Source organism: Cucumis sativus, chromosome 2 (assembly GCF_000004075.3).
Source record: "Cucumis sativus cultivar 9930 chromosome 2, Cucumber_9930_V3, whole genome shotgun sequence".
NCBI lineage: Eukaryota > Viridiplantae > Streptophyta > Magnoliopsida > Cucurbitales > Cucurbitaceae > Cucumis > Cucumis sativus.
Genome location: NC_026656.2, coordinates 11,747,400 through 11,802,293, shown reverse-complemented (window position 1 = coordinate 11,802,293; position 54,894 = coordinate 11,747,400). Strand labels below are relative to the sequence as shown.

The window sequence follows — 54,894 nt, the reverse complement described above, 5'->3', positions numbered from 1 at the left end:
ATTTATATGTCCATAATCCAACATGTCTAGTACTAGTTAGAATAATTGTGGATCATATTTTAACAGTCCTCCCTTGTATAGTAAAGGACCTCCAAGCCTCTCTTCAAATAATCCATCATTTGTTTAAATTTTGTCTAGATCAACTATTTTTCACCAGACCACACGTGTTTATCTAATAGAGTTCAACTACGGATTACACTAAGACCTTTTTTCGATTTTCCACAACACTTTGTCAGTACTTGAGGATTCTATCCGACATGGCTAAGTCAGAGACATGCTTCTGATATCATTTGTTAGAAAAATCTTTCACTTTTAGTGCATGAATGTGTAGGAAAAATAATAGAGAGGTTAAAAAGTAAACAATAAAAGTGGAAACACAAGAATTAACATAAAAAAAACTTCAAATCTGATAAAAAAAAACCATAAAACGTGACAAAAAATATTTACTAGATGAAATATTATTACAACCACAAAAATTAGTTCACTCTTCTTTGACCTAATTGCAAGAACACTCTAATAAAATTTGTATATTACTCAGGCCAATAATAGAAGAGGAATCACCTCAACTTAAATTGTTTCTAACTTGATCAATTTCAAACTAAAGATAAAGAATCCTTTTATGATAGTTGGATTAATCTATGGTTTTCTTCAACTTTTTTTTGACATGTTTATGGTTTACTTTTTAACCTCTCTGTTACTTTTTCAAAACCGAACATAAAGTTCATCCTTAGCAAAATGTTTAAAGAGTCTTCGGTACATCTATTTTATTCACCGACAATATATCATAATTCTCAATCCATAAAATTATAACTCATACTCCACGATAAAAAGTTGACCAAAATACCACATTTCAAGATAATTTTCATTTATTCATCACATGTTGATAAACCTCACTGAAATTTATAGTGTGAACTTTCACCTACTTGGACTCACCACAAAATTCTTCAACCATTGACATTACCTCCTACCACACACACCTTCCCATAACCACCAAGCTAGTGTGTGGTATGCAAATTTGTGAAACCACTAATATCACATCCTCTATCGTGACAATAGGTTGAATTGATTTCTGTCACAGTTTTCCTTGAGAAGAAAGACAATAACGTCAACATCCAATCCATGCCCTTGGACGAACCTAGTTTGCTTTGTCATGTTATTATATTATATTATACTATGTAAGCATGCAAGTTTTTTCCAAATGAAAATGGGTAGCGCATTTACTCAACAATCAACAAATAAAATATAAGTGAAAAGTGAAAAGATATGTGTTAATTATATGTTGATAAAAATATTAATTAGTGGAAAGGCCACTATGCATCTTCACCCAACAAAACTAGGTTTTGAATCTAACATTCATTGCCTATAAAACCAATCAACCATGAAAAGCTTCATATTTATGAACTAAATATTAAACAGCTTTAACTAAGAGAGCCACCCAAAAATGCCTCCCAACACTCCCATTTTCCTCTCTTTTTTCTTCCTAATTTTTATCTTCTTCTTTGAACCATCTAGGGCTTACATCGAGCTTAGACCTGACTTTTACGATGAGTCGTGCCCCCGTTTGCCGATGATAATTCGGTATCATATTTGGGCTGCTGTCCAAAATGACTCTAGAATGGCTGCCTCACTGTTGCGGTTGAACTTCCACGACTGCATTGTAGACGTATGTAAACTGCATCATTTGCATATTGTTTAATACTATTACAATCATTTATTTAGTTGGTCTAAATGCTCGAACATATATATATTTTGATTTTGAAAGAGAATGCTCGAACATATTAGAAAGAGAAACAGAAGTTTTATCTTTTTCTTTTCTTCTATATTGTGTGTTTTAGGGATGTGATGCATCGGTACTACTTGATGATACAACAGAAATGAAAGGTGAGTTGGAGGCGTTGACGAGCCCACTCTAAATTTACTCTAAATCTCACAAACTTTTAAGAGAAGAAATTTGTTCTCTTAGAAAACTCAATAACACACAAGAGAAGAATGTTGTTCTCTTGAAACTCACTTACTTTCTAAAACTCAATTTGCTTCTATTGATTTGATTCTTTTTTATCTATATACAAATGAAGGAAATGATCTCTATATATAGTATTCAAGAGACACTTCCTAAAAGACACAAAATAAATGAAGTACATGAATACATACCATTCATGTACTTGAATAATTACATGTATCTAGAAATGCATATGTATCTTGAAACTAGAAATGTATCTATTAATGTGTTATCCATAATGTATCTAGCTTATTAATTTCTAACAAGAAAAATGCGCCAGGTAACGTGAAATCGCTTCGAGGATTTGAAGTGATTGATGGAATAAAAGCAGACCTAGAAGCATATTGCCCACAGACAGTTTCATGTGCTGATATTGTGAATCTTGCAGCCAGAGAAGCTGTGTATTTGGTACTTTTCTTTTAACATTTTCCTATATTGAGTAAACTTAAAATCATCATTTGGTATATTACTTCTAAGTGAATTGCTAACAAGAAACGTTTCTAACATCTATTATAGTTAATTATGATATATATATATATATATATATATATATATATATATATATATATATATATATTAAGCTTGAAAAGATTTTTCAGTTTTCGAAATATATCCTGCGATTGAGTTCTTATATTTTAAATTTATAACAATTTAAAATTAACTATTAGTGTGGTTATAACTTTTTATTTATATAGTTTATAAAAAAATGATCTCGAATCAATTATATGTTCTACGTGCATTTTTTTTAGTTAAATCCTTCCGAACTTTTAATAACAGGACTTTCATTACAATTTATAAAATACACGAACTAAATAGCTACTAAGAGGATGTTTGGAGTAACCTTATTATAGTTTTAGGTTATTTGAATTAAACTAAATAGCTACTGACTAAGAGGATGTTTAGAGTAACGAGTAAGATCCTAAAATTTTAAGAGCACAAAGATTAAATTATTATCGAGGTTGGAACTAAAGAGTTAATTCTATTAAAAGTTAACGAGGGTAGAGGTGCTTTTTTAAACCTAAAATCATCAGTCCATATGATAAATAATTGGTCGGTAATCATGGTCTTTATAATCATCTTGGAGGTAATAGGATTGATTTTCAAAGCGTTTAAAGCAAAATTTAACCTTAGAAGTATGCTTTTGCTAATTTGAAACATGAATTTGGATTAGGTTGGAGGGCCATTTTGGCACCTTCCACTGGGACGTAGAGATGGTTTAACCGCAAGCATAAAATCAGTGCTGGCTCAGCTCCCATCTCCCAAGGCATCTCTAGAGAACAACACCGCCAAGTTCATCTCAAAAGGTCTGGACTTAAAGGATCTCGTCGTGCTTTCAGGTCAGTAACACAAACAAAACCCATTTGTATTTCTTTTATGTTTTTCTTCTCTTGGACATTTCATTGAAAACACCTTCCCATGCGCCACCAAACAGGAGCCCACACCATCGGCTTCGCCCGCTGCGTAACATTCAAAGGCCGTCTCTTCAACTTCAAAGGCTCCGGGAACCCAGATCCTGACATAAACGCCGCAATGCTCACCGACCTCCGGTCCATGTGCCCCAACAGGAACGACGGCACCGGCGCCAATTTGGCGCCGCTGGATGTGGCCAGTTACGACAGGTTCGACAACGAGTATTTTACCAATCTGATTGGCAATGTTGGGCTTTTAGAGTCGGATCAGGGTCTGATGGCGGACCCCCAGACGGGGAGAATGGTTAGAGAATACAGTTTTGATCCGAATCTGTTCTTCGAGGACTTTGCAGAGTCGATGTTCAGGATGAGTTTGGTTGGGGTAATGACTGGCCGTGAAGGGCAGATTCGAAAGCAATGTGGCGTTGTTAATAATGATGATGGTTATTGAAAATTAGAGCACAGGATAAAGGAAGAATGTTTGTTGTAAAATGTCTTTCATTGAAAAGTTATAAAGAAAAGATTTAAGATTTGCCTTTGTTATGAAGATTATATATGCATCAAAAGTTGGAGAATAGCTAAAGTTTTGCTCTACAAACATTCAAATAAAAATTGGTTTAGTTTAGTTTTAAAAGCAATCAAGAGTGACGTTCTACTTGCACCCGCATCTTGTAAATTTACTAATTCGTCCTTGAAAACCCTTCATGAGCTTGATGCTCGATTCTCAATACTAGATTCTTGATGCTCAATGATCTATAATATATATTAGTGATAATTATAAATATAACAATTAGATTCAAAATGATTAAATTATCTAACAACATTTAAAAATAAATTCAAACATATCCTAATTGTCAAATTCTATCAACGATAGAAATCTATTACCAATAGACCATATAACAAATATTGGTCTATCAGCCATAGAAATCTAGAAATAAGTAATAAGTGATAGTACTGATTCTATTAGTGATTTCTATCATTGACAGACCAATATATATTACTTATAGACTTTGCTATATTTGCAATTTTTTAAAAAAATGTTACTCTATACTTATTAATAATTATACATAAAATTGCTACCATTATAATTAATTTTTATATTATATGCTTCATGTTATATACTATATTCTCAATCCTTCAATACTCGATAATAGATACTAGCTAGTCGATACTTAATATTCAATACATGAGCCTGTATATTTTATTTATGTTATATATGTTTGTCACTCGATACTCAATTCTTAAAAAAACAAAAAAAATAAAAGTTTGAAGAAAAAGGAAGAGTAGAGAGGGTAAAATAAAGAAAGAAGAAATCCTAAAAAAAGATGCAAAAGAAAAAAAGGTATAAAGATGGAAGAAGAAATGTAAAAGAAACGGAAAGAGAAAAGAAAAGGTTAAAAAAGAAGAATGAAAAGAAAAAGAACCAAAGAAGAAAGTAAGTGAAAATAAATGAGAAAAGAACCAAACAAGTTAGGAAAGGAAGTGAAGAGTAGAAAAAACATTTAGGGACTGTTTGGGGGAAGGGTTGAGTTATGGAAGGGTTGGGGTTATGATAAAACGAATGTTATGATAAAACTAGTTTTATAATAAAAGTTGTTTGGGGAAAGGGTTATGTGAGTAGTGTTATGATAAGATGTGTTTGGGGGAAGGGTTATGTGATTAGTGTTATATGATAGTTTTATGATAAGATGTGTTTGAGGGAAGGGTTATGTGTGTAGTGTTATGAAATTTATATTTTATACATTTTTTAAAAAATATTCATATTCTAAATCGTATATTTAATTTACTAAATTATTCTATTTTCGTAAAACAATTTTCAATAATTTCTTTAAATGTGACATCTATTTCCAACATTTTTTACGTTGTCGTCATGTGCAAATAGTTTATTGATTTTTTAAAGAAATTTGTATTATAAATCTAATACACATATTTCTTTGACGTAATTTTTACGTGCAAATAAATTATTAATTTTTTTAAAAAAATTCATATTCTAGCTTCAATACACAAATGTTGTATATTTAATTTATCTAATCGTTCTAGTTTTCGTTGCACAATTTTCTTTAATTTATTTAAATACAATATAAACTTTTTTTTAAGTAATCGTTTTGGTTGAATAAATTACTATTTTTCTTTTAAGGACAAAACATTCTCAGTTTTCTTCTTATTTCAATATTATGTTTTTTTTTCTCCTCTTTTTAAATTAAAGGATTGTTGTTCGAGGAGCAACAAAAATGATAAAAAAAAATTATAATAAATCAATGAAAGATATAAAAATAAGGAAGAAGAAAGAGAAAAAAAGAGTACATTTTGGAAAACTATAGCATAATTTGGTAAAAAAATTAGATTCAAAATTTAATTCAAATAAATCTTAAATCAAATCTCACCATTAAATTGATTTTTTTAAAAAGAAAATTCTTATACATTCAAAGTTTAAATACTTCCAAAAAAAAATTTGTTATACATTTTTTTTAGGTTGTTTAAGAATTTTAAAATTAGTTAATTTAATATTAAATCGTCATTTTTCTATAAGTTTGATAAAATTCATTTTTTAGAAATTTATTTAACTCAAATTTATCCGAAATAGTTTAGATACATATAGATTAGTTTTAAAATAAAATATTTGAAAAGGTAAAAAACAAATAAAAGACATAAAATAAAAAAATTAAAGTAAATACGAGTATAAACTAATCACAATTAATATTTATTTAAAATTTATTTTATAAATAAAATAAATTAAAAACAAAATTCTTTTAAGATTATTAAATTAATTAAAAAAACAAATGGCATTTGATAAATAAAAGAGTAATTTTTTTAAAAAAAAATGAAATGGTAAAATTATGGGGAATTGAAATGGTAGTACTATCGAGAATTGAAAAAGTAAATTATGGAGAATTGAAAAAAGTAGAATTATAGAGGATTGAAGAGAGATTGAGAAGAAAGAGAGAGGGAAGATGGATTATGATAAACCTAAAACAAAGGTTGGGTTACCATAACCCTAACCCAATAGTGATAATCATTCCCCCAAACGATCTCTTAAAGTTAAAGTGGTAATTTTAGGAATCCATGGAAATATTTTAGTTCACATATGCAAATTTTAGAAATGAGGTTAAATTTTTATCTTTAAAGAAAAAATAATTATAATCTAAGAGCGTGAGATTACAGATAAGAAGAGAAGGATAGGAATTATAAACTTTCTTTCTATATCTTATAAATAAAGTTCTCTACTTAATATAAGATTTTGGAATGATTTGAGAGTAGATGTAGGATAATAAGGAAAGTTATTCATTATTATGTAACACTTCTATTTTACATTTGTTTTACCAAAAAAAACTAAATACAAAAGTTGAAAGTGATATCTAAAAAATGCTTAATACTTCTTTCAACTTTTATTTTTAATCAATTAGTTACTTCAACTTTAAACTTTAAATTCCGTCAATTGTTTAATAAATTTCTAAATTTTCAATTTGGTATTCGTATATTGACCATTTGGTATTCGTATAGGTCAATTTTTTTTCAAGTGTATCTATTGAATTAGAAATTTTTAGACCAATCACAAATTGTCACTACGTCATTTACTAAATGAATAATGAAAAATACAAATAATTGAATTTGTGACTAACTAAAAATTAACCTGTGTTACAAATTAAAATTTAAGACATAAATTGGTCCAATCTGATGATACCACATGTTTTTATTATGATCCTTGGATTATGTTAATTATTTTATTCCAATTAAATGCTATTTACTTGGAATAAAGTTTGATATATCGAGCAAAAAAACTTAATTTAAGCGAAATGTTAAATATGACCTTAATTCATGTAACTGAGTATGTGAGTCTGGTTCATGCATCAACCAGACTCAAGCCCATAAAGTCCACCTAAGAACTATATAAATATATAGAGAAGTTCTCTTTATTTGCGGGAACGAAAATTTTCTACTCCTCAAGATTTAGTGTGAATTTTCTCAAGAGTCATCATATGACTCCCTAACACCTTAAGTCGACTATCCTCTAAGATTGAAGTTCCTTCCAAGACTTCAACTTCAAAAACGTTATGTACTCCGCTTCCTTAAATCAAGAGTAGTCATTCAACTGATAGAGAATTCGAGGATTAAATACTAGAGATCGAACCAGATTGCATCAAATCAACACAAATTGAACTCCACGAATTAAATTTCTCCAAAAATCTCGTGTGAACAAATTGATACATCTAGTGGGATATCTCTATAAACAAACCAACTAAATGGCACACTAAGGAAGTTGCATCCAAACTTATTGCCGCAAACAACACTTACACTAGACTTGTAACCCATAGTCACTTAAAGAGGAGCATGCAGAAGAAGAATAAAATTCCATCCTCACAAAGAAAAGTTGGAAAAACAACTAATGGATTCTTCTAAAGGCAAAATCATTATCAAAGATAATCCTTTGTTCCATAACTCTTCTCCTACTTCCTATCTATCAAATAAAGAATCACACCTTGGAGTAGTAGGAGAAGGTGAAAAGGCGGTGCGCTGTTAGGAAACTGTTAGGATGAAGAGTTACGTGGAGAAATTAAACTGCAGGCTGAGATGAAGGCCAACACCTTTGTCATCACACTCAACGCCATCCCATGAGCAACAATCTATGCTCCCATTCCATGTGGAAGTTCGATAATAAGCTTCATTGTCACACACAAGTGTTCTGGGACGAATGCACTCCATTGGGAAAAGGCATTCTTGAATTGAAGTAATGCTAAGATTTGTTTAGGATGACACAGTAGTAGATGATGATGATGTTGGGATATAACAATAAGTGAAATATTAGAGAGGAAAAGAAAGAGAAAGAAGAAGTGGCACATCATCACTAGCTACGTTGCTCTAATTCATACTGTTAATGAAGGACAGGTATAGTGATTTGCAAAATCTGATCATCTCAGTTTTATATTCATCCTTTTGGTCACTAATTAAGCTTAATTTTCATAAGCTTAGACATCTTCTGAGATGTAGTGTTCAAAAATGGAAGAATATTACTTGGGAAAGTGTGACTCAATTCTTAACTCTTTTCATTTATTAATAATAATTTAATTTCTATGGACCTAAAACTATTTATTTTTTTAGAGAACTATGGACGTAAGAAGATTTAAAAGCTAAATTAGTTTCCACATGACACGTAATATTTCATGTACTTAGAAATTAAGTAATTCCAATTTTAGTTTAAGTGTTACTATTCTTGTTGGACTTGGATCTATTTGAATAATTCATAAAGAAAACATCTTAGGTCCATTCATTGGAATATGTAACCCAACGACATTATCTTGTATCATTCTAAATTATCAAACTACATTTTAGTTAATTCAATTTATTTTCCATTTAAACTAGTGTTAAATTAATGTGAAGTAGTAAATAACACTGTGTTACTATAGTGCTTTTACTTGAATGCACTTTTCTATGTCGTAGCTCTGTTTTGATCATTTGGTACCTAATTTGTGTTTGATTGAATAAATATACTTGATAGAGGATGATGTAGATGTTAAAATGGGGCTCATCTAGTGAGGATGTTTAGATGTACCTATTGATTCAAAACTTATCATTTTCAAGAAAACTAATAATATGTTATTATAAAGTTGAATTTAAGGATGTATGTGTTTTTCTTTTCAAGTACAACGGTTATGAAATTAAGAGATTGGACATCTCTTACTCTTAAGATAGAAGATCATATCAATTACGATGAAATTAAATTCACTTTAATTTTGATACAATCATAATGTATGTGTTTACAAACTTAAAGATCAGGTCGGTAAAAAAACGCATGCATATAAACTTAAAGATTGTGTACAACTGTTACGAATTTTATTGGATTTATTCTTTTGAAATGAATCTTAAAAGAAATATTTTTATATGTTCATATACACACAATGGAGATAAATGTAAAGATATTTATGACAATATATTGGATGACAGTGACATATTTATTATGTCAAAGTAAGGGTATTAGTGACACAATTTTAGTGTCATCTAAGCATATTTAATGACACTTTTTCTGAAGTGTTGTTAAATAGCCTTTCTTGACAGGGGCTTCAATGTCCCAAAAATTGTTCGTTGGAACTATTTACGATGCAAATTTTGCATTGTTAAAACCCAAATTTATAGTAGTGAAATTAAACATTTTGTGGTTCAGTTTAATATAAACTATTTGCACATGATACCTACACTCTCGTGTCTTCACACAAAAGATTAATATCACATCGTTTATAACATTTTACACAATTATTGTCACAATTACAAAATGAATCGTATCTGAAGTGTCACCACGATATAAGGCACCCAACCAACTTTATCCTTGTCCTACAAATCTTTTTTGTTATTTTTTAAATATGATCCAATCGTGTATGTCAACCAATACATATTTAAGTTTACATAAAATAACATCAGCAGATCTTAGTAATTTATTTGATTGAGATATTACAAATACAACCAAACAAAATAACTCTTAATTTGATTGAGTGAATCATTTATATTATATTTAGAAAGATTACAAACTACTATAATCAAATAGATTTATGGCACCAATCCCAAATATATTTTTTTACCAACTTAAGATCTATTTATATTGACTAAAGAAAGAAGGTATTTTAAACTTAAGGTAATTATTATTATAAACTCTATTAATAGAAAAGGTTTAAAATAAACTCTATTTTGAGAAACTATTTGGAAGGATGGTCAAACCCATTAATTTGTTGGATAGGGATGTGGAAGAAAGCATAACTATCCTAAGAAAACCAATCAAAAAATGGAATAGAAAGTTTTGCACATGTGGTGTACTTAGTGGGATATGAATAATTTTTATGCCAATAGTTCATAATTTAAGTGGCAATAATTCATTGGAGAACATGAATCATCCCATTCTCTAGTTATAACCCATTATATGTTGCTTTGGATGATTGATTAAAATGTAATTTTAATTGCCTCTTATTTCAAGATATATTTGAGTTAGTGGGACTATCCATAGATTCATATCTAACCTAGATTAGGTTTTATATTTGGTGTTATATATCTAGTAAAATAACTTTAAATTATTTAATCATGAATTAAAGTCTTGATTAAAATAAGGAGGGGACAAGTTTTTGTTATTTGGTTGAATGAGATAACAAGTTATTGATAAAAATTTATAAACATCATTGAACTAAAGAATCAATATTTTTCTAAAGTGAATGTTGTAAATTTTAATAGTGGAGGATGAAAATAATGAATCTTAACCAATTGGAACAATCCCATTTCTCAAAGTGTGTTGTAAATTAACGATTGTAATCAAGGATATAACCGAAACAATTATTTTTTGTGGTTGACAGTTATAATCATCCAAATCTCAAAAGAATCACGTGAAACGATGGTTAGAAAAGTAAAGCTCTACAAAAAAAAAAAAAAAACTGTAGAAGCTGATTTTGCATATCAAATTGATAATATATAACTGACCAAGTATGACATGATTTGGTAAAGTTTTTTAATCTTCTGAAGAGAAAACTGACATACTTGATCAAAATCTAGAGTGCTTTATTTATTAATTAATATAATAATTAATTTTTTTATCTCTCATTTTTGTGTATATATATATTCCAAGTTTTTTTTTCGTGATTGTAATTATTTTGTTTAATGAGGAAGCATGAATAATTTTATTATGCTGAATAAATTTAAAATGAACAATAAAATTAGAAAAATTGCATCAAATGACAAAAACATTTTTTAAAAAATAGCTCATGACAGCTATTTTTTTGTATATTGCGAATTTGAAAAAAATAGTGATATCAGACGGAAATCACAGGGTTCTCGACTTTTAACTTTGCTACTTTTGCAATTTAGAAAATGTAGTAACATGAGCCCTATTGTCATATAAACTTTTTTGCTATTTTTGCAAGGGCCCCATAAAATTATACAGTACAACTACACACAATACTAACAAATAAAAAATATTTTTCTAAACTAACAATGTTGCAAATAAAAATCAATATAATATCAAGTTCTGCAAACCAAAATGAAGAATTTGAAAAAGCAAATATTATTTTACATGGAGGAACAAAATTCACAACTAATAATGCATTATTCTCTAGTCAATCAAAGAGAAATCTATTGAGTTTTAAATATATACATTATATTGCAATGGTTATCATATTAGGACGGATAGAAAGAATGAGATAGAATATCTATATATAATATCTACTATCTCAAATGAAAAATGTGTACGGAGAAGGTTGTCTGTCTTATCTTCTGGATTATTTTATACACATATACAAGTAATTGAAATATATGCAACAATGAACCTAAAGTTCATGAATCAAAATATATTTGCAATTTGACATAATCGATTGGGTCATCCAAGACCTATAATGATGAGAAGAGTTATTGAAAATTCATATAGACATTCATTAAAGAACCAAAAGATTCTTCAATCTAACGAATTATTATTTGATGCTTGCTCTCAAGACAAATTAATAATTAAAAATCACAAGCTAAAGTGAAAATTAAATCATCTATATTTTAAAAACGAATTCATGGTGATGTATGTAGACCTATTAACCCACCAAGTGGACCATTAAAGTATTTCATGACATTAATAAATACATCTAGCATATGGTCACATGCATGCTTATTATCAAGTCAAAATCTCGAATGAGTAAAATTACTTGCTTAAATAATAAAGTTAAGAGCACAATTTCCTGATTATACAATTAAAAACATTTGACTTGATAATATTGAAGAATTTATATTATAAACATTTGATAATTATTGTATGTCTATTGAGATAAGTGTTGAATATTGTGTAACTAATTATGTTTATACACAAAATGGTTTAGCGGAATCATTTATAAGTGTTGCGATTAATGGTTAGATCATTGTTTATGAGAGCTGAATTGTAACACAAAAAAATTAAGGTAATTCTAATTTTATATATCTTGGATTTATTTAATTTTATTGAAATTATTTTGGTGTTATTTTAGGTATTTGTGGAGGATCATTTGTTTACGTATGAATTAGGATTAATTAAATATTTTTGAAAGAAATTTAATTAATTATTGAATTTGGTTAAACTTCCTACATCTGTATGGGGACATGATGCGTCACTTGTGCGTATTATGCTAGCACCTTATCACAAGTAGTCACCATTACAATTAACATATGGCCACAAGCCAAATATTTCTTATTTGAATTTTTTTTATGTACAATGTATGTTCTAATTGCTTCATCACAACATACTAAGATAGGTTCTCAAATGATATGTTGGATTTGATTTTCCATCAATTAATAAATATCTTGAACTGTTAACAGATTATGTATTTATTGTACGATTTGCTGATTGTTATTTTAATGAGAAAAAAATTTCAACATTAGAGGGGAAGAAGAATTTAAGAAGTTACATGAAATGTATCATTATTCTCATTTAGATCCTTGTATAGATCAATGTGAACTTGAAATTCATAAAATAATTCATTTGTAAGATACAGTAAATCAATTACCAGATGCATTTGTAGATGCAAAGAAGGTAGCTAAGTCACATATAGAAAGCTGCAAATGTCCCATAAAAATTTGATACCTCAAAACAATAAGTTGTCATTAGTGAATCTAAAACACACGAGAGGTGAGGTAGACTAGTGGGTTCCAAAGATAAAAATCCTCGAAAAAGAAAGGGAGTCAATAATTCGATTAAGGATATAGATGTTTTAAAAGAAATACAAATTTTGATTCCTAACAACAATATCAAAAAAGATAAAATAATTAAAGATAATAATGAGATTTTGATAAATATGCATGACAGAAAATAAAATGGAACTGAACTAATGTAGTTGTTGATAACATTTTTGCATATAATGTTGCTCTAGATATTATATTAAAAAATGAGGATATATCCTAAACCAAAATTTGTTGAAGAATGTTGACGGGGAAAATATTGGTCTTTTGGGAAAGAAGCAATTGATGCACATAATTAAATTCACTTTCAAATTATCAAGTTTTTGGATCAGTAGTCAAAACACTAGGAGGTGTCAAACTTATAAGATATAAATGAGCATTTATAAGAAAAAAAATGAAAATAATAAGATCACAAGATATAAATCAAGATTAATCGCACAAGGTTTTTCACAAAGATATGATTGATTATGAGAAGACATGTTCTCCAATGGTGGATGCAACCACATTAAGATTTTAACTAATTGGCCTGATTATGTATGAAAATCTAGACATGCATCTTATAGATGTAACCACGTCATATTTATATGAAAGTCCTAGAAGGATTAAGATATTTGAAACATATAAATTAACTTCTCAGGAACTATATTCAATAAAGTTACAAAGATCATTGTATGGATTGAAACAATTAGAACGAATGTGATACAATTGCCTTAGTGGATATTATATAGTTATATATGTTGATGATTTAAATATAATTGAAACTCCTAAAGAGCTTTCAAATGTAATAAAGTATGTTGAGGAAGAATTCAAGATGAAAGATTTGAGAAAAATAAATTTTTTGTTTGCAAATTGAGGATTAACAGGTGGATTATGTGTTCATCAACCAATTTGACTCATAACATTCAAAAAAAACATGTGAAAAAAAAGAAAAGTAAGAAAGTAGGAAAGAAAAACAAAAAGTTTATATAGTATTAACCACATTTTTAGGGAAAAAGAATAAATGTTAGCTCAACTTGGGGAAGGGTTTGAATTTATAAAAGAAAAAGAAAAAGTGTTAGAATGAAATGAATGAGTATGGGAGGATGTAACTAAAACCGTCGGTCCCTTTGCTTGGGGAATGATAATAATAATAATCTTCCACTCCCACGATGCTTAAATGAGCTACCAATTCCCCCACTAATTTTACGAAGCCGTGGCGAGTGGGTTACTAGTTTTTTATTTACTTATTTATTTTGCCTACCCACGACATAAATAAATATTATATAAAAAAATAATGCATTTAAAATACAAGAGAGAGGTTTGTTACAATTTAGAACAAAAATATAAGAGAGCCTTCTCCTTCTCCTTCTCCTTCTCCTTCTCCTTCTCCTCCTTCATCTTCTTCTTCTTCAACGAGAATCAAACAAACACTCCAAAATCTGAACCACACCCACCGCCATGCCCATGCCCAGGTGCTTCTTAGACATTACCATAGGCGGAGAGCTTGAAGGAAGAATCATTATCGAGCTTTACAATCACCTCGTTCCTAAAACTGCTGAGAATTTCAGGGCCCTTTGCACTGGTGAGAAAGGCATTTCTCCCAACACCGCTCTTCCTCTCCATTTCAAGGTCCTTACGTTTCTCTCTCTCTCTCTCTTTTTTTTTCTTTTCTTTTCATTGAACAAGTTGAAGCAAGGACTTGTAGTTTTGATTATTTTGATTCTTTGTGTGTTCCTTGGTTAAGGTGTTTGTTTCCGCCACTCTAGCTCACTTTTTCTTTTGGCCTTACTAGATACTGGTTTCCTCGGGAAATGTTGGATGATTCTTGCCTTTTTTAGGCTTTTTCGCTGTTGTGTGTTTCTAACTTCCGCTTTTCTGTTTACTCTCTTTATTGTTTATGAACTGAACTGTTTTGCTTTCCGTTGTTTTTGTGTATTTGGATGTTGATTTCGAGAATAGTTTGCAGCTTGATGAAGAAAAGATAGTTACGAAGTTATATGTCTTTAATTTTTTTTTTTTTCTGGCCTTTGGTTTTGAATTTGTGTTGGAGGAAAGGCATACTGTCATTTCTGGCTGGGATGTTGCTTTCTTCTAATTGTGAATTGATAGGAGATGAACATTTTTTTCTCCTTTCTGTGTTTTGTTCATATATAAATTGGAGAATGAATATAGAAAACGGAAATGAAAAGTGGATGCTGTGGAACTTTATTTTATATGACTGCTAAGAAAGAAAGTTTGACATTACTATAGAGTGATTCAATATCTTCTGGGAAAATTTTGATCGCTGATGATAATTTGTCATCTGGATGAGTTATAGAGTATCTTCATTTGATTTGATTTCTATGGGGAAAAGCACACTCAACCTAACATATTTCGTGGCCCCGCCAAGATACAACTCTCTGAGAAAAGCCTTTCTCATCTCACTTGGTACTATGTAAGGCCAGTGTTTTAAAAAGCATGAGGTACCTTAAAGCGTAATAGTCGTCTGAGTCTAAAGCACACAACATAAAAAAACAAAGGAAAAGAAAAAACAAAAGAAAAAAAGTACAAAATTTCTTTTTTAATAAGCAAATAGTTCTTTTTAATGGGCCTTATTAAGGGTGCCTTACTTGTTTGAAGTGCTGCGTCTAGCGTGGGCTTACCTAGGTGTGCGTTTCAAAACAGCATGTAAGGCGACCAATCTAGTCATAGCAATAGCATCACTCGGGTGCAAGGTTAACTGACTAGGGCCTTTGTGGTTATAGGTGTATCTCAGTCGTGTACATTTTATATTTCCTTGATTACTTTGGTTGATAGAGTTGACCATTCTATCTTTTCTCCAATCTCATAGAGATAGTTCTCCTCTCTGCCTCTCTACTTCTTGGTTGACATTTTTTTCCGTCCTTACATCAGACAAGTTGTGCAACGACTCTCATTTTTTACCTACATATCTTTATATTTAACTGTTATGTATGTCTAAATTTCATGCACTTTTGGGTGTGTTTTCTAAAATCAATGTTTTAAATAATCTTTTATGGGTGTTTGGCGCAAGGAGTGAGCTATTATAGTTTGATTATAATATTTTGTGTTTGGGTATAAGACTATTTAGTTTGACAAGTACATAGTAAATAATGTAGCAAATAGTAAATAGTAAATAGCAAATTGGGAGTTTTGAAATAGCCTTTGCTATAGCTAATTGGAGACTTTTAAATTGTATTTACGGTAGCAAAAAACTAGTAGTAGACTAGAACACTTTTAGGCTAATTGGAGACTTTTAAATTGTATTTACTGTAGCAAAAAACTAGTAATAAACTAGAACACTTTTAGAAATCGATATTGAAGTCTTATCACTATTTGTTACTATTCAATAAATATGTATGTATTATATATTCTCTTTGTGAATGCCTATGGTAGACAACTTGACTTCTATTTATTTAAACTTGCAAGAAAGTTCATGGAGATTTTTGTTTCCATGGAGATTCTCTTGTTTAAACTTTTGTTGACTCTCTTGTAGACACGATTACCATGGAAATTATATGAATAGAGATGTATTTTCGTAAATATCATTGCACTCTTTTTGTGGCTTTACCTAAAATTGTGGTTGGCTATGGAGGCTTGGCACATAGGTTGGTTACGTATTCCAGAATGCTCAACTTCATTTTCCTTCAAGCACGTTCATGTAGAATACTTTTATCCTGTATTTGAAGACGCAATTGTTTAAATTTTTAGGGTGTCTGCTTTCATCGTGTAATCAAAGGGTTTATGATTCAAGGTGGGGACATTTCCGCTGGCGATGGTACTGGGGGAGAATCTATTTATGGTTTGAAATTTGAAGATGAAAATTTTGAACTGAAACATGAAAGGAAAGGAATGTTGTCTATGGCTAACTCTGGTCCCAACACCAATGGGTCTCAATTTTTCATAACAACAACACGTGCACCTCATTTGGATGGAAATCATGTAGTCTTTGGGAAGGTGGTGAAAGGAATGGGAGTAGTTCGTTCAATTGAACATGTTATAACCGGTGAGAATGATCGTCCAACTCTTGATGTTGTAATTGCGGATTGTGGAGAAATCCCTGAAGGGGCGCATGATGGAGTGTCAAATTTGTTCAAGGACGGTGATACCTTTCCTGATTGGCCAGCTGATCTAGACCAGAGTCCTTTTGAACTTTCTTGGTGGATGAGCGCTGTGGATTCTATCAAGGCTTTTGGTAATGTACATTTTAAGGTAAAATTATTTTATAATGGCTCTGTGAAGGTTTAGTATGTCATTCATTCTGGCATCTATTGTCTTCTTTTCCCCCTTCAATCATGAGAGAAATAATTTCTTATACTTTGTCGGCTATAGTCGTCAATTATTCACTTTTTGCGTCGTTTTCTTGAAAATTTTATTTTATTTTATTTCCATTTTTAATCATTAATTATTTAATAAAATTCATAGAAGCAAGATTACAAGATGGCTCTCAGAAAGTACAGGAAGGCTTTGCGATATCTTGACATTTGCTGGGAGAGAGAAGGGATTGATGAAGGTAAACTCCTCATGGACCTGCATTTACTTCAAAAATGAAAACCACATTACTTTTATGTGTGGAAACTGTATATTGGTTAGACATTGCTCAGATCTTCGATTTGATATGTTCTTAACAGAGAAGAGTACGTGTCTGAGGAAGACCAAATCGCAGATATTCACAAACAGCTCTGTAAGTTCTCATTAAGTACTTAAGACTCCATTTGCGATTGCTTTTAAAACGGTGGAAAGAGATTTTGAGAATATCTTAACCGTTTGTGAATCAAATTGTTAAATAATATAACGAAATAGTTTTTAAATTATCACTAATAATGGTTGCGGTTAGATTTAACTTTTCTAATACCCTAATTTCTTAACCATTTAAATAAATATATTATAATAATATTATTTTCATATTAATATATTTTTCACATGTATTTTAAAATTTTAATTAATTCCTTTTCTGTGATAATTATTATTCTTAAACTTTTATTAAATTATTCAAATTCAAAAAATTAGTTGTAATTCAAATCATAAAAATGGTTAAAATATATAATATAATAAATTATGATCTAATTCTCAATGTGAAAATAATCAAAATAATATTTTAGTTATATCAATTTACTGTTAATTTATAACAATGTAGCTTTTCTAATTCAAAAATAAAAAACTTACCAAGAACATCTGATTTTTCAAAGAGCAAAGCCGACATTTATTATTTTAAAAGTATAGCAACCCAAACGAAATATTAGGTTGTTTGCATTCATATAAATATGATTCCATTTTTTAAGATCTCAAGTGATGGTTAAATATAACTTAAAAGCATACTGTTTCTTTATGGAAAGGATTATTCATTCTAGATGAAATTTTATTTAGTGAGGAGTAGATATTAAATACGTAGGTTATTATTACTATTGTTATTGTTATTTTTAGATTCAATGATCATATTGGGTTGAGGAATTGAACCAATTAACTTTTTAAATATTAATTTATTATTTATCTACTAAGCTAGGTTTGACTTGACATTAGGATTTTTATTTAGTATGTTTCATTGATAGTCTCTTTCTTTATTGAAGAGCCAATGAGAGAAGAACCTTATTATATATATATACATATGCATGTGAAAGAAAAATAAAAATTATTTAATTCACCAAGGTGCAAGAGTAACTAAAAAGGTTTAAATTAAAACGTGACTGGAGATTGCCTTGGGTGCACATTGTGGCTAAGTGTTCGATGGTACTTAAATGTTTCAGATGCTTCACTTTTTTAGTGTAGTCATGTTATCCTTTCATCTATTTTAGGCTTGTAAACTGAAGTTAGGGGATCTAAAGGGAGCATTATTGGACACTGAATTTGCAATTCGTGAAGGGGTGAACAATGTAAAAGCGGTGTTCCGCCAAGGCCAGGTTGGTATCTTCCATTGATGCATCACTTAACATCTAAATGATTTTTCCTTGGAACGATCGTTGCTTCTTGGATGAAATGACTACTACGTAATGAACCGATTTAGTGTTTGGGTAAGGTCAAACTCATAATTACTTCTACTTCCCTATCACTCATCAGGCACACATGGCTCTTAATGACATTGATTCTGCAGTTGAAAGCTTTAAAAGGGCATTGGATTTGGAGCCAAATGATGGTGAGTCATGATTACTCTAGTTGGCTGATTTTGCTGCTTGAGATATTACTCCCCTATTCTTTTTGTTTACCTTTGAGTTGAAAGTTGGTATAGTTTGTTTATATCTTGGTTGGGAATTTCATAACACTTACATGAACATATTAGACTATACGTAAATACTCATTATACTATAGACATGAACACGCCACGCACCATATTTTGTTTGTAGGAATGCCTTAATTTAGTATCTAGCACTTCGAAAGACCAAGCACGAGATCTCGTTGACTATCATTGTATTTATGTTATTTACAATTTTATGAATGTATAAAATGTCTACCCTACAAGTGCCTCTACAATCTACATTATCTAGTTTTATCACATAAAACTGATATCTCCCTCTGCCAGTGGCATAGCTAACAATGTTAGTGAACCATGCAAGTCTATGTGTTGTATTTTTTAATGTTTATGTTTTCCCTGTTTATTTGATTGTTGATTCCTTAACAGAATATATGAGTATTGTGATTTATTTATTTTTTCCAGCTGGAATAAAGAAAGAGCTGGCTGCTGCTAAGAAAAAGGTTGGTAGACTTTGATATTCTATATTATGATTCCAAGAATAAATGATTGTGTAATTAAGGACTAATTTTTTCAACAGATCGCTGATAGACGTGATCAAGAGAGGAAAGCATATGGCAAGATGTTCCTATAGGAGTTTGCTACCCTAATGGTAGAGTTAGTGACTTTCTTTTTTCATTTCTCCTTTTTATATAAATATGATATGATAAAAGAAGAAAACCCATGGCTTCAAGTTTGAGGTTTTGTTTTGGTGCCAGGTGTGAAGATAGAGATCCAGTTTGTTAAATGGGCCAGTTCAATCATAAAAATTGCAATTGAAAGATGAGGATCAATCCATCAAGTTTTGAGATGATGATTGATATCTTATCTATTAAACTACGTTTAGATTAGCTACTAGATTGCAGTTTGTATGGTTGTTTAATCAATGAAAATATATAGATAGACAAACAAGTAACTTTCGTAATTTTTGTTATGGATACTCATCAATTTTGTTTAAACAATTATAATATACAATCTTGTCGGTATAATCTTGAACATAGGATTTGAATTAAATGAAAAACTAGGTCTTCCTTAGCTAAAACCTTGAATGCTTTTAGTTAGTGGGATCTTTTCTATTGATGGGATACAACAAAAAAAAACTTAATGATTATTGTTTTGGTATATTGGAGACCATAGTCCTAAATTATCTTATTATCTACTCGCTCTAAATTAGGATTCCATTAAATCCTATTTAATCTAGGAATAAGCTTCTATCCATTTAGTTCACACTCAGTTAGGAATCTTGAGCTTTAATTAAATAAATCATATAATAGACTTAATTTAATAGGATAATAAGTTATTAATTCACATACATAACTCACGTATTATTTAAATATGTCTAACATATATATGATGAATTATTTTAGGTAATGACAAGGCAATGAAGTTGTGGACTCGGTCTACGACTTCAATGTCTTGTCATGTACCTGGTCCACGACTTTAACACGTTATCAGGCTTTACTATTTTATTTTTTACATTATATTTTAAAATAACATTATTTAAAAATGATTCCCATGTATGAACTAATATTTTATCTAAAATAATAATAATAATAAAGTAAACTGTGAATATAATAGAAAACATACAATCATCTTGATGTGTGCAATATAATAGAAAAGAGAGAGAGAGAGAGAAAAAAAGGGCTATTCCATTTCCATATATATTCAAATTACACTTACAATTTTCAAAATGGTAAATTAACAAACACATATAATTGAGAAGAAAAAGAAGTATGAGGATGAACTCATCATTCAAACTTTGACAGACAAAAAAAAGAAGAAAAATGGAAAGGAAATGGGTTGGTGGTTGATGACCCAAAGAAAGAAACAACTCATAAATGGAAAAACCAAAGAAAAAAAGAGATGAAAAGGTTGAAAAAAGAGGAAGTCAACACACACAACCACTCCATTAAAGGTGTTGGTTAAAGCTTTTAAGCTTAAAACAGACTATGAAACTTTAACAGAAGAATTCAATAGGTTGGTTCAGTTCACATATCAGAAACAGTAGTAGTCACATATTTGATATTACCATTTAATATAATTTGAATATGTAATGTTGGATATAAATACCATAGGTATACACTTCAATTTTCTGTCAATCCCTCCATATTTCTATTATACCCCATAAAAATGCTATTAACTCAACTTTGCTATAAGAAACATTATTTCAAAATCTCTCGTTTCCTACCGTTTTTACTATTTTACTATTTTTATTATTTACTATTTCCTTATCAAACTAAAATAGTTTAACTCACTAAATACATACCCATTATAACCCAAACTAAACTAATCTTCACCTCAAACACAAAATAATATAACGCTCAACTATAATAATGCACTCTTTGTCCCAAACACCCGCTTAGGAGACACAAGATAATATTATAAGCATGTGAAAAAATAGTAGAAATTTAATTATCTCAATTACAATGTTGGATCTAATGTTATAACAAGACAATTAACAAATATACTAAAGAGAGAGTAACATAAAAACAACACAAGGGTTTTGACGACCAAGTGGAGCGAGAAAGTGTAGAGGTTGGGTGATGGAGCAAGAAGGTGTTGCGTAGCCATATGTGGTGGAGCGAAGCTTGGGGCAGCTGATGATTTCAAAAAAATGGGGGAAGGGGAAGAAGATTGGGATTTTGGTGGGTATTTGGGAAAAAAAGAGGAAATTTGGGGAAGTGTACGAGAGAGAAAAGGAAATCAATATTTAATAATTTTATTATTTATATTTAATGATATTTAAAAATGGTCGTATATTTATGACACTTAAAAATTGTAATATATTTATGAAACATTTAATATTTTTCCACCAAAAATACATCACTTTGGCATTTATAACATTTTTTCACCCTCCAACCTCCATTTGGCTATACCCAAATGTCATAAAAACTCATGTTTCTAGTAGTGAAGAGACATGGTAACCACCATTTCGGTGAAATGCACCTCGTCAGGGGTTCTGCCTAATTGAGAAGAGTGTTCACTAGAGAATATAATATGGATTACAAGTATGCTACTTATCTTTAGTAGGTAATCTCAATGAATGACAAGATTATACTTGACGATCACTTAGGTTTCCTCAACTTTAAGTAGTTGATACTTGATTTGACTCTCTTTTACTAATACAATATATACTTTCTCTAGAATCATTTAACTCCAGCACTATAGTATAATTAGACTTCCCTAAACATTACAACTCTTCTTCTTAATCAATGTTGAACAACATGTCAACAACAAACAGTTTTCATGAATTAGTAAATTAACAGTATATCCAAAAGTTCAACAAGGAAACAAGTAAAAGATAATTTTTACAGTCAATCAAAACATTAATTAACAACATGAAAACTGAGAAGGTTACACTCCTTCAAAAGATCCGATGATAGAATATAACAACACATCACACTACTCTCCACCCTTCTCGTGACGATTTCTTAAATTTAAATAACCATATATAAGATCTAGTCCAAGTATATATATGTGCCTATTCTATGAAGCACCATTACATTAGATATATATATATATATAGCAACGTCATATTGGCATCATTAAAATGTCATCAAACAAGTGGATATATGTGTTTAAAGTTGAGTATATATATTATGGTAAAATCCCACATTTTTATGCATCCAATTGTTGTTCACCTATTATTTCTCATACATAGCTATAATAATGGAATGCCTACCCAATTCTTAATAATGTCTTAGTGCCATTTTCTTTGGTACAAATACTCACATCTTTTTTAATTTGATTCATTCTTTTTTCTTTCGGTGGAGAAGAACTTTAATTTATTAACAAAACCCATTTCACCTCCTAAGCATTCTTATCAAAATTAATAATATTTCAAACGAAAGAAATTTTTTTATAAATAATAAAATTCTAAAAAAAATATTTAAAGATACAATTAAATATCTCATTTTTATAACTACAGATTTATATATAAATCATATGATACACTACTATTATTTGTGTCACACTAAAGATAATAAAATCTTAATATATTTGAAAGCAACATTTAGTACCCTTTGGGATAAAAATATTAGTTTTTTAATTTTTATATTAGAAAATTATGCATTAACAATAATGCTTGTACCCAAATTATGTTTTAATATTTTTTAACCTTATTATTATTATTTGCAGAGGTAAAAGATTTTTTTTTTTTTAACTTAATTTTAGAAGTGCATTTTTAAGTAATTAACGTAAGGTATATTAACCTTTGAAGTTTGATTTTTTTTTCTTCAAACCACCATGAACATATTTGTTGTTAAATTCATGGATATATCAAAAAGTTTATGCTTGCTAATAATTAATTGAACAATTTCATCCCATTTAGTTGGATTTGACCCAACCTAGAAACATATTCAAAATATAATACTCAAGTTGGATGAGTTGAGCACATAATTAGGCCTAGTAATTTATATTATAGCCTATTTTCAAAACAAAAAGTTCTAACATTTCACACCTTTTTTATATAGAAAACCCTAAACAATAACATTGTACTAGTTAATATTTTTTTTTAAAAAAAATGCACATATAAAATGCCATTCAATTTTATCATGGTGCTAATTATTGTTTAGACAAGAATTAGTGAGTAGAAATATGCATATCATGATCAATTGAAGTATGAAAAGTTGAAAATAGAAAAGGTTAGGTGGAAAAATCCTAGAGCTCGATCTCACAAGTGGAAGACCTAACTTAGGAAATGATTTTTTTTAAAAAGAAGTTTCAACTCTCTCAATTTGAATTTTTTATCATTGCTTATAGTATAAAAACCCCATCTACTCAAACATTTCCAACATCAAGAATTCAATCTCTCTATATTTGTTGAAAAGCTTTCCATAATATCCAAAACCATGGCTTTCATCAGTTCAAAACTTATCATTCTTTTCATTTGGGCATGCATCTCAACTCTATGCTCTGCCAATAATGGAGGTTGGTTTTGGGGACGACCAAATTGCACTGTGTCTTCCATACCTTGTCATAAGCCATCTCTGCCACCACCATTACGGCGGCTACCACCATCACGATACCCACGAACTCCGCCATCACGACGGTTTCCACCCCCACCATCACGACGTCTTCGAACTCCACCATCACAACGATGTCCCCTGTTGCCACCACCACCACCACCACCACGACATCCTCGAACACCACCACCATCACGACGTCCTCGAACACCACCACCACCACCACCAATGCTATCATCGCCTCCACCACCATCACCGATAGTGTCACCACCGCCACCACAACGACGACCTCGACCACGACCACGTCCACCACCATTCCAACCAATACCACCATCACCGCCGTCATTGCCATCACCATCACCGCCATCTCCATCACCATCATTACCACCCTCACCACAACCAACCCCACAAAGTCCAAGAAAGATCATAGTGGGCGGTTCTAATCAATGGCAGCTTGGCTTCGACTACACTGATTGGGCACTCAAAAATGGTCCCTTTTATGTCAATGATATCCTTGGTAAGCCAATTTTTAAGCTCAATTCCATGGTTAATATGAGAATTTTTCATGCCCAAACTAATTTTGAAAGTTTTTTTTTTTTCTTTTTTTGTAGTGTTCAAATATGATCCTCCAAACAGGTCAACTCCACCTCATAATGTTTATCTGCTACCAAACATGAGAAGCCTTGCCAATTGTGATTTTGGAAAGGCCAAAGTGTTGGCAAATATAACGCAGGGAAGTGGAGATGGGTTTGAGTTTGTGCTTAAAGACCAAAATCCTTACTATTTTGCTTGTGGAGAAGGCAATGGCTTCCATTGCAAACTTGGATCCATGAAGTTCACCCTCACACCAATACTCAAGGCTTGATTGTTTTACGAGTTTTCTCAATAAAATAATACTTAACTAGGTTGGCATCTTAACATATATCTATATATCTATTTTTGTGCATTTTATTCTAATCATGCGTGTCAAAAATATATTTTAAAATATATTTTGAGTGAAAGTGTAAAATTAGTTTGTCATTTGACAAAACTATGATTGAACAATTGAGTGAGATGCCTAAAGATAAACAGAATTTAAAATATAAATCTTAAATATTTTTCTTCTTTAAACATATTATCTTCTCAAATCTCGTGACCTTATAACCTATATGTAGTTCAAAGTATTAAATAAGATATACCAACAGGAGACAATGATGACCCATAACTTGTACTTTGTTCTATGTGTAATTTTGTTTTCTTCTTTTCTTTTTTGTTCAACTTTTCCAAGTATAGAAAATAAACATATGACCTTATATTCTAAGGGTATATGTTTCAATTAGTTGAAGCAATGATCAATGTTATATATATGAATTGTTTTTGTGTTTTGATATTAATCCATCTCTTTTAGTATATATTAAGCTATATATCTTATTGAAAAAAGAAGAAGATATTATATGTATGAAAATATAGAGAAAATCACATGTTAATTGAACAAGAACTTTAATCCAATATAATCTAAATCAATAATGATTGAATCAATATGACTATCTAAATAGATAACAAAAAAACTCATAATTATTACCAAAGCCATCCTATGCTTAATAATATTTAATATAATGAACTTTAATTTAGACTTTTTTTTCTTCTCATGTCTTTCGTAGATTGTTTCAGGAAAGAAATTATTTTTTGTCCATGAAATTTACTTTTATAAATTGTATTTGGATGGTTGAGTTCTCAAACTCTAACAATTTTAACCCTAAGTTGTAGGTTTGGTGGCAGAACGTAACCCTTGGTTCATCACTTAGTTATGTGCATTCCCATTCTCAAAACAAACAATAAGTTGAACATGAAAAACTATCATTGTGTGTCTTCTCTATTCTAATCACAAACAATGAAAAATAATGTTAATTATATGTATATATTAGACTATATTAAAAATAACACATTTACCAACACATTCTTTATGGTCGAACATCCTTCCAGGTTGGTCATCTGACAAGCATTAAAGATATGGACTAATTTTCTTTTCATCTTTAATTATGATCTGATATGAAATGATTACCCACCTAATTGTAAGTAGATGATCATATATTTTTATTCCAACTCTAAACAAACACTATAATCAACTAGGTTCAATCCAACAAAAAGTAATATAACTATTGTCTTCCTAGAAACTATATATTAAACTATATTCTAACTTACAAAGATAAACAAGATTTTTCAAGAAACTATAGCCAGCATCTACAAACACTGTAAGTCAATATCTTCTGAACCCAAGCAAGTAACATTAACAAAAGCAAATTAGATAAAAGATCACTAACAAAAAAACCTACTTTGTTGGAAAAATAAAATGCATGAACTCTCAACAAAATAGAGTCCTCTACAATAGAAAAAGAAGAGGTAATTAAACTCTCAACCAAAATCGAAACCCCAAGGACACAGATCAGACATTATAAGATTAATTAGCTTCCAATGAGAGACGACCAAAAACTCTCAACAACATTAATTAGCTTCTCATTATATTGGATGATTCATTCTCTAAATTTTAAACAAATAAAAAAAGCAAACAACTAAACTTAATTAGTAGTTAGGCAAAGGGAAGATTTCTTGAGAGCTTAGAGTTTAACCTGCTCAGTACAAGATGTAGTCTCCGGCCTCGATCTATTGAGTTAGCTACAGGAAACAACAAAAAGTCTTTAATAAGGCCCAACAAAAAGTAATGGAAAATGTTACGAAATCATGATATTAATTCAGTGACAAAAAGAAGAAAGAAAAGTATCAGATATAATCATAAATAGAGGAAAGAGATAAATAATCAGAGGTTCGATTTTGAAGACTATATAACCAACGAACAAAGAAATTCCACCTTCCAAATGAGATTTAATTCACGGTGCACCACGTGTCCTTTACCTAAGTTTTTCTAAAAGCAAGAAATAGTCATATTAAAGGTATTAAATACAAAATGTAAGTTTAGGTTCATATGCTCAAAATGAGAGTATGTAATGTTTAATGTTTAATGTTTAATTTTGTTCAATTGTCACAAGAGAAGAGAAGTTGATTTTTTTAGGAGACAGTAATTTAGCCATTGGATTGACATTCTCATAATACATCCAAACTATAGAGATATGTAGTTTTTGGATTATCTAAATCACTATGATAAATGATGTAGCCACAATAAATGTGAGGATAATTCATTTATATATTAATAGAAGGTATTTGTGTGATTTAGTTGACAGGTTTTTAATACACATATTTACTAGATTTTGTTTTAGATTTTATTATTTTGTTTAGAAAGCAGAGCTAGAGATGAGTAAGGTATGTTTGTCCATTATTAAAAATGTAAGGCTAATGTCAATTTATAAGTTTGATTTAAATTCTAAACTAATAATTGTATTATACACTTTTACAGTAGATTTATTGATTTAAACTTTGATTTAATTCTATACATGTATTAATTTAAAATTGATATATTTGATCTAAAGTGATGCATTAGGACTTAAATTGATATAACTTGAAATTTAAATAAATAGGAGAGTAGAATTCATTCCATTAAAATTGGTGATATATCCGATGGGTGTTCCAGTGATTTAGGTTGGCCCAAATATATATAGGGGTGAAACTGAAGATGATGATGGTGTCAAGGTGTGGGTGTAGGCAGGCCCAAGACGATGGTTGGGGGAGGGCGAGGGGGAGAGGGAGGTTGAAGCGGCGACCAAAGCAGATCTGTTTTCGTTTTCAAACATCATCCGCCATTACAATTCACCAACCTCTGCTTCCCATCATGGATCAATCCTTCTTACTCATGCTCTCAACTCTTCTCCATCTCCACAATTACCTTGATCCCACCATTTCCCTCCTACCCTCCACTCCCTCCTCCGCTTCTTCCCCTTCCTCTGCCTCCCTCAACTCTCCCACCTCCCTTCTCTCTTCCTCCTCCGCTGCCCCTCTTCTTTTCTTCACCATCGCCTCCGTCCTCTCCTTCATCGCTTCCTCTCGCCCCAACCCCACTTCCCCCTCTTCCCCCACTCCCACTCCCACTCCCACTCCCCCACCTCCCTCCTCCGACTACTCCGTCTCCGCCTTCCGCGCCTTCTCCACCGACCACATTTGGTCCCTCGAAGCCCCTCTTCGTGATGCCCAATGGCGCTCCCTCTACGGCCTCTCTCACCCTGTCTTCACCACCATCGTCGACAAGCTCAAACCCCATATTGCCCTCTCCAATCTCTCTCTCCCTTCAGATTACGCCGTTGCTATGGTCCTCTCTCGCCTCTGCCATGGCTTCTCCGCTAAAACCCTAGCTTCCCGTTTCTCTCTTGAACCCTATCTCGTTTCCAAAATCACCAATATGGTCACCCGCCTTCTAGCCACCAAGCTTTATGCTGAGTTTATTAAGATTCCTGTTAGTCGCCGGCGTTTGATTGAGACCACTCAAGCTTTTGAAGAGTTGACTTCCCTCCCCAATATGTGTGGCGCCATTGATGGCAGTCCGATCAAGCTTCGTCGACTCCCTGCTGATCAGAATTTTTCTACTAATTACAATTGTCGATTTGGGTATCCTTCTGTTTTACTTCAGGTTGTTGCTGACAACAAAAAGATTTTCTGGGATGTTTGTGTTAAAGCTCCTGGTGGTAGTGATGATGCCAGCCATTTTAGGGATAGTTTGACGTATCATAGGCTTACTTCTGGGGATGTTGTTTGGGATAATGTTATCAATGTCAGAGGTCACCATGTTCGGCCTTACATTGTTGGTGATTGGGGCTATCCTCTGTTGTCTTTTCTGCTCACTCCTTTTTCGCCTAACGGCATGGGCACGCCTGCACAGAACCTGTTTGATGGAATGCTGATGAAGGGTCGGTCTGTTGTAGTTGATGCAATTGGCTTGCTTAAGGCTAGGTGGAAGATTCTTCAGGATTTGAATGTGGGTTTAAGTCATGCACCACAAACCATTGTTGCTTGTTGTGTGTTGCATAATTTGTGTCAAATTGCTAAGGAGCCAGAGCCTGAACCATTGAGGGACCCAGATGAGACTGGCCCTGCCCCTAACATTCTTGATAGTGAAAAATCTCTGTGTTATTATGGTGAAAGTGTGAGGCAGGCTTTGGCTGATGATTTGCATCATAGGCTTCCATCAAGATAGCTAGTTTTTTTCTTGGAAGAGAAGATGAGTTTCCGGCCTCTTTCACTCATATGTAAGAATGTAGTCTTTCTTGTAGCTCTTTCTTTGTTGCCATGCTTTGTGGTTTTGTTTCTGTTTTGTTGACTCTTTATGCCTAACCACTGAAGTTGATCCATATACTCCAAGCTGGCTGATGAATATATCAACTGATTGAATTGCATACTTCGAAAATGTCTTCTAGGAAATTCAAATGTTGATTCATTTCTGAGAAAGCTGTTATGATCTGAACTCAACATTGAGATGAAATTCATAGTTCGAACTACTATTGTAGATTAGATATATTGATCCAAAAAGAAATATGGTTGTCTGACGATTTGTATGAAATGATAAGAAACTGCAGGAATGCAGTAAGCTGCCATTGACAGATGACTTGAGATATATTAGTTGGGAACACAGGGATACCTTTGTTCAGTAATGCTGTTTGCTTGTATGATCTCCTTGACATGGTAAAGCAGTATCGATCTGAGTTGATGGTTGTATGAGCTGTTAATTATGGCCGAGTGTTTGTAGAAGGTTGGAGATTAAATGTACTCACATATTCTAATTGAAGCATTTGAGGAAGGTTGATCAATTAGAAGTTTCAAGTTAGTTTTTGGGATATTACATCTTGGCTATCTTGCAACTTTCATTCCTTGAAGTATTCAGATATGTTGTTTCTTTTTAAATGCTGAATTGAATGAGGTGAGCTAAATGGGTTAAAGGGCTTGTTTGCTGTCCTAAATGTTTTGTTTGTGTTAAACAAGTCTTCTAGATGAAGTTTTGAAACAGATCAGAAGTAATGGAAAGTATAAATTGGAATAATAAATGTGAGGCTTTATCAATAGGAAGAGAATTTGATACCTCATTTTTTTTTACTTTGATCCTTCTCTGAATTGGTGAATGTTTAGATGATTCTGATTTTGTCTGTTCTTTGTGATTTTGTCTGTCTTTTGATCCTTCTCTGAATTCTGATTTTTAGTAAAGATTTTTACCAAAAAAACTTCCTATAATTTGTGTTAATTTTGAATTTGAGTTTTGTATAATTGTACCGTTTTTTTTTTTTTTTTTTTTTGTATTGTATTCAATTTTAATGTATATTTTCTTATTTATGAAACTTCTTTAACGATGGAAAGAAAATTTATTTATTGCGAAAGAGAGAAAGTTCATTTAATTTAGTATTTACCAATTTTGAAACAGAGAAAAAATGTATATAATATAGTTTTTTTTCTTTTAATTTTTATTATTACTTAATATATTCCATTGTTTATTTGAAAATGTTCTAACCAGTAACCATTATATGAAGTATAGTGGTAAATATATTTGAAATGCACTAAAATACAACTATTTCACAACATGTTGGTTTTTCTAGTGAATTCATGACTACTTTGAAATAAACTTATGAACATTGTATTATATGTTTGCAAATATGGTAACCAAATAATTAAAAAGTTTTGATATTAGAGCATGTATATACCAACATGAACTGAATCTTGGTCGTAAAGATGAGAAAGAGTTGTGAGAGAAATGGAGGTGGAAGCAAGAAATAAGGGAGAAAATGTGAGTGTGGATTATAACTTTTGAAGAACAAAAAACTTATCATCCTTTTGAATTGAATATAAATGTTAAAAATTAAGAAATGGTTGCAATGTGAATTAGGATACACTCAAAATGGTGATACATTGGTATATACATATACATTACACGAACTTCATGTGAAAGTATAGTAGGAATTAAATAAGTATGATATCAAAATCCGTTGTAGTCTAGTTGGTTAGGATACTCGGCTCTCACCCGAGAGACCCGGGTTCAAATCCCGGCAACGGAATTCTTTTTTCTTTTCAATTTTTTATAATTATTGAAGCAAAAACTTCTGTGTTTACTAGTGAACTTTGTTCTTGGGCTTATTTAAATGTGGGCCAAATTTTTATATAACCCAAACCCGAACTCAAACGACCTTAAATAGACACATATAACACTAACAAATTTCGTCTTCAAATTCAACTAGGGTTTGTATTATGATTGTGCAATTAATTTGATAAATACAACGTGACGATCAATGGTCAATTTTTTCACTCAATAACATTCAAACATGTAAACTAGTTATTAACCATATTGTGACAACAGTGATGTTGTAAATTAAAAGAAAAAAAAGGCTAGGTATTGAAAGTGATATAGTGGAAGAATTATTAAAGTTGTTGAGAAGTTTACACATTGAATGTAACATTATTTGAAAAAAAGTTGAAGAAAGATAGCATAAGTTTGACTTGATAGTCAAGTTGTGTGTGTAATTTGCAGTCAAAGTTTTAGGCTGTGGGGGAAAGATAATATTAAAGAACCATACGTTCATACATACATTACTTGGAGTGTTCAATGACACATCTTGACAATGACACCTTATTTTGAACACACCATTTTCTTTTTTACTCAACTTTTGGCTTTGACTCTACATTATATAGGTCCACCCAATGTCTTTCTTTTATATTAAAACCAAACAAATAAAATAACAAATTCCCCGTCATTATCCAAAGTGTCAATTTTACCGACCTATTGATAAAATATCGATATCAACTTATACTTGTTTTGAACAAAATAATCTATAATAATCATTTGAGTTATAACTATATTTTTTTTCTTTCTTTCTTTGAATAAAAGTATAGAGACTTAAATTTAGGTTTAGAGGAAACTAAAATACTAATTTATCACAAGGTTACTAATGATATATATTGGAAAAATTATATATATCCAAAATTCTTTCAGTTTATGTGTAAAGTATACCGGATGGTATGAAATTGTATAGTTAAGTTTTTTGAGAGTAAGATTAATTAAGTAAAGAAAGTTGAGTAGTAATTTTGATGGTGATGTGTGTTTTAATATTGCCTTCCACTTGAAGCACCACTTTTTCCATTCTACTCTTCTCTTTGAAATAAATAGTTCATATGCTTCTTACATTACTAACACTTTTAATTAAAAATTCAGTCAAAATTCTTCATCTTTCCCAAAAAGTAGGGGGAAAATAAATAATAATAATAATTAAATAATTAAAGTGTATATAAATTAAATGCTAAGCTTAGTTTTCTTCCACCAATATTTTATAATCAAATCCCATACTTAACTCCACATTTAACTTAAAGTGTTATTATTTGGATAATTAGAAAGATGCAATAATAATAATTAAATATTAATAAAAAAAATTTGTTAGTATATAATCAACAAAATTCTAAATAAAATGAATAGGTTTTGAGTGATGAGTGAGGAATACTCTATTTGATGAGATTGGAAATTTGTTATAATATATATATATAGATCATTTGATATCTCCTTTTTAGTTCATCAACAAAGTCTTTCTGGTAACACATTACAAGAAAAACAATCATCTATTCCTTTGAACTTCTCTTTTACTCTTTGGTTATCAAAAACTTAGTCAAAACTTTTTTTGTTTACTTTGTTTTCTTTTGAATGGTAATTAACTATTCAAAATGGTCACTCAATGTTATATCTCCTAAAAATCACCTCTTTCTTTTAGTTAAGTTTGATTGATTTAAAAATAAAATATATATTTGAGATTTTTTAAATAATCAAGTATAAAAATATCAAACATTTTTTTTATTTATAATAATAATAATTATATGCGCATATAGATTTTATGTTTGTTCGAGCTCAAATAGAATTGGCTTCTTGGTTCTATTCTTCAAGTTTTGAAGTTCGAGATCAATATCATCTTTGACGGAGGTTGGTTTAAGTTTTTGACCTAAACCATTCTCTTCTCTCAAATGGTTATGGTAATCTTCATTCACAGAACGAAGAAAGTCGGTCTTATCTGAGATTGATTGACTTTTTTAGACCTAATGTCTAATAAACCTTTTTGTTTCGTGGATGTATACTTCTTATAACCTAAAAATTAGATACAAAGAAGGGGTAATTTATTATAATAATTATTGTTTGAATTATATCACAATCACAATAATTATGTCAAAGGAGTGGAGTGGTCCAAAGGAGGTGTGATCTCATTGAACCATTACATATGTATATATATTAGTAAAAGAAAAGTAGCATTGCAAATAGCAATCTCCTAAAAGAAAAAGCAAAGGCACTCTCTCCTTCAAAAGAAGCCACGAAGATGCCAATAAAGAGAAAAAGAAAAAGAGAGAAACCCCCCCTCATAATCATACTTCAATGTGGACCTCTTTCTCATTCATATTAATTTAAATGTGATAAGATGGTTTGGTTTATCTTTTAATAACTATTTTTTATTAAAATTTTGATTGGGTTTTAAGTTTTAACAAAGAAAGACTTGATAATTAGGAAAAATGAGGCAAATATCAAGTAAAGGAACAAAATGAATGGAGAGATTTATGTTATTGAAGCTTAAATTTAATTATGCTATATACTTGTGTTGATGTTCCTCATTCTTCCTAAATAATATTAATCAACATTAATGATTAATCGTGATTTGAGAAATTCAAATTAAATTAAAAATAATAATCCATAAATAATACTTGAAAAGGTGGGTAGCCTCAATCCATAAAAATCGAATAATAAAGAGATGATGAGATAGATTTTTATTTTTTGATTCATGTTCATGAACAACATAGATATTTAAATCAACCACTCATATAGGTTTTAATGATGGAAAAAGTTAGAACTCTTATTGAAGAATGATTAGATAATAAATTTAGTTTAACCAAATTATGGTTGAGTTAAACCCTCTTGTTGAAAGAATGTCTTAAAGATTTTAACGTAACTATCGAATAATCATCCAAACTATATCGGATCAAATTAAAATAAAACTTAAATGATGAAAACCAAACAAATAATTTAAGAGGAAAGGAAGTATAAGGAGAGAATTAAGATGTAAAACTATGGTCCTTTTACAAATTACACACCTCTTTTCCCATTAGGGTTTACTTTAATAATTTGGTTAGTTTAAGAGTGCAAAAGATTGATGCAATAACTTTTTGGGTGAGATTTGCGGAAAGGGGCAAAGGAGTTATTGGTCATTACAAAACCCAACAACTAACCAACTTTTTCTTTTCTCCTTTTTCCTTTTTCCTTTTTAGTGTTTGCATGGCTCTTAACCATGGCATCTATTCTCTCCCTCCTATGCTTTTAGCATCCAATGAACATACACTTTTTTAATATTATTTTTAAGTCTCACGCTTAAGATTTGGACTAGTTCAGAATCTGGATTCGATATAAATGATGGCCTCGACATTTTCCTCTGATCTGACAACATCATTCTTACTTGTCTTAAAGGTTTATTAGAATGAGAGTTGTCTCAACACAAACTAATATGAATTCTTTCAGTATACTTTGTTCTCACATACATACATCCTATAAAATATTTTTGAAAGCTCACCTAACATAGAATTAGTCCAAGCTAGATACACTTAACTTTGGAGTTCATATGATTGAATCACCGAAAAGAAAAGTGTAACTTATTTGCGATATAAATATTAACTTTTAATTTTAAAACCTTTCTTTAACCTTACTTTTATGTCATAGAATCTTTCTCATTCAGATGTGATATCGGTTTATTCATGTTTATTCATGTTTGTCTCATTCTAAACTCAGCGCATTACATGTCCCAATAGTTTGCGCTTGGTTCCTCTTTTTTATACCCTTTGTAATTGTGTTATCTTGCTCATTTACAGGTCTCAACCCTTTTTCTATTCTTATCTAGTCATACTCGTTTCAGATTGGGCAGGTTGCATGTGGGTCTCTTTTCAAGCTACAGCTAACCGAACCAACATCCTTAGTCAAGCACGCTAGGGTTTCGTCCATTTTAGGGTTGGTCATTGCGTTGCATTTTTGGCCTTTGGGCTAGCATAAGAGACTTGACCTCAAACCCAACTGATGCCAATCGAAATAATTTTCCCTTGGGGTTCATTCTTTTATATTCTTTTTTACTCTTTTCACTGTTTTGTCCTTGATTTCAAAAGCAAGTATATGGCCTTGTTCAGTAATCATTTAATTTTTTCTGTTTGTTTTTTAAATTTCTTACATTAATTTGTATCTTTCTTTGAGTACAAAGGTTAAATTTTTAGCAAATTTTTAAAAACAAAAACAAACTTTTTAAAAGCTACTTTTCTTAACCTTCACAAACAAGCATAATTTTTAAAAACAAAAACAATGACTCAAACAAAGGTTTAATAACTCAAACGTATGATCAATATATATTATATTGGTAAATGAACATATATTTTATTTTGTTCATTATTTGAAAGAACAACTTAATTTCTATTCCTTTTAAAAATAAGAATTCTTGTCTTTTTCTATTTCTTTCTTAAAGTGAGATTTTTCTAGCCTTAGCCATGTATTTTGCCAAAAGAGAAAAATAAAGGCAGCAATAATATTAAGATTAGTCTTCACCAATATTTTATATTCCATAGTTATATATATCCTCCCACTACCACTACTATTAACATATCAAACTCACAACAATATTATATTCTTAATTAACTCTACCAACTCTTTTTAAATATATAAAACACAATTATCAATGGAAGCTTCCTATGCATTTGAGAACAGTGTCCTTAAATTTACACTCAATTTCATTTCAATTTCATCTCACCAATTAAGCATCCCCATAGTCAAATTGTACGAATTTGACACCAAATTTGTCTTACAAATTTCAATTAAAGAACACTACTCAAAGGAAGTTTCCCATGCATTGTTGAAATATGTTAAACAAAAATATTAAAGAAAATAACGAGTAGAAGAGAGAGAGAATTAAGAGAAGAACACCTAAAAAGAAGAGTTCGGTATATATGGAATAATAAATACAAATTCACTTTTAAAAATAATATCTTATCTAAAAAAGAAATTACTATTTAAAATACTTTCCCAAAAAAATACTTTAAATTGCTTTAAATGAATATCTCCAAAGCATTTATAAGATATTCTTAATTACACAACCAAATATCTACTTTTCCTCTCAAAATAATCATTCCTAAATCTTTTTTATCATTATTTTTTAAAAAGAAAAAGGAAAAAAAAAAAAGCTTTCTTTGTTATTATTCATATATATCTTCAATTTCTTACATCTTCAACCAAATTCTCAATAATCATTAATTTATTTATGTTTCAAACACCGACAAAAAGAACATTACTTCTTACATTGAGCATTCCGAACCAAAAGTAAAAATTTAAATTGAAAAAAAAAAAATATTGCCGGTTCATCCACGTGTCAATGACCCAATTCCTCTAGAAATCTCCTGCATACCGGACCGGTTAAACCGCAAGCAACGGCCCAAGAAGCTCGGTTTATTAGGCAAAAAACTCTTCTTCTTCAACTCCTCAGAAACTGCCCGGTTCGCCGCTGTAAAACGCATTCTGGAACCGCCACTGTCCTCTGACCGGAAACTTGAAATTTTCATATCGTCATCCAATTTTTCCGACATTACAACGTATGTAGACCTCAGATTATCGGCTTTCTCCGTCGCCCGACCTTCCGACGCACTGCGAAACAACAGGTCTCTAAGCCTCCATTTCCTATTGGTCTTCGAAAATGAAATTGCCGACAAAAAAGACGACGATTTTGATTTTCTGGTGCTGTCTTCGTGGAGTGCGGATTCAGAGGAGAGTCTGAAAGGGGAAAGAGACCGAGTTTGTTTGCGAGCAAAATTAGAGGAAATGTATGCAATTTTGTCTGTTCTTCCTCTAATAATTTCGTTGTTGTTATTTGAATCAATGAGCTCGTAATTGATTCTTTGGCGATGAGTTTCTTTGACTAATGCTGCTTCAAAAGGATCGTCGTTGATGTTCTTCGTGTCGATGTTGCTTTTGGTTTTCCGAGGCGATAGCCTCAGATTGTGCGGTGATTTCGGCGACGATACGTTCGACTGTTGACGAGACGAATAAAGATTAAATTAACAAAAGAAAATTAGAAGAGCAAACTGCTCAAATAGATGTGTAAATGTTTTTTCAATTATATTATTAAAATTTGTTTTTATAATATTGTTTAAAATTTTAACTAAGAACTAAATGTGCAAACCAATCTGTATAATCGGAAGAATAGGTTTACTTTTTTTAAAAAAATTATCTTAACTAATTACAATATAATCAATAATGGTTAAATAGATCTTTTAAAATTTTAGTTTATAAATATATAAGTAAGTTAGCCTAATAACTAATTTAACCTTTCATTTTATGATCGGTTTAAATTGAAGGGAGAAAAAGTTAGAATTTAGACCAAACTTTATATATAATCTCTATGATTTGGTATATTATTTGTGGTAAAAATAGTTTGTAATTAAGACTAAATTCTGTTTGATAAGAGAAGAAAAAATTAACCTGAAATCCGGGCGGCGGTTTGAGCGGCTTGATCTTGCCGGCATGGAAGAGCTCATCGGCGGAGAGGGAAGGTTTAGAGAAGAAGGAGTGGCGGGAGCAATGAAATTCAAAACCATGATCAGTACTACTGGCGGCGCAATCGGGGGACTTGGGGATGCCGGGCTTCTCCTCCCAGCCGAAGGGAACAGCAGAGGGAGAGCCGATTGGAACGTCGACATCGTGGTCGAGGCGGAAGAAGTTGAAGCCAAGAGAAGAGGGGCTTGTGGGAGCACTAAGGGAGGAGAAGGGAGTAGAAGGAGCAGAAAGATAATGGGAGGAGCAAGGGCTACCAAAGTTGAAGATGTCGGCACCGGCGGGAGGGGCTCGGACAACAACTTCCATATTGGAATCTCTAGCTATGAGAAATGGAAGGAAGATTTAACTATGGGATTGTTGGAGGGAGGAGGAGGAGTAGAAGAAGAAGAAGAAGAAGAAGGGAGGGGTTATTAGGTAGAAGAAAAGTAAGAGATCAAGGGAAGAAGATAGGAAGAAGGGGGAAAGTTGAGAGAAATTGACTTGAAAATTAAATAATATGAACAAGAAGTAGGGTGGAGCCACACATTTTTGGTGGATATATAAAACTTGTATTCTAATATCTCATTAATATTTTTCTAATATCACCACATTCACCACATTCACATTTAATATGTTTTACATAAACAAAACTTTTCTAGTAACCTCAATCATCTTTTTGCCTAAAACTTTCATACTATACACTTCTTCTGTGATCATTTTTAATGGAGTGAAGTATAGATTGCATAATAAAATGGTTGATCAGTGCATCCTTTACAATTTAGTCCTAAACTATTGTAGGGTAATTAAACTATCTTTCTATCCTTTTTTTTATCATTATTATTTTAAAGTTATTTTTACGTATAGTAGTATATAAAATAATATTCTAACCTAATATGCCTACATTCTTTTTTATGTCACAACGTTACAACTTTTTAATTTATAGGTTTTCGATGGACTAAAATTCTAGACATAATTTAATCGAGTAGAGTACTCCACTTTATGAGTTTGGTTAATTAAAACTAGGTTTAAAATTTATTTTTCATTAATAAGCTTTCATACATATAACAATTAAATTTAATTGGTCAAATTTATTTTTTTTGTACTTTTTAAGTCGTAATAATTTTTGTCTATAACTTTAATGAATAATTTAGTTTTGATATTTCAAAATCTAACAATATTTAGTCACTTTCATATAAAAATATAATCAAAATAATTAAGTGAGTACTTTTATTAATTAAGGACTAATTAATCGTTATAAGATTTTCAATAAGCTATTTTAGGTAGATAAGAAATTTAATTAAATCTTAATAATGTTTTTAATGATTTATATATTGTGAAGTATATGAATTAAATGGCTAGTAATTAGTAAAATTGAATTAATTATTATTTTGTTGACCTAAATAATTATAATAACGAAAAAGTAGAGATAAGATATATAAATTATAAGTTAATCTCTTTTACTATTTGGCTAATTAAATCATTGCTTACAATAAAACCTTGATTGAAAAATCAGCAACGCACAAGTGAAATTGAAAATTATAAATAGCTTAAAAGATTTGAAGGTTAGATCTTCATTTGGAAATTGTTAAACTGAGAAAAGGTATAATATATAACGTTAAGTTGGTCCAAGAATGGATGATATAATTAAGCAAATGGGTGTCCTCTCTGCACATGGTGAATTAAGAGGGGGTTGTAAATGCTTTTTTGATCAAATAGATTGGAATTAGGTTGTGGCTCCTACACTACACTACACTTCTAATAGCCCCTTTCAATTATTTGTGTTTCAATAGACTTTGTTCAGACTCTGTATTTATCCACAACCTAATATAAATCTCTTCATTCATATCTTGGTTTCTTTTTTGGTCTCATCTATATCATTTTATAAACTTTTGTATCACCAAGGAATTGTTCTTGTGTGGTCTAGTTTGGATTTGTATTCTTTTTTGGAATTTGTGAATTTGAGCATAGAGAGATTATTGGAGATTTTCTTTAGTCTGTGAGGTGGAAGATTTGGAGCATTTCAATCTCTTGAGTGGAAAAATGATGTAGAAGAACTTAATATACTAACAAACTAATTATACCTCATCTAGATACCTTAATTATACAATACATACCTCTATATACAATAATAATATTCAAACTAAAAAGTATGTCGATGGTATAAAAATGTTTATAAATTGATATTAACATGAAAAGAGAACTTAAGAGGTGGTGGGAAAACGTCGATAAGTGGTCGAGCAACGTGTTTGATGTGCATTATATTGTTTTGAAGATAATATATTCACTCTACACACAGACAACAACAATCGTTTCAATATAATACAATGATTAATTCAAGTAGAACATCCACATCTTGAATTACTCAAATACGATAAAACTCTTAGATACTTAATTCAAGAAATAATAAACAAATGAGACATTGTATCAAACATAACTCGTTAATTAAATAAAGAAAAAAACAAACAAACTTTACATTTTGAAAAATAAAATAAACGAAACATCGTCTAATTAGAAAGTTTCACAAATGAATCCAATCTTTGATTTGTTTCATAAAATTGTTGGACAAAGAATGTGTATGTGTGTTTAATTGTCGTGAAAGAAATAAATAGAGACTTAGATATTGTTGAATCTATTTAGTTTATAAGTTATAAAAGTTAATTGGTCCTATGTAATTTCACAATTACAATTTAACTAACTAAAGAAATAAATAACTTGTAGTTTTAAAATAAGTAAATTTGTTGATGAAACCATAGACCTAATACAACCAACTTGAATTTTCCCCTCTCTTTAATTATAGCTAAGTGGATTTTCACAATATGCAAACACCTATGAGGAAAGCTTTCATTATAAGGTATTTCATGTCTCCCAAACTATGCAACTTTAATTATCTAACTACCTAATTAGGTCGATTCTCACCAAAATGAGATAATAATATAGTTGATATATACTCGAAGATTTAAATTCTTATACTTCGCTTGTTGTATTTGTGATAGTCTTTCATGAATTATGAAAAACTACTTCTCATTGAATAATTATTGAGCATACAACAATACTTAGACACGAAAAATAAATTGAAAAAATACAACGATAATATAACAATTTAGTAAAAACTCAACTACTAATAACATTCCCTCAAATTTATGCTTGATAAGAAAATAAAGATGAATGATAAGAGGTTTTATGAATAGGTTTGTAAGTTGAACTAAAACGTATCTTAAATAAAATCATTTCTTACTAAAAAAGATTGTATTGTAATTCAATATTTTGAAAAAGTACGGAAAGAATATACAATAGATTTACCTAAATTTCTTTTTTTAGAAAAACAATTTCTTCAACCATCACTCCTTTTTAAATAAACATGCTAAATAGTTTTTTACTTTTATTTTTTATGAAACAACTTTAACTAAATGTGATTTAGTAATTTTAATTGAAACATTATTTCCAACTACAAAATTAATTCACTCAAAGTCATTAAATCTAACACACTACAATTTATTGAGTGAAACCTAAATCCACAACTATTATAATTAGACGAGCATTTGCCTAAGGTCTAGAGATCACATGCAACCATTAATTTTGAAAACACATACACAAGAAATTAATTAATTGAAATAAAATAAAATCAAATCAAAACCATGAGAGAACTTTTTTTTAATTAATAATAAAGTGTATAAAAACATTTTTTTGTAAAATATATATATATATATATATATATATATATTAATAATAGACTCTATTATTTATAGATTAAACTCTTACCAACTATATAAATTTAAAATTGGCTGATTGTTAAATGTGCAAAGTTTAATACTTTCAACCTTCAAAATTACTACAACTTTATTTTAAAAAATGAAACAATACGAAATTTTTAGTACACTAATTTTTTTATCTTTTGCTTTAGCTTTTATTGCTCATTAATTCCCATTTGGTTTATCATTTCATTATTAATAAACCACTCGCCCACAAATCTTAAAACAAATGTATTCTAAAATTTCAGTGAACAAAATTAGTTTTAAAAATGAAACATTTTCGAACTTACCAAACTAAACTAAGTTATTTTCAAAACATAAAATTTATAATTATAAAAATTTTACTATATTTTATAAATATTTCAAAATATTTTCCACTTTGTAATAATTTTCTTTAAAAAAATTTAGAAGTAAAAGAGATTTAAAATGGAATGAATCTCGTATAATTTTAACTCAAGAAGGATATAGCTCTCACTAGTCCCAACAAGTAGAAAATTTCTGGAAAAAAAAGTATATTAAAAAGAAAAAACTAATAATTGAAAAAACCTCATTTATTTGAGAAAGCATCCAATGCTGGACCTGCATGAAATCAAAAGTAACTACAACAAATACGATAATTCTGTAGAGAACTAAGAATTCCATGCCATTAGGATTATGAGGTTCAATTAAAGCATCTATACTACAAATGAAATAATAATAGTAGTAGTAGTAGTAATATAATTATGATCTGTAAATTAAAACTTAAATAAAAAATAAAAAATAAAAAATACCCACTAAGACAAGAAAAATCCACCCAGATACCCCAAAATTGTTCAGATGAGCTAAAGCCTACAAGCAGTCTAAAAGACTCTCACGCAAGGAAGTAATAAATGTTATCAAGCCATATGATTATTCAAATAAAAGATCCAGCTAACCACAACTTAAATAAGTTCTCTCTAATACCAAGTCAATATATATATATATAGATATATTATATATTTGTAGCTAAGAGATTGGTGTTTTGAATGCTCAGATTTTCAGTTCAATGGTGGGAATGGCCATATTCTTCTCTTCTCAAGATGAGCCATTAACTGCAGCAGCAGCAGCTGTGGGATGCATGTTTGGGTCCTGATGCTGTGGTACAGAGTAATAGCCACCATATCCACCATAGCTTTGCCCACCATAACGTCCACCATTCCATTGGTTATTTGAATCACCTCTCCACTGCCAATATTAAATTAAGTATTTTGAAAAATGATAAAAATATTTTCTTTTTCCCAAACGAAAAAGAGAAATGAGAAGAGGAAAAGAAAAAGAAAAAAAAGGACTTGTTTGGTAGGAGTTTTGGAAACAAGGGATTTAATGAAAATAAAATTCTTTTCAAATATTTGTTTGGTTGAAGATTTAGAAATTACATTCCAATTTAAACACTTGTTCAGAATGTGTTTGTAGTGTTTTTGACAAACTATATTGTAGTTACTAGCTAAATATTATATAATATAAATCATTATTAATTGATTAGTGAAACTTTTGTATAGTTATCATTTTGTAATATATAATTTATAATATATTATATAATTGATATTTCATTTAGCAAAAATAATTCAATTTATAACATAAACTACTATATTTAATTTATTAATATTTTTTAAGCTTTTTTAAGACAATTTTACATATTAAAATTTCAAATTCCTAGTTCAGAAAACGTTGAAAATACTGTTTTTAGAATTTGTGTTGTTTGGATAATACGATAACAGTTTTCAAAAACAAAATCCAAACTACCTATCAAACGTGTAAATTGTTTTACCAAACATACTATAAAATATTTGTAGTTTGTCTTCAAAGGCTTTGGAAGGTAAAATACCCTCAAAAAAATATTTTCATGATATCTAAGAAAAAGGCTACAACTATTGCTGCTAGGAGAAGAGGTCAAAGTTCTGATGCCAGACTGACAATGGTGCAGAGTGTGAAACAAGTGATGAAATGTGAACAATTAAACCAATAGGTTGAAGAAACTGATTACAAACAGTATGATGCAGTGCCTCATGACGGTCAAAAGATTTGTAAAAGAAGGAAAAAAAACCTACATATACATATCTCTAGATGATTCAACATCAAGTAGACTGTCCAAAAAATCAATGTTCGTAACTTCATTACGTTTATTAGCTTAAGAAACAAGTTCAATATTTTTACTCTCTAAATTTATAAATTTCCCTGTATTTCTTTCTACATTCATTATTCCTTTTATCCAATAAATGCTTGACATATATTCAAAGTTGGTCTGCAGGTTCATCAGATATTGGAGTATCAAAATATCTAAGATGAAATCAACAAATGTAATTTTTAAATAGAGAAGAAAAGTGGAAAGGTCAGATATATATATCCCCACGCCATATAAGTGTCATAGTTGCTAGTTCTATATGCATAGTCATCAAATCTCATTTCTACTCTTGTTTTCTAAAGGTCCTAGGTCATATGTTAACAGCTAATAATCCAAAAGTATTCATAAGACGAGTAAAAAGCATATAAACAAACCTGCTTGTTCCCTGTACTTCGGCCCCAAGAAAGACGAACAGTTTGCTTCCCTATAACTGTTCCATTCAGTCCCTGTATTGCATCCTCAGCATTCTTTCTACAAAAAGGAAGAAAAGATGTAAGAAGATAGTATTATGGTTTCTATTATACAGTTAATATTTCTACAAAAGATGTATGAAAATATGTATATATTGTTAATATTTGTTATGGTTTCTGTTATAAATTAGTTAATCATTTGTATTAAGAGTTATATTAATGTATTGGTTGGCTGATTTTATTAAAGGAAAAATTTGAGTAATAGCTAGACAACATGACAACAAACATTGGGGCCACTGCATCAACAAAATAATTTTTCCATATATGAAAGATTGATTTGTGCATATTTCATGTAGGATTGATTCTCCTGCATATCCTTAGCCTTTATTCTCCTACAAATAATATTTATTATCTCTTAGATTAATATTCTATAAGCTAGCCATATATATATATATATATATACTACTCTATTCTTTTTAAGGTTAGACGCTTCATCAAAAAAGTGTGCTTGAATGTTTTGAGCTTAGGGATTGTCTAGCCTCAACCTTCACATGTTGATAGTGAAAAATTCTTGTGCTTGTCGCTGAAACTATTTGGTTCAGCAGCCATTGTAGAACTCGAGAGGAGTTCAATATTGATATTGTAGTTAGGGGAGCCTAAATAGAGTGAATGTGAGAGGATCTCACTCTTAGGGGAGCCTAAATAGAATGAATGTGAGAGGATCTCACTCTTAGGGGGAACCTAAACATATTGTATCGAGGGAATCTCATACAACGCTTGAAGAAGCATACTGTGAAAGTGAGGGAGCTCAAGCTTAGGGGGAGCCTAAGTTGAAACATTGAAAAGCAAGCTATATGGGAGTTCCTGAAAAATGAGTCTTTCAGATAAGCATTTTCATTGTAATTGTTAAACTCTTTATATAATAAAGTTTCATTCCCTAGACACACTGACCCCCAAACAAAGGTGATTATGCACCGAACTGGGTTATCAATTCTTGTGTCATTATTTTCCTTCATGTTTTCGTAACTGCCTTTTTGTCGGATATATTTTTGTGACATCATGATTGACATTGTGTCCACTGACAAATCCACCTATTGTTTTTTCAAGTTATTATAAATACTCTTTGAAACCTGTTGTGAAGTTATGAGAAATAATACATCAGTCAAACTATTCTTTGACCATTAGTTTTCAGATAGGTCATGAACTATGCACTAGTACCCACATTACTTATTGTTTTTGGAAAGACTCATTTGCATTTTTTTAATCCGTGAGTGTCTGGACTAGCTTACGCACACCTTGATGAATCTCACGGACAATCCGCCTGACCCTATAACATTTGAGTGCCAAGGAAACTCGTAGAAAATTAATTCCTACACAAGTGACCATCATGGAATGAACTCATAATCACTTAGTTAGCTATTGAGACATTGTCTCCTTTTTTAACACTAGGTCAACTCATGATAGTTGGAAAGACTCAGTTGCAATACATGTAATTGGATGAGAGAACAAATCATAATATCCTAAGCTAAATATTTGTTTAAACACCTACTAATAACCCATGAACATAGTGTAATATTTGTTTAAACACCTACTAATGTATCTTTTTTATTTATATCTACAACTATAGCCACTTAATTGGGTCTAACGTACTCTGGTACTGTTGTGAAGCTTTTCGATGAGAAGAGGTAATATGTCATCCATAATTAGTGACATTTGTGACTTAAGTATTTCCATGAGGATTTTACAGTTTTCTTTTATTCCTTCATACAAAATATAGCATAGCTTAGAGCAAAGGATTGTGATAGGGGTTGTTAAAGTCTAAAGACGAAGCCTTATTGAATGTCCGAGGTTAAGAAGGATTACGTTAAGATGTTGAGAATCTCACGTTGTTGAACCCAAAGAGGCACCATCTTTAGGGGGCATGTTGAGATGTTGAGAATCTCAAGTTGGAAAAACCAAAGGGACTCGCACTTCTTATAAGACAGATGGGCTACTCCTCTCATTGCCAATTGATTTTGAGATGGAACCTCGAATAGATTCTAATCATTCTATTGTATTTCAAACTTATTATCTTAATTCGACTAGCTTGCTTGAAACTAGAAGGAAAAGAATTCATCAAAGCATTTTATAATTTCTTCATCCAAATAACTTATAGATTAAACAACTACAAAATATGGAATATTTTAATCTCATAACCATTTTCAGAAAACACACTCAGCAGTCAGCCGTTGTCAATTCGTTGCTATGTAACATTTGAAGGAAGATAGAAAATAGGACTAGTATTGTTGGCAAAGGGACAATTGAGGAATAGGTTGCCTCGTGTGTCTATCCCTTGCATGCATAAGATAAGATACACCATCCTAGAGAGATCTCATGTTGGATTTCGATTCGGCATCATCTTGTCTGTTAATAGAATGCTCTCGAGATTAATTTCCTATCAAAACTCAATTTTTTTCACGAACTTGCATGTGTAAGTCCACTGAACACTACAAAGAGAGCAAAAACAAGCTTGTTTTTTTAATCAGTTCATTGAAGAGGAAGCAAACCAAGCAGAAGCTGCGAGGTTCTAGTTCTAGGAGCCATCTGGATCATCTGGAAAGTGAGATGATGATAGTAAATCTGTTAGGGGAGCCCACGCTGAGTGAAAGCTTCCTCCAGAAAGAGTTATCTTCGAATGTTGAGATTGTAATTATGTGCGGAGTGTTCCATGTATCTCATGCCCTGTTGGAAGGAGAGAAGGATCTAAGAAGCATGAAACAACTTGAATAGTATTTTACTTCTGATCCAAAGGTCCAGTCAAAAGCTGGTGGAAGAGTTGTTGGGCATCAAGCTCTTGTTCGATCCTTATGCTTAAGAATAGATTTCCAAGGAACTTTAGACGAGGTGCAAAGAAAATGAATCCAGCCAAGTATCCATGGGTAAGAGCCAAATTTGGCCACGATGACTCTTCTCCATGTGTACCTCAAAATCCATGGATGTCACTTGTATGGTTGTAATTAAAACTAGCCTCATTTGGGAATATGAATTTTTCCTTTTCCAAGTTTGTTGTCTACCTATTATATAAACAATAGGGGCCTAAAAGAATACGGACAGCCACCAGCACCAACCTTGCACTGAAATCTATCCCATATGAGCAATCAACGAATTATTGCAAACTTAAACCATTAAAAGCATTCCAAAAAGAGAAAAGAAAAGAAGAATGATCAACTTCTTCGGGCAAACAAATTCTTGAAGGGGAAGGGGAAATGAAAGAACAAATTCATTCCTTTAGAAAGAATATCTTTGATTAATTATTAGACAATGGGTTTGGCTTAGCTCTCCCACAACTCAAAGTTGGAGTGGAGTGTCTTTTATTTTATAAGAAACAACCTTTTATTGAAAATAAAATGAAATAATATATGGGTTCAAAAAACCAGCCTACAAAAAGGAGCGCCTCTATAAAAAGGGCATCCAATCCTATAAAATGACGCCTGTGAATAATCTAGAATAAACTTTACAGCCCACATGAAACCTAGTGATTGCAAGTTTTCAGGTTTATCAGCTTTTTTTTTTATAAGAGACAAGTATATTCATATAACAAAACAGAACATCCTAAGGGCGAGGGACAAGAGGGCCCTCCCCGGAAGAAGCTAAAGAGCTAGGACATAATGGCCTTCCAATTGTTGAAAATCATAGAAAGGCTATAATTACAAAAGTGTTTGGTGTAATTCGTACTCCACCAAGAGGCTGTGTGTTGAACCACAGTCCAAAAAGAATCAAAAGAATTAAATCTATCTTCAAAAATTCTGCTATTCCTTTCTTTCCAAATGCTCCACAAAAGGGAACGCGACGCACATTTCCATAAGATGTTTCCTTTAGGGCTGTAACCTCTAATATTAAGACCTTCAATCATCCATCTATCAATCTTGCTAGGAAGGCAAAACTCCAAGTCGAAAATACCAAACAGCGTGTTCCAAGCTTTTCTTGTGAAGGGACAATGTAGGAATAAGTGATCCAAAGTTTCCTCATCTTTAGCGCATAGGCAACACATCGAGGGGAGGTTTATCAGCTTTAACATCTTGTTTTAACCAAAATGATGGTACATTTACAAAATTGGAAGACTAAGTTTGTAATCTTGCAGATTTGGCAATTTTTTTCATAAAACCCGGTGACCAAGCTTGATCAGAATATCTCAGCCAAGTTTTTTAGGACAGAAGATTTCTCAAAGAAATAAAACGGCTTTCATTATTTCTTCCCCTAATAATATTCAGTAATGTGCATTTTAGGCACCGTGCAAAGGTAGCTTGTTGTATGATTAAAGAATAAACAACCGCATCTGACCTTAGTGCCAAGTTACAGCTTCAATTTGGAGAGAGCCTTATGCTATATATGTTGTAACTATTCTTCTTCCATAGCAACTCAACTAGTATAATCCTTCTACTACGGAAGGGGAAAGAGAATTTCTCACATTCCAGGCCTTTTTGTTGTTCCTTGATTATTTATTTTCTTCCAATCAAAAAAGAAAACAAATAAAATTATCAAGGAAACCATCCATGCGAGAGCCACGGACTAAGAAAGTAAGTACTAAAATGTCCATCCACAATTTCACTCTTGGTACAAGTTCTAATTGCTTGATAGCACAACCTTGAAACAATTAGTACTGGACTAATCTGATCGAAAAATAATTAGTAAAAACTCGCTCTGGATTGACAAGATATGAGTTCTATAAAACTTCCAAAGTTTCTAATAAACCAGGTAAGTTGCAAGAAATTATAACCTTTCACATGTTAAGATGACCGTTCATAGTGTGAACAAACAAGTTGACCAAGCCATTCATTAAGAACTGTACAGCTTGGTTCTGGCCTACGCTCCCAGTAGGTTTGAGCCTATCCTCTAACAAAAGGCCAAGAATAACTCCTCGTGATAGGCCTAGTACACTCCCTGTTATTTTCTTTTATCTTTTTGCTATGAACATTTTTTATACAAAAAATTAATCGGATTTAATATGGATTGAAATGTTCTGAAGAGTTTTGACTTAAAATTCTACTTTTTTTTAGCTGTCTATGCAGGCATCTGTGCTTACTTTTAAGGGTATCTTGAAAATATCAATAGAATGAATATCAAATATCGCAAGAATATAGCAAAATGAGCATAGCTCAATCAACCCAAATATACAATTATCTCAAGGTTAAAGCTCTCAGACCCACCCACCTATTGTAAAAATACACATATATATTTAGCAAAAATAATTAATATGGAAATAACAAAAAAATTATAATATTAAATAGGGTAAAGAATAAAACCCCTGTCAATGACTGATTACCATGATTATTGGAATTATTAACAACGTTTTTTTTATAGGAAACAGATATGTATTCAACCAAAAAACAAGAAGTAACATTTAATGGCAAGGTTAATAATTAATTATCAATTAAGTAAATCGGTGCTTACAACAAAAAAGTTTCTTTTTAATATAATATATATTTAAAAATTAAGAGAGAGAAAGAGAGGTGATTTCTATCAAGTGACTAAGTCAATTTGGTTTTTTTAAAACATTCCACTTGCCATTACTTTCTAAAAACATATAGCTACAATTATTATAATAAAATAAATACATGCCTACAAATTTTCTAGAAAAGCAAGTTACCTAATCAAAATATCCTAAGAGTCACAGGCACATAGGTCATAAATCTTAGACCCAATATGGCCAACTACTACGGCAAGCCAAAACTGACCACTATTCATGGGTCAATCCAACTTGTGCCTGAGCAGTGACCTTCTCATTTCACTAATTACTTTTAAGATATAAAGATTAGCTGGCAGCTGCATGTTTGACGACAGAAAAAGAAGAAAAATACCTGTTAGCAAATTGCACAAATCCACATCCTTTTCCAATTGGAATTTTCACAGAGACAACGTCACCAAACTTAGAGAAAGCTTGCTTCAGATCTTCATCACTAACATCAGAATCGAGACCACCAACAAATATCTGAGGTACCACAAGTTAGTTAGGTATGTATTGGAAGAAAGAAAATTAACATGAGACGGGGAGGGATAAACTAACAGTCGTGTTGTTTGACTCGCTGTCTGATTGTGAACCTTGAACAGCCATGCCATTGGGATGTCCACCGGCCAGTACCAAAGCTAAATAAAATAAAATAAAAATAAAAGAAGACAGAAATTGGCATCAGACTCAACCATCCATCTAACATACAAAATGAAAACCCAAAAATTACCTTTTAATAACATTTACACCTTATATCAATAAAGAGGCCCGTTTCCTTCAACAGAAAAAAAATAACATTTACACCTTATAACTTCACAATAAATTAGTAGAACATCTTCTCCACAAGAAGTAGAAGCCCGTTCCATGTTCCTTATGCTTATGTCTAAAACCCATTTGTGAAGAAGAAAATATCACTGGGGCAGATGCCTAAAGAACCATGCCCGTATCATATTAAAATATCAAACCTTTTTCTAGATAAGAAACCAAGCTTTCATGGAGAGAAATGAAACAATTCATAAGTGCATACAAAAAAAAAAAGGAAAAAAAAAACAAGACTGCAAAAGTAGTCCTTAACAACTACATAAACAGACTTCAATTCAGAAAATAACACCATGCTGAAAACTACAGAAAGACTAATTTATGAACACATTAATAAACCTCACAACCTCCCACGCGTTCTCAAAAGACCTCTCGATCTTTCTAAAAACTCTACTATTCTTCTCAAGTCATACTCCCCAAAATATAGAAAAAGAGCAAGCCTGTCAAATGACTCTTCCTTTATCACGAAAGGAAGAGTTCATCAGTATCTCTTCCAACATAGAGGCTAGAGCGACAATTCCTATTACCCACCACAACCCCAAACCTTTAAAAGCCGACTCCACAAGGAATAAACAAACTGCCAAGTTCCAACTCACAAAAGATGATCAGGATCCTCCTCCTGCCAATGGAAAACATCAATCACTTCTAGTTCTAGTCTTCTTCTCCTAGTTGGCAAACAGCCAACAACATTAATACTGGCCAGTACACTCGTTCACTAAATTTCTTGGAAAATGACGCTTCACTCATCATTGCAGCAGGAGGGAAAAGATAAAATGAAAAAGAAATTCTCCATCCAAGAAAAACCAGCACCAGAAAAGTTACTATACAATCCAACATGGATTTCCAAAAATAAAGAATAATGTGCCAAAAAGCATGACCAGACCAACAGAATGATAGATTCATCAATGGACTCGAAAATCAAAAATGTTGAGATGGTTCAGCATTTAGAGGGGAAGATTTAGTGGGGAAAAGAAGCATTGGATAAATAATGAAAAATCTTGAAAAGTGTTAATATAAGAGATTTCATATTCTAAAAGTGTTCAACCTGTATTGCAAAGATATATCAATGGAATATAGAATTCCAGAAAATACATAAATAAAGTAAGACCCTAGCCTCAGTACCATCAACCCTTTTGTGGCTGAAGTAATTTCATAAAACTAGCAGAACGGAGTAATAAACTGTCAGAAGTACCATCGCCAAGAATTCTACTGCTGTACATGACAAACTTCTATAATAACCATCATCTTTTCATTTACTAATCTTGTTGCTTGAAAACAAGACAATTTGAATGGTAAATTGTGTGTATATTTTTGGGTTCTGCATTTTTATTGCCTTTTTGTTAGGTGTGTGTGCTAGGGATAACGGTACATGAGATCATTCATTCATTAAGTCTGAGATATGATGATTTCTAGATTTTCAATTTTCTTAGAAACACCACCCAACAGTGATGCCAGAAGAACAAAGACTAACCTTGTGAAGCGTAACCTTGTTGATATCCAGATGCTTTCTTTGGTGTTGCAACACCAATGCGCATGGGTCTACTTGAACAATAAATCCCATTCATTTCAGTCATAGCCCTTGTCCTTTCATTTTCATCACCAAACCTGACAAAGCCGTAACCTTTTGAACGACCTGAATTTGAATCAATAACCACCTTTGCGCCTTTAACAGATGTGTATCTACTAGAAAAAGTTTCTTGCAGTATAGCATCAGTCACATCGGCAGCCAAGTCACCAACAAATATTGATAGGTCAGAACCAGTGTCTGGTCGCCTATCATTTGCACTAAAGGTTGCCCAATTGAGACGGAAAGGCAGCTCTGTATTAGGCATGATAGTACCATTATAATTCTGCAATACTTTTTCGGCTGTCGTATGCGAGAAGAACTCAACAAAACCATAGCCCTCCGATTGACCAGTTTGCTTATTGCATATAACCTTAACAGAGGAAACCTGCGTGTTATGAAGCAAAAGAAGAGAAACAGTTTAGTCAACTGAAGACCAAAAATGATGGTCTAGATGGACATTGATTTAGACAAGGGGAAATATAAAAGACGGTCTGGAGGTATCCATACTTTTTTTCATATACACAACAACTTTCACTAAGAAGAAAAATGAAAGAATAAAAGGACATAGAAAAAAGCCAGTCCACCAAAACACCCCTACTAAAGGAAGGGGTTCCATTCCAACTAAGTACAATGTTACCAAGAGAATAGTTACAGAAAAGCTTCGAAACCGAAGCCCAAAAGAACATATGAAACTTCAACTAAGATCCAAACCTAACAGTCTGGTATTCATATAGACATTGACCAAGATATACAAGGAAGAAAATGTCACCCAAAAATTCTGCACAGGTGAAGTAAAAAAAATGGTAATCATACAGTCATACTTATACATTACTATACACCAATTCCTTCAAAAGAATATTTGATGACACTGAAGACCAATCATACAGTGTATGAAAAAAAATTCAGCAGCAAGATATTTTAAGACAAGAAACACAGAAAAGAACACACGTTATTTCAATTTAAACTAAACGTAGATGTTTTGATTTAAAACAATATGCATTTCATGAATCATGAGGAAGGAAACAAAAAATTTAATGGCCTAGCAAAGGTTGTGAATGAAGTAGGAAATAGCCATGTCTTTAGCATCTAAAAAATCAAAGTTACAATTCCAACTATTCCATATTATTCCAAATGACCAGATCATGACTCTTAGTGCTAAACATCCTGAGTTCTGATCATCTAAATTGCTTATGTATGAAAATAGCAATTACCTAGTTGTGAATCAAATGTCACTCATTGCACTTAATTTACTTGTGCCTAATTGTCTCCATCATTAAGATATCAAGAATAATTGAAGTGTCAAAACAAAGACAGAGGTATAGTAAAGCACATTCTAAAATGAAAATGAAAATGAAAATGAAAATTACTAGTCCTAGTCCTAGCCCATCTTGAGTTAACGGAAGCAAAAAGAGAAATGTTCATACAACAATAAATCGGTCTAAGACTCGTCCCCTCTTTAGTAACAAGTCTTCTCACATTGGCTAGACTCGTATTGGACCACCAAACCAGTTTCAGAACAATATAAGATGCAGCAACAATAATGTCAACAACCACAGATTCACAGAGTTCAAATCAATTCGAGAACGCAAAAGCACAAGAAAAGATAAAGAAATCCGATCGATCTCCTTGCAGAAAGTCTCGAAACGATCTACAGAAACTCGAACAACAATTAGAGGTAGAGAGACGTGAAAAATAAAAGCTCAATACGACAAGTAAGTTTAGACCTCGCCGGTGTGAGCGAAACAATTATTGAGGTAGGTCTCGTCCATCCAAGGCTGAAGGTCACCAATCCAAAGCGTCTTAACCTCGTCCGTTGACCCCTGTCTACGAGGTCTCTGCGACTGAGCATGCTGTTGCTGCTGTTGCGACGACGGCTGCTGTTGTTGCTGTTGTTGCTGTTGATAAGGATGGTGAGAATACGCCATATAATGCTGAGGAGGATACATCACCATCTGCTGTTGGTGCATCATGGCCATGGCGGCGGCAGGGTACTGCATCGCCATCCATTGCTGCTGATACTGTTGTTGTTGTTGAAACCATTGGTGGTGAGGATGAGGAGCCTGGGGATTGAGATCGGCACCGTTTGAAGGCTGAGCCATGATCTCCAAAGTCACTCTGTTTCCGTCTCCGTCTCCGCCTCCTTCGCTTTTCTCTCTCTCTCCGGCGAAATATCCGAGCGACGACGGCCCTGGTTAGATTTGAAGGAACAAGACCAGGTTGGAGAGGGAGAGAGAGAGAGAGAGAAAAAAAAGAGAGAGAGGCTGCTGAATGAAGACTAGAGAGAAAGAGAGAGAGAAAGAGGAGGAAATGGGGAATGAGAAAGAGGTTTTATTGTGAACGTTAGCGTTTCCAATAAAATAATATTATGGGGCTGCGGCGGCGGCGATGACGGTGGTGGATCTCGGTGGTTCACCGGAAAATTTACACCGTTAAGTATTCATTCAAAAGCAAAAGTTCTAATAAAAAACATATTTCAAAAACCTGAGTCAAGACAAAGAAGAAGGACAGAGTAATTTTTGCCCTAAATATTGTTTCTAATTCAAAACTAATAATAATATATTTTAAACCATTCTCTTTAATTTGTCATCTAAGTACTTATCTAATCATAATTAATTACTATAATTTAAATCATTATCATAATTAAATAGATTATAGTTCCTTCATTTAATATCTTTTGATTCTAACTATTGTTTATAATTATTGTAGAGTCTAACGTCCTTGTTTTATCCCTAATAACCATTTAATACATGTTTGAAATAAATTTTTTGTTTATGTTTTTCATTTTAATTCCATTACTTATATTGATTTACTCCTATCCAATCATTAATAGACAACAAATAGAGTAATAATAAAAGCTTACTAAAGTTAAATTTGAAAAATATATTTTTGGTATCTCCCTAGTTTTTATTTTTGTCCTTAAATTTTGAACTTGATAAATTTGTGTTATGTTTCACTTTACATGTTATATTTGAATATTTACACTTTTTTACTAAATAGTTCATTCAATTTTTAA

At 31.3% G+C, this 54,894-nt stretch overlaps 6 protein-coding genes and 1 non-coding gene across 9 annotated transcripts; 5 read left to right on the top strand and 2 right to left on the bottom strand.

Annotated features, from left to right (window-relative positions):
• The first annotated feature begins 1,389 nt into the window (after positions 1–1,389).
• Positions 1,390–4,046, top strand: LOC101209504 (peroxidase 10). Of its 2 annotated transcripts, none has more exons than XM_031880675.1 (5): positions 1,390–1,663; positions 1,836–1,881; positions 2,280–2,407; positions 3,171–3,336; positions 3,432–4,046. In XM_031880675.1, the coding sequence occupies exons 1-5, from the start codon at positions 1,442–1,444 to the stop codon at positions 3,857–3,859; spliced, it is 990 nt and encodes a 329-aa protein (XP_031736535.1). In that variant the 5' UTR covers positions 1,390–1,441; the 3' UTR covers positions 3,860–4,046. The 2 variants fall into 2 exon arrangements, with proteins under 2 accessions (XP_031736535.1, XP_031736534.1); XM_031880674.1 differs by having other exon boundaries at positions 1,836–1,886; positions 2,267–2,407.
• Positions 4,047–14,312: 10,266 nt separating this feature from the next.
• LOC101207288 (peptidyl-prolyl cis-trans isomerase CYP40) lies at positions 14,313–20,263 on the top strand. 2 transcript variants are annotated; one of them, XM_011650898.2, is made up of 9 exons: positions 14,313–14,676; positions 16,756–17,256; positions 17,470–17,557; positions 17,676–17,728; positions 18,837–18,941; positions 19,099–19,174; positions 19,694–19,731; positions 19,809–19,880; positions 19,987–20,263. In XM_011650898.2, the coding sequence occupies exons 1-8, from the start codon at positions 14,506–14,508 to the stop codon at positions 19,860–19,862; spliced, it is 1,086 nt and encodes a 361-aa protein (XP_011649200.1). In that variant the 5' UTR covers positions 14,313–14,505; the 3' UTR covers positions 19,863–19,880; positions 19,987–20,263. The 2 variants fall into 2 exon arrangements, with proteins under 2 accessions (XP_011649200.1, XP_031736362.1); XM_031880502.1 differs by having other exon boundaries at positions 14,506–14,676; positions 19,809–19,885.
• A 3,790-nt stretch (positions 20,264–24,053) lies between these two features.
• On the top strand, positions 24,054–25,435 carry LOC105434601 (leucine-rich repeat extensin-like protein 3). The gene is made up of 2 exons (XM_011650897.2): positions 24,054–24,748; positions 24,843–25,435. The coding sequence occupies exons 1-2, from the start codon at positions 24,118–24,120 to the stop codon at positions 25,094–25,096; spliced, it is 885 nt and encodes a 294-aa protein (XP_011649199.1). The 5' UTR covers positions 24,054–24,117; the 3' UTR covers positions 25,097–25,435.
• A 2,398-nt stretch (positions 25,436–27,833) lies between these two features.
• LOC101210320 (protein ANTAGONIST OF LIKE HETEROCHROMATIN PROTEIN 1) lies at positions 27,834–30,207 on the top strand. The gene has a single exon (XM_004153578.3). It carries the CDS (start codon positions 27,836–27,838, stop codon positions 29,345–29,347), a length of 1,512 nt encoding a protein of 503 aa, XP_004153626.3. The 5' UTR covers positions 27,834–27,835; the 3' UTR covers positions 29,348–30,207.
• A 910-nt stretch (positions 30,208–31,117) lies between these two features.
• On the top strand, positions 31,118–31,190 carry TRNAE-CUC. Its single transcript has one exon. It is a non-coding gene; the product is annotated as a tRNA-Glu (tRNA).
• Positions 31,191–36,354: 5,164 nt separating this feature from the next.
• On the bottom strand, positions 36,355–38,203 carry LOC101210068. The gene is made up of 2 exons (XM_004153577.3): positions 37,658–38,203; positions 36,355–37,206 (listed from the first exon to the last, which is right to left on the bottom strand). Exons 1-2 carry the CDS (start codon positions 38,036–38,038, stop codon positions 36,541–36,543), a joined length of 1,047 nt encoding a protein of 348 aa, XP_004153625.1. The 5' UTR covers positions 38,039–38,203; the 3' UTR covers positions 36,355–36,540.
• A 3,917-nt stretch (positions 38,204–42,120) lies between these two features.
• Positions 42,121–54,196, bottom strand: LOC101215609 (polyadenylate-binding protein RBP47). The gene is made up of 6 exons (XM_004145309.3): positions 53,606–54,196; positions 51,786–52,266; positions 50,054–50,133; positions 49,848–49,978; positions 43,975–44,071; positions 42,121–42,663 (listed from the first exon to the last, which is right to left on the bottom strand). Exons 1-6 carry the CDS (start codon positions 53,978–53,980, stop codon positions 42,514–42,516), a joined length of 1,314 nt encoding a protein of 437 aa, XP_004145357.2. The 5' UTR covers positions 53,981–54,196; the 3' UTR covers positions 42,121–42,513.
• Between the last annotated feature and the right edge of the window lie 698 nt (positions 54,197–54,894).

Excerpts from the sequence above, each read along its gene's own strand:
- LOC101207288 (XM_011650898.2), top strand. The coding sequence starts at position 14,506 with ATGCCCATGCCCAGGTGCTTCTTAGACATTACCATAGGCGGAGAGCTT. Across the intron at positions 14,677-16,755 it reads CTCTTCCTCTCCATTTCAAG|GGTGTCTGCTTTCATCGTGT; the intron begins GTCCTTACGTTT and ends TTAAATTTTTAG. Across the intron at positions 17,257-17,469 it reads TTGGTAATGTACATTTTAAG|AAGCAAGATTACAAGATGGC; the intron begins GTAAAATTATTT and ends TAAAATTCATAG.
- LOC101215609 (XM_004145309.3), bottom strand. The coding sequence starts at position 53,980 with ATGGCTCAGCCTTCAAACGGTGCCGATCTCAATCCCCAGGCTCCTCAT. Across the intron at positions 52,267-53,605 it reads GTTTCGCTCACACCGGCGAG|GTTTCCTCTGTTAAGGTTAT; the intron begins GTCTAAACTTAC and ends CATAACACGCAG. Across the intron at positions 44,072-49,847 it reads TTTGTGCAATTTGCTAACAG|AAAGAATGCTGAGGATGCAA; the intron begins GTATTTTTCTTC and ends TCCTTTTTGTAG.
- LOC101209504 (XM_031880674.1), top strand. The coding sequence starts at position 1,442 with ATGCCTCCCAACACTCCCATTTTCCTCTCTTTTTTCTTCCTAATTTTT. Across the intron at positions 2,408-3,170 it reads CCAGAGAAGCTGTGTATTTG|GTTGGAGGGCCATTTTGGCA; the intron begins GTACTTTTCTTT and ends AATTTGGATTAG. Across the intron at positions 3,337-3,431 it reads GGATCTCGTCGTGCTTTCAG|GAGCCCACACCATCGGCTTC; the intron begins GTCAGTAACACA and ends GCCACCAAACAG.
- LOC101210320 (XM_004153578.3), top strand. The coding sequence starts at position 27,836 with ATGATGATGGTGTCAAGGTGTGGGTGTAGGCAGGCCCAAGACGATGGT.
- LOC101210068 (XM_004153577.3), bottom strand. The coding sequence starts at position 38,038 with ATGGAAGTTGTTGTCCGAGCCCCTCCCGCCGGTGCCGACATCTTCAAC. Across the intron at positions 37,207-37,657 it reads AACCGCCGCCCGGATTTCAG|TCGAACGTATCGTCGCCGAA; the intron begins GTTAATTTTTTC and ends TCTCGTCAACAG.
- LOC105434601 (XM_011650897.2), top strand. The coding sequence starts at position 24,118 with ATGGCTTTCATCAGTTCAAAACTTATCATTCTTTTCATTTGGGCATGC. Across the intron at positions 24,749-24,842 it reads TTATGTCAATGATATCCTTG|TGTTCAAATATGATCCTCCA; the intron begins GTAAGCCAATTT and ends CTTTTTTTGTAG.